Here is a 61,859-nt window from a genome sequence, read left to right as displayed (position 1 = left end):
GACATTCCTGACATTCCTTCCGCTATGTGTACAAGGGGCTCCAAGTACACAAATGGAGGTAGCCAACAATTCTGGTACTTCTCCATCTCTTTTCCTTCCTCACTCACTCCCTACACTAAGCCAAAGAGCTAAGATATGAAAGTGGAGCTCCTCCTCTTCTTGCTACATTGTGTATCTTGTGTTGTGTGCTTCCCAAGTGTGTTGAGATAGGGAGGGGTGCCCCTCTATTTATACAAGAGCAAGGCGGTGCTTCTGTGTATCTTTGGCGTGAAAGCATGGGATGCACCGCCTCAGCATGGGATCATGCCACCGCTAGAGCGAGGCACGGCTGAGCAGCACCGGCAGGGGGTCAGCCGCCCCTTGGGGTCGTCCGCCCCTTGACCATGGCCACTCGCCACCACCTTCGCCTGGCAAGCCATGGGCTAGACATGGATCCCTGCTCCGTGATGTTTTGCCCGGTTTGCACTAAGTTGATGGGCGTCTCCCTTGTTCCTTTGCGCAAATCAGTGTTAGAAAGCGCCTTTCAATGAATTATTCCATGTATTTGTGTTTGTGACCTGCAAAATAACGTTCTCCAAATACATGTGGAACTTAGTAGTAAATGCATATGTGATCAAGATTGCTTATTCCTCATCTTTTTGTGTCTCAATTGGCGGTTAGAAATTGGAGTTAAGGACCGCCAACAATCTCCCACCCCCATCCATTGCTCCAGTGTTTTGCAGGTAGGCCCTAACCCCACCTCCTCCAATCCTGCTGCATTGCTGTGTTAGTGACGAAGAACAGAGCTCTAGCCTTTTTTGTGGATTATTAGGTTGGAAATTTGGTAGAAATGTATATACCAAGTGGAGTACATAGTCTGACTTGGCTGTATGAGCAAGAGGTGATGGAGTAGATATTATTCTGATTTTTTTGAACATGTCATTTTCTGTTCATATATAGTGGGTATGCTTGTTGTATCTTTGCTAGACTATGATATCGACGGAGAATTGTTTAGATTTAGTAACATAATATACTAGCCTTTGAATAGATGATTGATTAGGTAGCTAGCTTAAGCAAATTCTCCTTTCCATGTCATATATAGTGGGCCTAGCAAAATTGTTTGTGTCATATATCATGAAATTTAAATTTTGAGTTAGCCATGTTACTGCTATGCTATTGAATTATCAGTTGCACCTGCAACATTGCTCAATAGAAATGTTGATTGATTATGCATGCCAGCATAATTGTGATGATTGAAACCAATGTCTAGCACTGCCTCTTATCTTGGCTGATCCCTATTGTATTATATCCTTTTACTATGCATTACTATGTGTTACATCCTTAGTTAACTTGCTATTTTTCCTCTCCTTTGGTCTCATATCCTTTGCAATAGCTGCCGCTATTTTTGTGATTATATATGGCAGTAGCTGATGCATTTTTGGCCTACTCTCCTCCCCTCTCCTCTTCTCACTTCCGTCTACTTCTCTCCTCTCCTCAACTACTCCTCTCCTGTACTACTAATACTTCTGCTGCTCCTCTCCTCTCCTCTCCTCTCCTCTACTACTACTACTACTACTACTACTACTACTACTACTACTACTACTACTACTACTACTACTACTACTACTACTACTACTACTACTACTACTACTCTCCTCTCCTATCCTACTACTTCTACTACTCCTCTCCTCTACTTGCACTACTCCTACTCTCCTCTTCTCTCCTATATGTTTGGCAAACAGTAGGTGCTATATTTTTTTGGGCAGGCAACGGCTGCTCTATTTTATTTGGCAAGCACTAGTTGCTTTGCTCTACTCTATGTTTGGCAGTAGCTGTTCTATTTTTTTGGCAAGAACCAATTGCTTTTTTTTGGCCAACTCTCCTCTCCTCTCCTCTATTTTTGCCTATGATGAAATTGTCCAACTCCATATATTATGTGGAATATGAGCTGATGATCAAGAACTTATGAGAAACTTGACATCATTGCCAGCTGCCCCTACATTACCTTCTCGCACTTCTCTGTTATGATGTTATTATGCTCCAAGTTCATGATCAAATGATGATTGACATGTTTCTGAGGCCTCTACTTTTACTCGTTTTGTGATCTATTGCTGTTATATCAGATTAATTTATGGCTCAATGATAAAAAATGGTGTAGTGAGACAGCATGATAGTCAAGTAGTGCCATTGGGTTTTCTTTTCTCTCCTCCTCTACTATTAATGACTGTCATGTTAGTCTATGATCCGTGATCACCAACAGGCGGTGGATGGCTGTATAGTGCAGCAACCCGCTAATTTGAGAACAGATGAATAATGTGCCTTTGTCGATGGTCAATTTTTTACTGCATATCAATACCTCTTTTATTTCTTAGACCTTCTCATGTATCTAAAGCACACTTTTTTGTATCTATTAGAACAAAACATGAAATGTCACGGACAGCGGACAGTGCAACCCAATGCCCTGAGCACGAGCCAACCTTTGAAGAGGAAGAACCAGAGAACCAGCTTGCTCCGTAGTAGTTCGATGACGAATTACAAAAGGATATAGCAGTGATGCTTACTCAAGAGGAGTTTGACGAGGAGGCTGCTAAGAGGCACTTAGAGGAAGGGGAACAGAGGGAAGAGCAGGAGAGGATGATGATGATGATGATGATGATGACGACGATGATGATGAGGATGAGGATGAAGAAGAGGGATATGAAAGTCCCAAGGATCCTTTCTCACGTGAAACCAGACAGAGGCTAACAGAGGAGGAGCTGGACAGGGATTTTGACCTGAACGAGGATGTAGGGATAAAGCCATAGCTTGTAAATTTTGCTAAAGCTTTCACTATGTTATAATTACTAACCTTTGACTTCCTGTACATATAGGCCCCTCCTAAAACTCAGAAAATATGACGGTGACGTCCGTGACATCTCGCCGAACAAGATAGAGTAGAGGAAAGGACAGCAGAGGCAACAACCATAGAGACGGACATTGAGGCCTCTGCTCCACAACCTCAAGACACAACCACGAACTCGGCTACCAAGCCTAAAAGGAAATGGGGAGATAGAAAAGTGAACCAATATCCAGATAAGGCATGCTATATAATAGCGGAAGTCGGGCTAGCAGGGGAGATCCTTGAGCCTAAGGAATTTAGATGACAATTCTGTAATGTGATTGGGGCCATAGTAAGAGATCAGTTGAACCCAGCAATCCCTACCTGGAAAGATGTATCAACGAAGAAAAAGGAGAACTATGGGATAAGAAGCTGAAGCTCAATTTTAGATTTCCGGAGGGCAAGCATGAACTGGTAAAACTTCATGCTTTTAAGATAATGGGAGAGCCATTCCGATATTGGAGGTCGGAGCTCAACAAGAAGTATATCCAAAATGGATTAACTTCCTTCCACAAGTTTGGCAACATAACTCCTAGTCAATGGGAGGAGCTCGTGGCTCAGAAGACTACACCTAAAGCATTGGCTCTTAGTGCATGTAACACCGAGCTAGCGAAGAGAAACCAAGACCACCATCATCTAGGTTCCGGTGGCTACTATGGCAAGGAAGAGAAGTTTAGGAAGATGGAGGAATTGGATCCTTGGGAGGACTACAGACCGCATCCGGGAATTTAAACTTGAATGGGTTGAAGCTATGATCAAGGAATTGGATCCTTGGGAGGACTACAGAAGCATCTAGCAGTTCCCTTAAGTTTGATAACCCGGCGACCGAAGACGGATCATCAAAGATACTGAAATATGCTGAAGACAAGAAGATGGGCTCATTCAAGCCTTCTAGAGAAAGGGACGAGCTTAGCCTTGCCTTGGGAAACTTCGAGCACATAGGCCGCACTAGGAGGCTAGGGAAAAGAACGACCTAGAAGCACGAATTCAAAGAGGACCAACACATGTACAAGAAACAGTAGAGACCAAGAGTCTAATCTTGAGCTCACCATGAAGGCTCTAGTTGCTAAGGTGCTAGAGGAGCAAGGACTATCTACAGAGCCAAAGACAGCAATGGCGCCACCTGGAGAACTGGCAGTAGTTGGCAGCCCTCTAGAAGTTCCTAGCAGCCAAGGTTCTGCTGCAGCCACAACCCCCGTCGATCACATACGGGAACCAACTACTTGCACCTTGGTGGTTCTCATCGGCAGGCAGAACACTATGATGGAGGTGGCAACAGGTGTGGCACATCCTCCTAGGAGCTTGCATCACAATAATAGGATCCTACTGGACTACACTAGGGTCAAGGTGCATACCGTGAAGCCCGAGTTCATGCAATGGCGCATAGACTACCCAACTCCCGATGGACAGCAGTTACTTGGAGAAGTAATAAACCAGTTCATCCTCTAGCACAAATGAGACATTGTATTGACTGCTTCTTCACTGCATGTTCAACGTTTGGAGGGAGTTGTTGAGGAGGGGGAGTTATTTTCACCGTCTCATGACCACCACTTGCTTGAGCTGCCACATTCTTCCTCGCCTCCTAGTGAGCATGTGCATGAGATGCCGCAGCCTATGCCACGGTCTTCCCCACCTCCTACCGAGCATGTGCCTGAGATGCCACAACCTTCTCCACCTCATAAGGAGCAAGGGCCTGATACGGACCCGATACATGAACAACAAGGGCCTCCTGAAGAAGTGCATGCACAAGAGGGTTAGGATAAGGAGCCATAAATTCAAAAATTACATCCAATCACCATAAGGCCAATTTTTACGTCGATGAGAGACGTCACGTCGATGGCCAAGTGGTACGCCCATGACTAGTTCAAGCCTGAGAACCAAGTTAAAGAAGTCCTAGCACAGGCTTCTAAGGAGGACGTCACCAGCAAACAATAACCGATAATGAATTATCCACATGTTGATGCCATCAAATGGTCAAATGATTGCCCGAAAACATATGAAAGATGCAAGTCCTTCCTACCAAACCGGGACATCCAACGCCTATCACTTGGAATGAGAAGGTTCCATGATTGGTACTTACGTGTTATCCCAACAACCATAGATCTCATACAAACATGCTTCCCTGGTGGCACATTTGTAGGCCTAGCCAAGAAAATTGTCTTTGACTTTAATGATGTCCAGACATGCTTTCACCTCAGAGCAATGGGAAGGAATCTAATTCGCACGTGGTGCCTGTAAGTCTTTGCCCTCTTGATATGATACTATTGTAATCTTTGAATTTTATTGATACTAACCCACACCTACCTTTGTAGAATGCAAGTGCACCTTTTAAAACAAATGCCAAGTGTGCGAGCCGGGTACATAGACCCTCAATGTATAGCAGCAACATGTTTTAATTACGCCAAGGACCGGAAATTGGTTGGCAGTGAGCTAGCTGCTAGAAAGACTGTTGAGGAGAAGGAGAAAATCTGGAACAAGGAAATACGTCAAGCGGCCCTTAAGGTTGCGGCATACATTGCCCTAGCTTTTAAAAATCTCCAAAATTGCTCTACTATATGGCTACCATACAACTTCGAGTAAGTTCAACTCTATACTTAAAGCTTTGTTCGATATATTTTTGTTCGATGCAAAAGAGCTTATCCATTACTATGATTTAATTCCTGCAACAACCATTGGGTTTGTATAGGTGTCGATATTGGCCTAGGCATAGCGTGGGTCTATGATTCAATAGATAAGGACCCGGTGGCATACAAAGACTTCGTATCGATTCTCAAGACGTATACATATCGACAATCCTCATTACCTTATATGTTTGTATACATACTTATAACATTCAGTTTTGGATACTAACAAGTTGCATTTGTTAAATTCATTCGAACAGGGCGTACATGTTCTACATTAATGAACATAAAGGGAGGCATGATCCAATAAAAAGGGCCTAACCTGTGTGTCAAAATACTATGTGCGGTAAGTGTAATTTACTTTAGTACTCCATTATGTTGGTGTCAAGAGCATTACTTAACATTTTTATATGCGAAACACATGGTGCCCCAAGCAGAAGCCCAGGAGTGTACACTGTGGATATTACGTATGCACTATGATGAGTAACACTAGTACCTATAGGAGACACCCCTGTAAGATAAGTTTGAACCTCTTCAACCTCTTTAATTGTGTTTATATATCCTTACTGTTTTTACATATGCTCACTTGTTTAATTGTAGTGGTAAGAAGAGAAAGGAATGAGAGCGGACCCACACAAAGATGACAAACTCTTGGATCTCGTCGACGACCTTTGCGCCTTCATATTGGACCAGATTATACACGTAAGAGGCAATTATCATGACCAAAAATCTGAGTTAGGAAGGCATCCTTAATACCAACATCTTTGTGAGATGGAAATGGTAGCTCTAGGCCGTTGATAACAATGTGCATGGAATGTGACATTGGTCTTACCTTGTGGAACGGATTGGACTTGTGAATTATGTCTATGTAATGATGAATTATATATGTTCTTGTGAATTGGACTTGTAATGTTAGTTTATATAATATTTTTGTGCTTGTAGATACAATGTTTGAATTATATATGCGTATATATGCTCTGATCAGATTTGAATTTTGAATTTTAAAATTTAAATTTTTTTGGCAGAAAAATGTACCATAGGGGTGGTTCAATTTGTTTTTTTTAAAAAAAATACTATAGGGGTGGTTTTAGATTGAACCACCCCTACAAATAAAAAATATAGGGATGGCTAGTGTTACAACTGCCCCTACAAATTATTTTTGTAGAGGCGACTAGTGTTACCATCCGCCCCTATAAATACGACAACCGTCTCTATAAATCGATTTGTAGGATCGGCTTGGGAACCGCCCCTACAAACCCTTAATTTGTAGAGACGGTGTGGTAAGGGCGGCTGGCAAAACCGCCTCTACAAACCATCACCAGCCACCCCTACAAATGCTTACTGTAGTCATGGTATCGGCTGGTCTCTGTTCAATTTGGACCCTGCGTCGCCGGCCTCTTCCCCATTCCCCGCACTTCCAATATCCAGGTTGCGGCATCGCATGGTGCCGTTGCGTATGCCTTTGCTTTAATTTCTTGCTTCGACGTACGGACACGGATTGCTCATTTTCCCATGCATGTTGATTGAATATTTTCCTTGCCGCAAACTGCCGAGGGAGCCCCAGCGCAACACTATCTCTTTCTGGTTTGTTCTCAACTGATGTATAATAAACTGACATAATAAGGCAACAGACCATGAAAGGCCGAGGCACATCGATGGACATCAATGACAAAGTCTCATCAAGTTTAAGGTTAATTCATGCAGTACTGATCTCCTTGTTCGTCTACTGCTGTCCATTGTCATTGCTTATAACATGTTTGGTTCGGGCTTTTTTACAGCGAGGTTCGGATCACCTTAAGTAGAGTGCCATATATATTTGCATGTCATGCACCATGCTATGGGACTGATACCCTGTCGTTTTCGACAATGTTGGCAAAAAACACTACTTTGTATCACAATTAACAAAAAAATAGTTCCCATTTTGCAGCTTAACGAGCTCTGTAGCAAAATGATCCATTTATACCTTTCTCACAAATAGCAGTCTCAAATCTCAATAATGTAGGCCACATGTCAGCATCCTCGCTGCCGGACGCGGATCGAAGAAGAGGGGAAGGTAGAGTTGCTTGCCGATCGAGGACGGCTTTGTCTTGGATAGGAAGAAGAGTCTTTACGGAGTTTGATTGTTACCTTCTGTCACTCGCCCACTCTAGGTTGGCTGAAGATGTAGAGGAAAAAGAAGCCAAGAAGTGATGTTTGAGAGTTGTAAGACTAGCAACACACAATCATACAATAAATGTCTCATACACATATATACCCTATGCTCGCACCTAGGTTGAGGGTTTCTTACACCTTTACTAGATACAATCGTACTCACGCCTTGCACACACCACATGCTTCCCATGCACCTAAATTCTTGTTTGACGCGCCTTCACGTGGACATCACACATACCTAAATTCTTGTTTGACACACGTTGTCACACTATCTACCACATGCACGCACACGGGTTATTAGGGGAGGGCCGGGTGGCGGTAGGGTGGATAGGACGCAGAGAAAGAAGGAAGCAAAAAAGGGAAGATTGACACAATTAGGTTCGATAAGCGTCTCACACACCGTATATGAACACTTAAAATGTGGGTTTTCCCTCTTTGTTGAGTACAAGTATATTTATGCCTCATGCACACCACGCGCATCGCATTTTCCGTTTGGCGCATATTGTCACGCTTTTCAACAGCGCACTAACACGAGTTAGGAGACGGTGGTTGACACAATTAGGTGCACTAAAAGGGAAGAGGTATGATTTGGGTGTGTGTGGGGTACAATTAGTAATGTGCGGTCATCTAATAAGCGTCTCACTGTAACACCCGAAAATTTGCTCTTTCAGAAATAGGGTTAAAAAGAGTTAATTTTGGATTTTTATGCTCATTAAAACATCGGAAATAATTTTTTTCATGAAATTAAAATTTATTATAAAGTTTAGAAACATGTTTGTGCATACATGCTGCTACATATTTATTTTGTGATGAGTGGTTTGATTCAAATTCAAATTTATTTAAAATGTTTTTTTTTTGAAAAATGGATTTGAGAATAGAATTCAGAAAAAGAAAAGAGAATTTGAAAATAAAAGAATAAAAAAAAGTTGTATAAATTATTTTTGGAAAACTTACTCACTTTTGTTTGAATTGAAAAGTGTATTTGAAATCCTATTCAAACTTGATTTGGTTCACATTTGAATGCGGAAAAGAAGATAGAAAATTCTTTATTTATTTTCCCTCTCCCTCGGCCTGCTGGCTCCGTCCAGCCATTCTCCTCTCCCTTGGCCCGAGGCCTGCTCCAGCCCGGTTCCCTTCTCCTCCCCGCTGGCATGCTGGCCCGCTCTGTCACTCCATCAACCGAGTCGTCTATGTGTTATAATTCAATTTATATGATTTTATAAATAAAATATAATTTGTTTTGCTTTAGTTTTATAATTCAATTTATATAAGCTTTTATATAGATAAAACACATGAAGTTTATAGCTTTATATTTTCTTTTATAAGTAGATCTTTCGGTAGCAGTTTCTTTCAAACCGTAGCTCCAATTAGCGTGCCTCTCACGTCTGTGTGTTCGTAGTGATGCGTAGAATCGTGTTTCAAACTCTTTTACTTATTTTTCTATGATTGGTGTACTGTTTGAATTTAGATCTATTGTTTGCTTCGTGTATGATTGCATGGATGCTTGTGTGGTGCTTTATGATCTCGTCTAGCTGGTGTGGTGAGTTATACGTGTTGAATCAAGAAGCAGATCTTTGAAGTTTTGGACTTGATGAAGGATCTAAGTTTAAGGCAAGTATAGCATAGGATCTTCCATGTTGTCCTGTGCACCTTTAATCATTTAATACATACTACATGTGTCTACCTTGACTGCCACTAAGGGTTTCCTAGTGCTTTGTTACCTTGTGCCTTGATACCTATGGGGTATTGCATTGGGTAGTATAATGCTAGTGTTCAACTACAACCATGATCTTGTGACTTGACTAATGGTATATGCAATAAACACTAAAAGATGTTTTTTAGTAACATGGAATCAGGGGCTAGAGCATTGGGCTATTTTTATGGTGCTCTAGATTCCTCTCCCTAAGGACTTATCTGTAAGTAATCATCCGGAACTTACAGTACAACTGTGAGAGCTATATAGCTCTGGCTTTAGCTCAGTATGAGGACATTTTCTAGCTTGTTAGAGGTTACCTTTATAGCCCCTGTCCGTCAGTGTATAGGCTACGCGTCATTGTGCCTGTCGGAAGGGGAGCTCAACATTCGTCGGCCACAGAAACCTAGCGGCCCTAACTTGTTAGACGAACCTTTGAAAGGCGTCATAGTGAACCCTGCCGACCTTCTCTGGAAGTGGGTCAAGAGATTAGCTACCTCAGGCGGAAGGGTAAATCACGACTCACAGTGAAAGTGTACAACCTCCGCAGAGTGTAAAACTGGTATATCAGCCGTGCTCACGGTCACGAGCGGCCTTAGAACATTTACGGAATAGATGATGAACACTGATAATATGGATGATAAAGATGCTCATTAATGGTTAATTGTTTATGCTATTCATTATTCATGTTTACCTGATCATGTGTTTATGTGGGCTTGTGTAAACTTGTTGCTACTCAATTGCTAAAATCATGACTCATTAAAAGCTAATCGCAGTTGAACCAGTGTCAGTCTTTTGAGCCTCATGAACCTCATGTTATATTTGTTGAGTACGATATGTAGTTACGCTTGCTTTACTTTTTTAAATCTTTGGAAAATCCCGGATGGGTACTAGATTGCTAGTCTGAAGGAGTTAGGCTTGTGATCAACCAGTCAGTTGTCCCTGTGAAATTGAAGTCTTCACCCGAAGATCGGAGTTGTCTTTCCGCTGTTTGCTATCTAAGATTATATTCTTTATACTAAGTATATTATATATTGAGCATTATCTATTGATATTTCCCTTATTTGTAGCTATATGTGAGATTTGACTTCCTAGGCTCACATATGGTGTGTATCTGGTTTTGTTCCTAAAACCGAGTGCGATAAAGTGGTATCAGAGCAATGCTGACTATAGGATATAAGTCTAGTAGAAACTGGTCGTTTTAAGGTTTAGAAGTTGCTACAAAAACCCTTCCTCTTTGAACCTTGATATTTTCTTCTGTACTATATCTCTACCCTTGCTATTCATTTCTACCTTGGTGCTTACTTTGAAGTCTTTGTTCTCATCTTCACTCCTTGATTTCATATGCTTTTAGAACTGTTCCTCACCACCTTATTGTGTAATCTGAAGATGAGTCTTAGGATTGTTACCCTTTATGTAACAAAAATGATAGTATCGCAAGTTGAGTCAATGATTGAGATGTGCACCTTTATTACTGGTTGAATTGTCATTATGCTTATGATTGTTTTGGATATTTGTAATGACTGCAATGATCTTGTTGGGTGATCCCACAATTTCATTTAGTTTATAGGCCTAAGGTATAAGGATTAATAAAATAAATAGTTGAGTTTTGGTTTTCTTCTGTTCTTCCTATCTTGGCTTTCGAAGCAACCTGTCTTTATCGGCTTATATATCTATTCTTGGATGACCAAAAATCATGAGAAAATTCTGTACAACAGTGGACTTCAACATCTTTCTCTAAACATAAGAATCACCTTGATAGCTATATTGGTTATGGAGTTATGAAAATCACAAGACGATACATCGATGTTGTCTGAAGCCTAGAACAATTTCTATTGAGCACTCTTTTCGACTACCTAAACTGTAGAATTTGGAAAAGTGTTCCATAAGGAAGTTGTTGAGAATTTAATAAGCTTTCCAACGGTGTAATCTACAACTTCATTGGATTAACAAAATGAGAGTTATGGCTGTTTTACTGCACTGCTATTTTTCATCTCGCGAATAATTTCGGATTTCTTGTTCTTGACCATACACATGAGTATCATTGGGATGTCAGAATGCCCTGATACTAGTTAGCTCATCTGGAAGAAGGTGCAAGCTATCCTTCTTATGTCCCCTAGTTGATCTTTTCTTAAGGGGGGTAGCCAAGCTAAAGAAGTTGCAAGACGAAGGTTTCATATGTTCTGGTGCTTCACTTGGAAGTATAGGTTATGCCTCTGGATGAGAGATCACCATCGAGCGTAGATGGATAATTTGTTGGATTGTCTACAAGGAACTGATGTATTCATCAAGAATTGATCTTCTCTTCGTGCTATTATCAATTGGGAGTTTAATCTTCAATATACCCAGGATAAGTTGGCATGAATGACATAGGAAGGAGATATTGGACATCTACGGTTGGATCAATGGAGATTCAGAACATCTCAATGTTTCACCAAGTTAGCAAATGAGTTTTGTTGAAGGAAGTTCTCTTGTGGGACATGTTATTTTTAATGGTAAAAATAGGGAGAAGAACTTGGGAAAGTTAATGATGAGTTTCGATGTAACCTACCCAAGTATGTAAGTGTGTCTCAGAGTTCTTGGAATAGAAGGATTCTATGAGAGGTTCGTTGGAGGTAATATCTTCTTGGAAGTAAAAGTGACATCTAAGGGGATCGCAAGAATCTATAGGACATCTTCATTAAGATGGTTTTGAGCTTATGATATCCTCGTTGGAATGAAATTGATTACGACTTGGAAAAGTGCTATTACTTCAAGGAGCAAAGTCATGGCCGATGTTTTAGCAAAGGAGAGTTATGCTAAGAAAGTTCGGGTGACACCAAGGATAAAGAATTGTATTCCATGTTTGAGCAACTTAACTGGAATCATTAATGTTTTGAAGAATGGTGGTAAATTCTCCTTCTGACCAAGAGATTCGTAAGGTTTCGTTAGAAGGTGAATATTTTAAAAAAAGAATTGATATTATGGACTAAAAAGGAAAGGTAGCCTAGTGATTGGAGATACCTGAGAGTTGTTCAAAGTGCCTGTTAAAATCTTGGAATTAGTTTGGCTGGGTACTTGGAGTAAGGTTAACAGGTATGCAAAGTGAAGTGGGATCCTTATCAAGATGATGGAACTACACAAGGAAGCAAAAAAGAATCCAAAGCCAGAGTATCTCTATATCCTAGTCGACGTCTTCCGAATCTCGGAGACGAGATTCATCTTAAGGGGGCAGAATTGTAACACCCAAAAATTTGCTCTTTCTGAAATAGGGTTAAAAAGAGTTAATTTTGGATTTTTATGCTCATTAAAACATAGGAAATAGAAATTTTCATGAAATTAAAATTTATTATAAGGTTTAGAAACATGTTTGTATATACATGCTGCTGCATATTTATTTTGTGATGAGTGGTTTGATTCAAATTCAAATTTATTTAAAATGTTTTTTGAAAAATGGATTTGAGAATATAATTCAGAAAACCAAAGAGATTTTGAAAATAAAAGAATAAAAAAACTTGTATAAATTATTTTCGGAAAACTCACTCACTTTTGTTTGAATTGAAAAGTGTATTTGAAATCCTATTCAAACTTGATTTGATTCACATTTGAATGTGGAAAAGAAGATAGAAAATTCTTTATTTATTTTCCCTCTCCCTTGGCCTGCTGGCTCCGTCCGGCCACTCTCCTTTCCCTTGGCCCGAGGCCTACTCCAGCCCGATTCCCTTCTCCCCGCTGGCATGCCGGCCCGCTCTGTCACTCCATCTGCCAAGCCGACCTAGTCTTCTCCTCTCCTTCTCCCGCTCTCCCGCGCAGGGCCACTGCTTCACCTCAGCTCTTCCCCACGTGGGCCGAGTCAGCCCAAATGCTCCCTCCCGCGCAGCCCGGTAGGCTAGTCCGAAGGCAGTAGCCGCACGTCCCTTTTATTTCCCTCTTTGTTTTGTTGCCATGTGGGACCCGCGCATCAGCGCCTTCTTCTACCTCGGGTCTGACTGGGACTCTGCTTGAGTCGGACGCCGATGAGAGCCCCAAGCCGTGCCGTCTCCTTCTTTTCGTGCGCTCCACGCCCTTCGGTCCCATAAATAGCACATGAGCTACTTCACCCTCGCCTAACCTGATTGCAAGCCGCTGCATTGCCCAAGTGTCCGCAGCCGCACGCCGCAACCCTAGCTCGCCACCGCTGCATGCGACTCCGCCGCTGCCATGCCACACCGTTGGTCAGAGCTGCCTCCTAGTCTTCGTCGTGAGGTAATGAAGCCCAGGTGCCGCTTTTGTCCTCTCCCTCTCGCCCCTCTCTCTCTCCCACCATCATCGAAGCTCGCAGGTCTTCCCGAGCCGCTCGAGCAAGTCCTGAGCCGCTCTGGTGCCCTCGCGCCCCTCTCTGACCCCACAGATGGGCTCGCCGTTTTCTTCTCTACCTCCCCATGTCCTCTGTTGGAACAACTGTGGCCGAGGTCGTCATCTGGGCGAACTCCGGTGAGGTTCAAGCCCCACCTGCCATGGCACCACCGCTATCTGTGTCTCCGCCATGCAGCCCCTCTCCTCTCTTCCCCGATCCAATCCGGACCGCCCAGATCTAATCCAACGGCTTAAATCCCCCATACCCCTTCGGCTGGAACAATTGCTAAAGAGCCCCTGCCCTTTTACAGACTCTAACCCATGGACCATTGCGTATTTGACAGATTACACCTTCTTCTTTTAAAAGCGTATTTTGTTTGGTTGACTTCAGAAATACGTTTTTAGTTATTTACAGTTCTACCATTAGATTTATCTAGGCTATAACTTTGTCGTTTTAACTCCGATTTGACCCGTTCAACTTGTGTTAGGTTTGTAATTCCATAATATACATGTTCATACTATTGTTAGATATGTTTTCAACTTTTAAAATTCTTGGTTAGATTTAATCTATTATTTTAAAGGAAATCTTGTTTAAATCATATTTTCTACGTTTTAGCCCCGTTTTGACCCGTTCAAGTTGTGTTGGATTCGTAACGACGTAATCTACGTGTTAGTAATATTTTTTTACTATGTTAATTACTCTGGAATTTCATGGTTTAAGCTCTAACTTGAATAATAATTATGCAACTGGATTTTATAAATAAAATATGATTTGTTTTACTTTAGTTTTATAATTCAAATCTAAATTTGACTTAATTCAATTTATAAAAGCTTTTATATAGATAAAACACATGAAGTTTATAGCTTTATATTTTCTCTTTTGAGTAAATCTTTCGGTAGCCGTTTCTTTCAAACCGTAGCTCCAATTAGCGTGCCTCTCGCGTCTGTGTGTTCGTAGCAATGCGAAGAATCGTGTTTCAAACTCTTTTACTTATTTTTCTATGATTGGTGTACTATTCTAATTTAGATCTATTATTTGCTTCATGTATGATTCCATGGATGCTTGTGTGGTGCTTTATAATTTCGTCCAGTCGGTGAGTTATACGTGGTGAATCAAGAAGCAGATCTTTGAAGTTTTGGACTTGAAGAAGGATCTAAGTTTAAGGCAAGTTTAGCATGGGATCTTCCTTGTTGTCATATACACCTTTAATCATTTAATACATATTGCATGTGTCTACTTTGACTGCCACTAAGGGTTTCCTAGTGCTTTGTTACCTTGTGCCTTGATACCTATGGGGTATTACATTGGGTAGTATAATGCTAGTGCTCAACTACAACCATGATCTTGTAACTTGACTAATGGTATATGCAATAAACACTAAAAGATGCTTTTTAGTAACATGGAATCAGGGGCTAGAGCATTGGACTATTTTTATGGTGCTCTAGATTCCTCTCCCTAAGGACTTATCTGTAAGTGATCATCCGGGGCTTATAGTACAACTATGAGGGCTATATGGCTTTGGCTTTAGCTCAGTATGAGGACCTTTTCTAGTTTGTTAGAGGTTACCTTTATGGCGCAAGAGGAGTGTGTTCAGGGTTGGATATGGTGTGGCCTCTGTCCATCAGTGTATAGGCTGCGCGTCATTGTGCCTGTCGGAAGGGGAGCTCTACATTCGCAGGCCATAGAAACCTAGCAACCCTAACTTGTTAGACGAACCTTTGAAAGGCTTCATAGTAAACCCTGTCGACCTTCCTTGGAAGTAGGTCCAGAGATTAGCTATCTCGGACGGAAGGATAAATCACGACTCACAGTAAAAGTATACAACCTCTACATAGTATAAAACTAGTATATCAGCCGTGCTCATGGTCACGAGCGGCCTTAGAATATTTACGGAATAGATGATAAACACTGATGATACTGATGATAAAGATGCTCATGTTTATTTGATCATGTGTTTATGTGGGCTTGTGGATAAACTTGTTGCTACTCAATTGGTAAAATCATGACTCATTAAAAACTAATCGCAGTTGAACCACTGTCAGCCTTTTGAGCCTCATAAACCCCATGTTATATTTGTTGAGTACGACATGTACTTACGCTTACTTTACTTTTTTAAATCTTTGGAAAATCCCGGATGGGTACTAGATTGCTAGTCTGGAGGAGTTAGGCTTGTGATCAACCAGTCAGTTGTCCCTGTGGAATTGGAGTCTTCACCCGAAGATCGGAGTTGTCTTTCCGCTGTTTGTTATCTAAGGTTATATTCTTTATACTAAGTACATTATATATTGAGCATTGTCTATTGATATTACCCTTATTTGTAGCTATATGTGAGATTTGACTTCCTAGGCTCACATATGGTGTGTATCTGGTTTTGTTCCTAAAACCGGGTGCGACACTCACACACATGCCCTACGTGCACACCTAGAGAATTCAGGCATGCATATGTGTTCTCTTTTAGTGTCATAAATAGAAATGGTCTCCTTCAATAGTGTTTTAGAGCAGAAATATTTTTTGCTTCCTTTGGATATTTTGCCATAGGTCACCAGACAAGGGGTTAACAACCATTATCCATGCACTAGATCACAATGCACCCTAATTTTGCAGAGTGATTCAATGCTGTTTGTTTTTCTCCAGAATTTGAATATATTTTCTGACTTTTGGTCGAGTATTCATGATCTTTTATTTGGATTCACCCTGCAAGCTGCGTTAAAAATGGTGGTACCATGCACTGTAGCCGTGGTATGGGTTCGCCGTGTCTATCCCATGCATGTTGCCACGGCGAGCGTTTTTGTTACCAATGTCTCTCGGGGATCATGGTGCATTGGTGGCGGAAAGGAATGACTGCCAAATAACCGATAACATGCAATTTGGTGGGTTGTGAACAGCCAATTCGGCTCTTCCAAGTTCCAATATCAAATTCTAATATGGGCCGTGAAGCGATCTGAATTTTGAAATGCTCAAAAGCAAGTTTCAGGGTCGTTGTGCGTTTATTTGAAAATTATATGTAGTGTTAGCCAAAATAATAATAATAATAATAATAAGCATTGTGCTCCAAATGTAATGAATTAACTAATTTCTTATACGAATAATAAAATGTAATGCACACACTAGCTCCAAGTATAGCACGTTTCCTTTTTTTCCTTTCTCACGCGTTGCCGTATGTGCCACGCCTCGAATTCTCATGTCACAGTTCCATCTCTTCATTAGACCTTGCGTGCTATTTGGTTGGTTCACCGGTATCACAAATATAAATAAAATTAGTTCAACTATCTCTCTTGCCATAACGATTTAATTTATTTACGTTTACGTTACCAACCTGACAACCAAACTCGCTTGTTCGATTGGATGAGATTGGAGGAGAATTGCATGTGGTTGAAATAAATGGGTTAGGTGTTGACGGTAGTTATCATCCATCATAAACCGTCAATATAACTTGAATAAATACATGAATATAATCACCAACATAGATTTAGGGGTTTAAAATCTATGTTTTCAGCGGGTTTTATTCTGAAATCCATCAAGGTGGACCCAATTGTCAAACTTAATTATAGTTATCCATGACGAAAATAAATCCAGAAGACTCTAGAAGACACTGGAAGGCAAACCACGGAAGCAGACCTAGAGAGGATGCCACCTGCAGGCCGGCCGGCCATGTGGCCCCACTTGTCAGTCCCTCCTCGCTACATCCGTTCTCCACCGCCTTGAAGATCACATCTACGCCGTTCTTTTAAGTCGGTTTAATCCGAGGGTCCATGATTGATGCTACCCCTATATATCAGCCATGTAATGGACCATGACGCCTAAGAGCTGGGTGTGAATTAGGCAACTTAAAATTCTAGTTCTACCTAAGGCCTCTAATTCCATCTAGTCAAAACCTATGCAAGAAAGTAATCTCTCTAAATGTGTAACTACAGTTTTGCTAGGTGTGTTGCTATCTCTACCGCAAAAGAGTTATGCAACCTATGTTCTAAATCTTATCAACTAGAGCAGTGCACATGGCTCTATCTGGTGCCCCCTCTTCTTTGCAGCTGCAGCAGCCTATCCCTAGTGGCACCACCACCCCTAGGGCGGTGCCCACTCAGCCATCGTTCACTTCCGCTTTCTTCATGTGGCTTTGATCAGGCTTCGATATGTTCACATCTTGGACTTCTTGCTTGTCTTCCACACCTCCTCCAATGTCTTCTTTTGAGTGTTGATCAATTTCTTCATGTTCCAAACTAGGTCCAAGTCCACGTTGCATTCTATTGAACTATAAAATAAACACTAGCAAACACATTAGTCCAATTTAGTCATGTTGATCATCAAACACCAAAATTCAAACTAAATGGGCCTAGGGTCCATTTTCCTTACAATCTCCCCCTTTTTGGTGATTGATGGCAACACGACCAAAGCAATCATAATAATTGATGTGAAAATTTGAAAACTATCTACTTACTTGGATGCAATGCAAAGGCAAGTTTATATGATGCAAAAAGATACCACTTGTGAAAACTTTGGTAACTTAGCTTGCCCTTGCAAATGTCCCCATGTTGCATTATGGATTTAAGCCTCCCACTAACTCCATAATCCACTATTCTCCCTTTCTCAGACCATTACCACTTGTAAATTATTATGATTGGGATTGCTTTTGGTCCTACAAATTCTCCCCCTTTGGAATCATACACAGAAAAGGAAGACATTAGTGGCACAAGAGAGGGTCAAAACAAAGAAACTCTGTAAGGTGGGTCAAATTAGGAGATGAGAAGACTCACTTTTTTCACACTATGGCAACTATCTCTCACAAAAGAAACTTCATTGTCTCCCTAACAAATGCAGATGGTTCTACTGTCCTTTACCATGAGCAAAAGGCCAATCTCCTATGGACTGCCTACAAGAACAGAATGGGAGTAAGTGAATTCACCAACATTTCTTATGACCTCGGTAGCTTGCTGACGGTTCATAACTTGGAAAATTTGGATGAAGATTTCGGTGATGACAAAATTGAACAAGTAATAAAAAATCTTCCAAATAGTCATGCTCCTGGTCCTTATGGTTTCAATGGTCTTTACATAAAGAAATGTTGGAACATTATTAAGGAGGACACTATCAGACTGTTCAGAGATTTCTGTGAACACAATATTGACCTTTCTAGTATAAAGTCATCATTCATAGCCCTTATTCCAAAGAAAGAAAATCCAGAATCTATTGATGATTATTGGCCAATTTCATTGCTCAACTACTCCCTCAAATGTATCACAAAGATGCTTTCAACAAGGTTACATGTAACACCCAAAAATTTGCTTCTATTGAAATAGAGCTAAAGGTATTTTTGTGCTCATGAAAACATAGGGAAATAATAAATTTTCATTAAATTAAAATTTATCTTAAGGTAATGGATTTGAGAATATAATTCAGAAAACCAAAGAGATTTTGAAAATAAAAGAATAAAAAAACTTGTATAAATTATTTTCGGAAAACTCACTCACTTTTGTTTGAATTGAAAAGTGTATTTGAAATCCTATTCAAACTTGATTTGATTCACATTTGAATGTGGAAAAGAAGATAGAAAATTCTTTATTTATTTTCCCTCTCCCTTGGCCTGCTGGCTCCGTCCGGCCACTCTCCTTTCCCTTGGCCCGAGGCCTACTCCAGCCCGATTCCCTTCTCCCCGCTGGCATGCCGGCCCGCTCTGTCACTCCATCTGCCAAGCCGACCTAGTCTTCTCCTCTCCTTCTCCCGCTCTCCCGCGCAGGGCCACTGCTTCACCTCAGCTCTTCCCCACGTGGGCCGAGTCAGCCCAAATGCTCCCTCCCGCGCAGCCCGGTAGGCTAGTCCGAAGGCAGTAGCCGCACGTCCCTTTTATTTCCCTCTTTGTTTTGTTGCCATGTGGGACCCGCGCATCAGCGCCTTCTTCTACCTCGGGTCTGACTGGGACTCTGCTTGAGTCGGACGCCGATGAGAGCCCCAAGCCGTGCCGTCTCCTTCTTTTCGTGCGCTCCACGCCCTTCGGTCCCATAAATAGCACATGAGCTACTTCACCCTCGCCTAACCTGATTGCAAGCCGCTGCATTGCCCAAGTGTCCGCAGCCGCACGCCGCAACCCTAGCTCGCCACCGCTGCATGCGACTCCGCCGCTGCCATGCCACACCGTTGGTCAGAGCTGCCTCCTAGTCTTCGTCGTGAGGTAATGAAGCCCAGGTGCCGCTTTTGTCCTCTCCCTCTCGCCCTCTCTCTCTCCCACCATCATCGAAGCTCGCAGGTCTTCCCGAGCCGCTCGAGCAAGTCCTGAGCCGCTCTGGTGCCCTCGCGCCCCTCTCTGACCCCACAGATGGGCTCGCCGTTTTCTTCTCTACCTCCCCATGTCCTCTGTTGGAACAACTGTGGCCGAGGTCGTCATCTGGGCGAACTCCGGTGAGGTTCAAGCCCCACCTGCCATGGCACCACCGCTATCTGTGTCTCCGCCATGCAGCCCCTCTCCTCTCTTCCCCGATCCAATCCGGACCGCCCAGATCTAATCCAACGGCTTAAATCCCCCATACCCCTTCGGCTGGAACAATTGCTAAAGAGCCCCTGCCCTTTTACAGACTCTAACCCATGGACCATTGCGTATTTGACAGATTACACCTTCTTCTTTTAAAAGCGTATTTTGTTTGGTTGACTTCAGAAATACGTTTTTAGTTATTTACAGTTCTACCATTAGATTTATCTAGGCTATAACTTTGTCGTTTTAACTCCGATTTGACCCGTTCAACTTGTGTTAGGTTTGTAATTCCATAATATACATGTTCATACTATTGTTAGATATGTTTTCAACTTTTAAAATTCTTGGTTAGATTTAATCTATTATTTTAAAGGAAATCTTGTTTAAATCATATTTTCTACGTTTTAGCCCCGTTTTGACCCGTTCAAGTTGTGTTGGATTCGTAACGACGTAATCTACGTGTTAGTAATATTTTTTTACTATGTTAATTACTCTGGAATTTCATGGTTTAAGCTCTAACTTGAATAATAATTATGCAACTGGATTTTATAAATAAAATATGATTTGTTTTACTTTAGTTTTATAATTCAAATCTAAATTTGACTTAATTCAATTTATAAAAGCTTTTATATAGATAAAACACATGAAGTTTATAGCTTTATATTTTCTCTTTTGAGTAAATCTTTCGGTAGCCGTTTCTTTCAAACCGTAGCTCCAATTAGCGTGCCTCTCGCGTCTGTGTGTTCGTAGCAATGCGAAGAATCGTGTTTCAAACTCTTTTACTTATTTTTCTATGATTGGTGTACTATTCTAATTTAGATCTATTATTTGCTTCATGTATGATTCCATGGATGCTTGTGTGGTGCTTTATAATTTCGTCCAGTCGGTGAGTTATACGTGGTGAATCAAGAAGCAGATCTTTGAAGTTTTGGACTTGAAGAAGGATCTAAGTTTAAGGCAAGTTTAGCATGGGATCTTCCTTGTTGTCATATACACCTTTAATCATTTAATACATATTGCATGTGTCTACTTTGACTGCCACTAAGGGTTTCCTAGTGCTTTGTTACCTTGTGCCTTGATACCTATGGGGTATTACATTGGGTAGTATAATGCTAGTGCTCAACTACAACCATGATCTTGTAACTTGACTAATGGTATATGCAATAAACACTAAAAGATGCTTTTTAGTAACATGGAATCAGGGGCTAGAGCATTGGACTATTTTTATGGTGCTCTAGATTCCTCTCCCTAAGGACTTATCTGTAAGTGATCATCCGGGGCTTATAGTACAACTATGAGGGCTATATGGCTTTGGCTTTAGCTCAGTATGAGGACCTTTTCTAGTTTGTTAGAGGTTACCTTTATGGCGCAAGAGGAGTGTGTTCAGGGTTGGATATGGTGTGGCCTCTGTCCATCAGTGTATAGGCTGCGCGTCATTGTGCCTGTCGGAAGGGGAGCTCTACATTCGCAGGCCATAGAAACCTAGCAACCCTAACTTGTTAGACGAACCTTTGAAAGGCTTCATAGTAAACCCTGTCGACCTTCCTTGGAAGTAGGTCCAGAGATTAGCTATCTCGGACGGAAGGATAAATCACGACTCACAGTAAAAGTATACAACCTCTACATAGTATAAAACTAGTATATCAGCCGTGCTCATGGTCACGAGCGGCCTTAGAATATTTACGGAATAGATGATAAACACTGATGATACTGATGATAAAGATGCTCATGTTTATTTGATCATGTGTTTATGTGGGCTTGTGGATAAACTTGTTGCTACTCAATTGGTAAAATCATGACTCATTAAAAACTAATCGCAGTTGAACCACTGTCAGCCTTTTGAGCCTCATAAACCCCATGTTATATTTGTTGAGTACGACATGTACTTACGCTTACTTTACTTTTTTAAATCTTTGGAAAATCCCGGATGGGTACTAGATTGCTAGTCTGGAGGAGTTAGGCTTGTGATCAACCAGTCAGTTGTCCCTGTGGAATTGGAGTCTTCACCCGAAGATCGGAGTTGTCTTTCCGCTGTTTGTTATCTAAGGTTATATTCTTTATACTAAGTACATTATATATTGAGCATTGTCTATTGATATTACCCTTATTTGTAGCTATATGTGAGATTTGACTTCCTAGGCTCACATATGGTGTGTATCTGGTTTTGTTCCTAAAACCGGGTGCGACACTCACACACATGCCCTACGTGCACACCTAGAGAATTCAGGCATGCATATGTGTTCTCTTTTAGTGTCATAAATAGAAATGGTCTCCTTCAATAGTGTTTTAGAGCAGAAATATTTTTTGCTTCCTTTGGATATTTTGCCATAGGTCACCAGACAAGGGGTTAACAACCATTATCCATGCACTAGATCACAATGCACCCTAATTTTGCAGAGTGATTCAATGCTGTTTGTTTTTCTCCAGAATTTGAATATATTTTCTGACTTTTGGTCGAGTATTCATGATCTTTTATTTGGATTCACCCTGCAAGCTGCGTTAAAAATGGTGGTACCATGCACTGTAGCCGTGGTATGGGTTCGCCGTGTCTATCCCATGCATGTTGCCACGGCGAGCGTTTTTGTTACCAATGTCTCTCGGGGATCATGGTGCATTGGTGGCGGAAAGGAATGACTGCCAAATAACCGATAACATGCAATTTGGTGGGTTGTGAACAGCCAATTCGGCTCTTCCAAGTTCCAATATCAAATTCTAATATGGGCCGTGAAGCGATCTGAATTTTGAAATGCTCAAAAGCAAGTTTCAGGGTCGTTGTGCGTTTATTTGAAAATTATATGTAGTGTTAGCCAAAATAATAATAATAATAATAATAAGCATTGTGCTCCAAATGTAATGAATTAACTAATTTCTTATACGAATAATAAAATGTAATGCACACACTAGCTCCAAGTATAGCACGTTTCCTTTTTTTCCTTTCTCACGCGTTGCCGTATGTGCCACGCCTCGAATTCTCATGTCACAGTTCCATCTCTTCATTAGACCTTGCGTGCTATTTGGTTGGTTCACCGGTATCACAAATATAAATAAAATTAGTTCAACTATCTCTCTTGCCATAACGATTTAATTTATTTACGTTTACGTTACCAACCTGACAACCAAACTCGCTTGTTCGATTGGATGAGATTGGAGGAGAATTGCATGTGGTTGAAATAAATGGGTTAGGTGTTGACGGTAGTTATCATCCATCATAAACCGTCAATATAACTTGAATAAATACATGAATATAATCACCAACATAGATTTAGGGGTTTAAAATCTATGTTTTCAGCGGGTTTTATTCTGAAATCCATCAAGGTGGACCCAATTGTCAAACTTAATTATAGTTATCCATGACGAAAATAAATCCAGAAGACTCTAGAAGACACTGGAAGGCAAACCACGGAAGCAGACCTAGAGAGGATGCCACCTGCAGGCCGGCCGGCCATGTGGCCCCACTTGTCAGTCCCTCCTCGCTACATCCGTTCTCCACCGCCTTGAAGATCACATCTACGCCGTTCTTTTAAGTCGGTTTAATCCGAGGGTCCATGATTGATGCTACCCCTATATATCAGCCATGTAATGGACCATGACGCCTAAGAGCTGGGTGTGAATTAGGCAACTTAAAATTCTAGTTCTACCTAAGGCCTCTAATTCCATCTAGTCAAAACCTATGCAAGAAAGTAATCTCTCTAAATGTGTAACTACAGTTTTGCTAGGTGTGTTGCTATCTCTACCGCAAAAGAGTTATGCAACCTATGTTCTAAATCTTATCAACTAGAGCAGTGCACATGGCTCTATCTGGTGCCCCCTCTTCTTTGCAGCTGCAGCAGCCTATCCCTAGTGGCACCACCACCCCTAGGGCGGTGCCCACTCAGCCATCGTTCACTTCCGCTTTCTTCATGTGGCTTTGATCAGGCTTCGATATGTTCACATCTTGGACTTCTTGCTTGTCTTCCACACCTCCTCCAATGTCTTCTTTTGAGTGTTGATCAATTTCTTCATGTTCCAAACTAGGTCCAAGTCCACGTTGCATTCTATTGAACTATAAAATAAACACTAGCAAACACATTAGTCCAATTTAGTCATGTTGATCATCAAACACCAAAATTCAAACTAAATGGGCCTAGGGTCCATTTTCCTTACAATCTCCCCCTTTTTGGTGATTGATGGCAACACGACCAAAGCAATCATAATAATTGATGTGAAAATTTGAAAACTATCTACTTACTTGGATGCAATGCAAAGGCAAGTTTATATGATGCAAAAAGATACCACTTGTGAAAACTTTGGTAACTTAGCTTGCCCTTGCAAATGTCCCCATGTTGCATTATGGATTTAAGCCTCCCACTAACTCCATAATCCACTATTCTCCCTTTCTCAGACCATTACCACTTGTAAATTATTATGATTGGGATTGCTTTTGGTCCTACAAATTCTCCCCCTTTGGAATCATACACAGAAAAGGAAGACATTAGTGGCACAAGAGAGGGTCAAAACAAAGAAACTCTGTAAGGTGGGTCAAATTAGGAGATGAGAAGACTCACTTTTTTCACACTATGGCAACTATCTCTCACAAAAGAAACTTCATTGTCTCCCTAACAAATGCAGATGGTTCTACTGTCCTTTACCATGAGCAAAAGGCCAATCTCCTATGGACTGCCTACAAGAACAGAATGGGAGTAAGTGAATTCACCAACATTTCTTATGACCTCGGTAGCTTGCTGACGGTTCATAACTTGGAAAATTTGGATGAAGATTTCGGTGATGACAAAATTGAACAAGTAATAAAAAATCTTCCAAATAGTCATGCTCCTGGTCCTTATGGTTTCAATGGTCTTTACATAAAGAAATGTTGGAACATTATTAAGGAGGACACTATCAGACTGTTCAGAGATTTCTGTGAACACAATATTGACCTTTCTAGTATAAAGTCATCATTCATAGCCCTTATTCCAAAGAAAGAAAATCCAGAATCTATTGATGATTATTGGCCAATTTCATTGCTCAACTACTCCCTCAAATGTATCACAAAGATGCTTTCAACAAGGTTACATGTAACACCCAAAAATTTGCTTCTATTGAAATAGAGCTAAAGGTATTTTTGTGCTCATGAAAACATAGGGAAATAATAAATTTTCATTAAATTAAAATTTATCTTAAGGTAGAAACATGTTTGTTGCATTCGTGTTTCTATGTGCAAAATATCTTTTTTTAAATACGTTTAGGAGATGAATAACTATCTCTAGGAATTTTCTAGCTTCTTTCTGAAATTTAATTTCTACATCCTTGACCTTAATCTTTATGTTCTAAGTTCCCAACAATCTTTTCTTAAGATCCAAATATTTTGTCTGAGTTCCTCATCTTTTAATTTATCTCCAGGATTTTTCCAGGGATTTTTCTAAGCTTCAAAGCATTTTTCATGATATAAATGGTAAATCTAGACTTTCTAGAATTATTTTTATTTCATGATATTAAGTAATTTCGAAATTAGAAAAATCCGAGCCCAATTTTCCACTTACTCTTAAAGGCCAATGTCTTTATTTACTAATGGGCTTAAATGATTATTTAGGCCTATTAGTGGAGGTGGATGGTGCAACATCAATTAGTACCATATTGCTAGTTGATGTAGATGTTGAGAGTTTTCCTCCCTATATATATATATATATATATATATATATATATATATATATAGAACTACTATCCTATAGCTGGCTGCAGAATAACTTATTCTGTAGCCACTTTGAGTTACGATAATTACTATGTTAATTTACGAGATTTACAGTAACTCCTTACTAAGTGGTTTACTATAACGTTATGGTAAATATTCCCATGTGTTATAGTAACCCAACTATCGTAAATATGTATTGACATTATGGTAAATTAGTATATAAAATTATGGTAAATAGAGGTGGCTATAGAATAACTTATTTTGTAGCCGGCTGCTGAATAGCCTCTCCCTATATATATATATATATATATATATATATATATATATATATATATATATATATATATATATGTACCAACCCCTTGGGCAAAGCACACCAAAACTACTATAAGTGGAGCCCCTAGTTTGGGAAATCCCTCGTGTAGTAAATTAGATTTTTCTCCTCCTTCTCTTGCTGCCGTCCGCCGGTCCGCCGTTGTCCTGGCCTGTTCCCCTCCTGCTAGCCAGGGCCCTACCCTGCTGATCAGCCATGGCATGGAGGCCCTCACGTTCTGTACGTCATGCACAAGGTTGAAGACCAAGTAATTACGAGATGGGCTGTTGAATCCAAATGGTGGTGTTCTTTCCAAATATTTTATGAAATCTATTCGCTCCTACAATTCTATGTTTGCTTTCACATCGCTTGGTGCTAAAATTGACACAGGTGTAAACAAGGGGCCTGGTCCATATGTGTTTAAGATTAATGGTCAGGTCCACCATAGAATTGGCTCTTTGCTGCCAGATGAGGGTGCGTCTCCAGTTTATGCACAGCTCTATATTTTTGACACTGAAAATGAAGTTCAAAATCGAATGGCGATTTTTGATAGGCATAGGGAGTCTGACGATGGTAGGCAGGTTGACAAACGGATAGTTGAAGGCTTGGTACGAATGTTTGATGAATCAAATTCATTGGTAAAATCATTTAGGGCAGCTGGGGACTTACTGGTACATAGTCAGTGTCAACCGTTACGTCTTAGGCTGTTACATGATAGGTCCAAGAACGCGCCCCAGTATAGTGCGCCGGCAGGGTCTGAGATAGCTGCTTTGATAGTTGGGGACTTTTCTGAGGAAAAAAAGTGCCCAGATATAATCGTTCAGGCTAGGGGTGGCGGCCTTAAACGAATTAGCAACCTACATGCAAACTATATGGCATTGCAGTACCCGATTTTGTTCCCTTATGGGGACCAGGGCTTCAAAATAGGAATTAGGTACAAAAGGTCAGCACCCTTGAGGGTTGGAGCTAGAGGTGCAGTCACAATGCTTGAGTACTATGCTTATAGATTACAGCAACGTAGATGTGAGGCAACCACATTGATACGTGGTGACCGATTATTCCAGCAATATATTGTTGACGCCTTCGCATCCGTGGAGGAGAATAGGCTTAGGTTTATAGTTAGAAACAATAAGAACCTGAGGTCAGAGGTGTACAAGGGCCTCGAGGATGCGCTTCGCAGGTGTGATGTTGATGTTAGTGGCCTTGGTAAGAAGGTTATTTTGCCTACTAGCTTTACAGGGAGCAAACGGTATATGGTTCAGAATTACCAGGATGCAATGGCCATCTGCCGATCATATGGGCCTCCAGATATGTTTATTACTTTTACATGTAATCCAAAGTGGCAAGAAATAGCTGATGCCCTTATATTTGTTCCAGGACAAAAGCCTGACGCTAGGCCTGATATAGTTAGTCGAGTCTTCAAGCTAAAGGTGGCCGAGCTTGTTTCTGGGTTGAAGAAAGGAACTTATTTTGGGAAGGCGCGTGCAGGTATAGCTGGCAATTCCCACCCTCCATCACTATATTTCCTATTTGGAAAAGAGTCTTCCCTAGGCATCTAGTGGATGCTTACTGCACAATGGATTTACCAGGGAAAACCATTTGGGTAGCTGACTTGCCTAGGTGTGGTCCCATATGTTATTCCTTACCATCCAGTTAGGCACATACACCGAGACAGTCTCCCATGGAATGACTTATTTGATTGCCTGCCATCGTTCTAATCCTGATACCGCCGTTTCCTGTTTCAGTGCTCTACACCATCGAGTTCCAAAAGCGTGGCCTGCCCCACGTTCATATCTTGGTTTGGCTTGAAGGTAACACTCAAGACCCTCATCCTTCTTTTATTGACTCAATAATATGTGCAGAGATACCGGATAGGGCATGTGACCCACTAGGTTATAGTCTTATCGATGAATTTATGGTGCATGGCCCTTGTGGTCAGCTGAATCAGAAATGCCCGTGCATGAAAAACAACAAGTGTTCCAAGTTCTTCCCAAAGGGCACTCAACAAAACACGATTGTTGGTGAGGATGGCTTTGTGCAGTATAGGCGCCGTCCTGACATAGGGCACTTTGTCGAGCGATACGGTGTTAAACTTGACAACGATTGGGTTGTCCCATACAATATGACGTTGTTGAAAAGATTTAGAGCACATATAAATACTGAATGGTGTAACAAGACACATCTTATAAAATACTTGTTTAAATATATTACAAAAGGGCCGGACCGTGCTAAGGCTGTCATTGAAACGTGTGCACCTAACGTAGCTGGGGACAGTTCGCACGTTGAGGTTGGTAGTAGCTGCCATAGTGCCCAGCCATTAGATTCCCAGAGGCAGGCTGAGGATGTGGATGAGGTCCGTGAGTACATCGATTGCCGCTACCTATCTCCGCATGAGGCTATCTGGCACTTGTTTGAATTTGATATTCACTATAGGACTCCTGTGGTGGAAAGGCTGGCTGTGCACCTTCCTTTCATGAATAGCGTTGTCTACCCAGCTAACCAACCCTTGTCTACTATTGTACATGACCATAGTTACATGCAGACAACCCTCACTGAATGGTTTTCTGCTAATAGGAAGTTCCCATGCGCTCGAGAGTTAACGTATATAGAATTCCCAACAAAGTGGGTCTGGCATAAAAAGTACAAGGAATGGCGCCCACGCAAGGGGCCTACAAAAATTGGTAGAGCTATATATATCAATCCTAGTTGTGGTGAGCTGTATTACCTTCGTATGCTCCTCAACGTTGCCAAGGGTGCTACTTCCTACACAGACCTCCGAACTATTAACGGTGTTCTATATCCAACATTTAAGGATGCATGTCAGTCTATGGGTCTTCTTGGCGATGATAGTGAGTGGCGTGAGGCCCTTAGGGAAGCATCTATGTGGGGATCATCTACTCAGATGCGTCAACTTCTTGTTACTATAATCCTTTTTTGCTCTGTCTGCGACGCAGCCTCCCTCTTCAATGAATTCTATGAATATTTTACTGACGATATACTTTACAGCATAAAAAGGCTGGTGCAGCTGCCTACCTATAATGTTCCAAAGGATCAACTAAAAAACCATGTATTGCTTGAACTGGATTCCTTGTTTGTCAAAAACGGTGGTTTAATGACTGATTATGGTTTACCAGAGCCTGATCGAACCATGCGTAGTAGAGTTGCAAATAGGCTTTTAGCTGAGGAACTAGCCTATGACTGTGAGGATCTCGTGCGAATCCATGGTACCCTCATTAGTCAGCTGAACGTTGAACAGAAAAAGGTTTATGATGTTGTCACACAGTCGGTCTATAGGAAATCAGGACAATTTTTTTTTTGTGTATGGATGCGGTGGCACCGGCAAGACATTCCTTTGGAATGTGATTATTTCGCGCCTGCGGTCCAAAAGGCTTATCATCCTCGCTGTGGCCTCATCTGGAGTTGCTTCCTTACTACTGCCTGGAGGCCGTACTGCCCATTCCCGATTTAAAATTCCTATAGTTATTGATGAGTCGTCCGTGTGCAATATTAAGAGGGGAACTTTTCTTGCCGACTTAATAGCGCATAGCTCTTTGATCATATGGGATGAGGCGCCCATGACCCACCGACATTGCTTCGAATCTTTAGATCGTAGCATGCGTGACATTCTTGGGGAGACAGACTCTTCGTGTCTTAATAAATGCTGCCTGTGGTCGAGGGCGGCAGCAGGTTAGACACCATTGATGCGTCCATAACTAACTCTTATCTATGGAAACATGTTAAGATCCTAAAGCTAACAATCAATATGCGCTTACTTGAGATGTCTTGCAATGGTTTGCCAACTGATAAGGTGAGAGCATTTAGTGATTGGGTGTTGACTATTGGGGATGGCACTACTGCGGGTAGTAATCATACTGATGATGGAGACTCTGAGCTGGTTGAGATACCTCATGACATCTTGGTTCCAAAACTTGGCTCCCCTATTGATAATATCATAAGATGTACCTATCCCAACTTAGACACATTGTACTCGGACCCAAACTACTTAAGGGAACGGGCTATCATTGCTCCAAAAAATGATACCATCAATGATATTAATAACTGCGTCCTTTCTTTAATCCCAGGCAGTGAAAAGGTATACCTTAGTTCCGATTCTTTGGTTGAAACCTCCAAGGACCATGGTAACGCAGACCTACTTTACCCTGTTGAATTCCTAAACTCCCTACAATTCAAGGGCATTCCTTCTCATAAACTTATGCTTAAGGTTGGGTCGCCCGTAATGTTGCTGCGCAATCTAAACCAGAGTGCTGGCCTTTGCAATGGTACACGTCTTATAATAACCCAGTTAGGTGACCGCGTGTTGGAAGCTCAGATAATAACTGGCTCTCACATTGGCGACAAGGTTCTGCTCCCTAGGCTTTCGTTGCACGTGTCAAGCACTAAATGGCCATTTGTTCTTAGCAGACGCCAGTTTCCAGTAAGACTGTGCTATGCAATGACTATAAACAAGAGCCAAGGGCAAACTTTGCATAGCGTTGGCCTGTACCTACCGCGCCCAGTTTTTTCTCATGGGCAATTGTATGTTGCTATATCCCGTGTCACATCTAGAGATGGGCTGCGTGTTTTGATTGACGACGACACAGGTCTAGCCTCTAACCTTACTGAAAACATTGTGTACAAAGAAGTCCTTCGGACACTCTGGTAAATTGTTTACCCCTATATATGGTGGCCCCACACCTTTGCAGTCCATGGTCTCCTATCTTAATTGTGTTATGGTGGTTTATTTAATACACTTCTTTTCCTTTTGGTGATGGCCCTCCACCAGATGGAGTACACCTTGGTATCATAGATTAATCCAACATGGCACAATTGGACCATCAAGGTTAGAGTTGCTAGGATGTGGAAACTATCTTTGACTTCTAAGTGGAAGGGTGTAACTGCCATGGAACTTGTTCTGGTTGATGAACAGGTATGTCCCTTGCTACATGTGGGTACATGCTATTTCTCTTTAACTGTGTCCATGCAATCTGAGACTTTCTACATCAGGGTGTGGGTATTACCGCTTGCATCGGGCATAAAGACCTTAACAAATTTGCTGGTTCTTTAGTTGAAGGCAGCACCTATATGATTAAAAAGTTCCAAGTTAGCAAGCAGGCAAGGAAGTATAGCCCTGTACCGAACCCACAGACAATTTATTTTACACCGTGGACTGTTGTAGAGGAGATACCTACAGAGATGGCCGCCCAGCTTCCCCTTTATGTTTTCAATTTTGTGGACTTTGAAGAATTAACTTATAGACGGGGGAGCGGTCATGGCCTAGTAGGTATGCACTGCCCTTGCCTTGCCTGTGCAGGCTCCCTTTTCCTATTTTCCCTGATTTACTTCACAGGTAACGTGGTGTTTGCATTCCAAACAGATGTTATCGGGCAGCTTGCAGTCATACATCCCGTGTTGCGATCTAGTGGCCTAAATGGTGTGTGCGTGCGGCGGGTGGTGGAGCTACATGACTTATGGTTGGTTCCGTGGTAGTTTATGAGTATTCTGGTCAGCATCAATTTATTGTGTCTATGCTTGCAGCGACCATCTCTTACAAATTACATTGTGGGGCGAGCATGCAACTTCGTTTGAAGACCAGGACCTTATTGAAACCATTGATAAAGATGAACCTATTGTGATGGTTTTTGCTAGGGTGCAAGTGAAGCAATACTTAGGTGCATGCTATTTATAGTATCGTTTCTATGTATCCTCTGTGTTACACCTAGTTCTTGATATAACCTGTCCAGCCCACTGCCAACATAGGTGCCACAACATGTGCGAGCGGTGATGGCACTAAATGGTACATGAACATTGACCTTCTAGAAGTGAACGCTTTTCGTGTTAGGTAATATGGCTTCCCTGCTGTTCAACCTTTACTGATTTGCAGGGTGTGTAAATAGCTGTTGTCCTTGTCCTTAGTTTACAAGGAAGAGGCTCCGAAGTTGTGTTCCTGCCCGGCGATGATGATGCAGACGCGGGTTTTGGTGATGAAGCAGGCGCCAACAGGAAAACTATTGCCGAGCTCCTAGCATTGGATCCCCACGACAGCAATGTATTGCCTCCTTCATACCAATTACCTATATGCCCTACTCACGTCGGGTTAATAAAATTTAATCTGCCCTTCCATGTAGGCTGTTCGTTTCACCTGCGATGCAGTTGTAAGAGAAATAGACATTTCCAATGGTTGGTGGTATAAAGGTTGCAATACATGCAAGCGGGGGTTGAAGGCTACTTTCGATGGCTTTGAATGCACTAACTGCGATGAGGCTAAACCAGTGGTTGTTCCCAGGTAATCCTTGCTTCAGACGTAACTGGTCCTACCCAGGAAACAAAGGCCGCTAACTTATTTCTAATGTGCCTTCTTCTTGCCTACCCAAGCTATAAGCTAAGTGTGATCATCGAGGATAGCACTGGCCGCGTGAAAATATTTCTCTTTGGAGGAGTAGCTGAACAGGTTGTCCGGTGGACTGCTGCTGAGCTTGTTGAAGAAAGCTCATCCAATCAGATTTTGCTGCCTGCACCCCTTCGCGGCCTTGTTGGTCGGAAGTACGTCTTCCAGGTTGTTATCAGTGAGCAAACGTTTAGGACTGGCTAGCTTTGCTTTCAAGCTAGGAGGGTGTTTCCCGATCCAACGGTTGGTCAGGCTCGTGGTCCTACCGAACGTTCGCCGCATCGTCCTAGGGATACCAAAGCTATGGACAAGATTGGGACATCAGGTGTTGCCTCTGGAAAAGACGATCAGACACATGTTCTTGTCGTTCCTGAGGTTCCTAAGAATGCAGACGGTGGCTCAACCCCTCCTCCTACCCCTGCCATAGTGGCTAATACCAAAACCTCATCCAGCAAGGGGAAGGAGGTACCCTCTAATGTCCATGAAGAGCATGGGTATGTACCTTTGTGTACTAAGTAGTTTAAATCATTTGCCATATCCACGTACTGCACTCTTCGCACCCCTCAAAATTGGTTTAGAAGGTATTACATTAGGTCCCTCCAACATTGGATGTTAAGTATGGCTATGGTCACCTTCCCAAGTGGAGTATGGACCCTGTATGGCTGATTTGCTTATATAGTTTTTCTTGCAGAACTATTCTAGGAAAGAGACAGAGGTCTGCTCGCAGGGATTTATTCCCTGCAAAGAAAGCCGGAGCAAGGTAGCCTATTCATTCTTATACTATTTTAGTTTTGGGTTCCATCAGTTTGCTGACAAAGTATTTCTAATTTCCAGCGATGAGTAGGCCTACGTGCTTGGACTCCACCATCAACCCCCTGTGGCTACACAGCTTCGACCAATGAATCTGATGCTGCTCTATGCGATCCGTGTTGGCGCCATAGTCGCTGTTCCAGTTTTAGGCGTGTCATGTACTGGGTAGTGTCCCTTTGTGGTATGAACTTGGCCTATGAGTCCTTACTTATGTTGAGCTTTGGAGACCCCTAGGCTCATGTATCTATTTGTTCGCTATGCCAGTTTAGTAGGTAGGCAACTTTATGTTGTTGTCTTAGGTGCAGTGCCTAAACTAGGGCCTTTACCTATCGGCCAGAGTGCCTTGGTGCTGTGTTGCCACCAGGCGTCTTCGGTTGGTGAGCAAATAGTCTGTATGCCTCCCTATTTGTTTTACCTCCATGTGTGCTGGCTTCAGGTCAATTAAAGTGTTCTGTCTAATTGTCTTCCTTGTGAACGTATCCAGCTCCTTGTACATTATACTACTATCTATGCAGTGCCTGCACTCGCACCTTGAGTCCTATGTGCTAATAAGTTTTTATGGTTTGGTCTACATGGGGATTGTACCTCTTGGCTGTGCTCTGTTTGGTGAATGTAAAAAAAATAGAAAGCAGGAAATTTCGGTCATGGAGATTGTGGAAATCAGGATAGTAGAGTAGGGGCGATGAATGCTGACCTGATTGTTTTGCTGTTTCTGCCGTTTAACAGTATACATTGCCTAGTTGCCCAGAATTTGGATGGCCTGTGCATGAAAGCCCTGCCAAAAAAATGCCAAGGATCAAAGTGAGATGTTTAGTGCCAACGATGGCTGCGATTTACCGTTCTCACCATTGCGTATGTTTAGTTGATGCCAGATCCTATTATTTACTCTAGCCATAAATGTGGTCATGCAAGGGGAGTTATGCCCTACCTAACTGTACCTTTGCCTATTTCTCACAGCTTCCTGCATGCAGTGTTTCTGTTCCTCGTTTCAGGTGCCCCATGCAAGGCATTAGATGCGCTGTAAATTCCTGCCGCCGATAGTAAATTCCCTGCATGCAGGTGAGTAGCTGATATTTATTTTTTTGCATGCGCAGGAATGCAGTATCTGATAGAGATTTTCCTACGTGTAAATGAGTAGCTGATGGTAAATTTGTAAGGGACGGAAACACATCTATCATGTGGGTTTGTTAAGAAAAAGTTTGTGGAATGGTCCCTATCCTCGGACCCTCTACAGCGATGCATCTGCCGCATATGGCCTTCCTCTCACCGACCAAAAAGGAGGCAGCATGGCCTATCGATGGAACTAGGTTTTAATTGGTTAGCACAGTCCCTGAACCACTCTACCCATTTACCTCTATGGACAGTCCGTTATGATGGCTTCTAAATGTCCCATCCATCCAGCTGTGCAAGGGTTTACAAGCTACATGAATGTATTGTTAGATATGTTTCTTTGTGTGTGTGTGCAGGTCATGACACCTTGCTGAATGAGTGTGTGCCTGCGAGATATGTGCCTGTTAGGTGCTGTCGTTTTTTGTGTCCGACCCTTCCACCATTGGCCGTTAGATTAATACACGATCTGACCAGTGGAAGTAATAGAGCAACTAAGTGCGGTATGGCCGTGCATCTGCGCCACCATCAGCAGGGTGCAAGGTCTAATACATAAGGGGTACCTAGCGTGTGTTTTGTCATGGTGTGGGTGGATGCATGTACCCCGCCAAAATAGTAGTTCCCTGTGCACACGTGCGCACAGAACTAATTGCGGTGTGAGACAGCTGAGGTGCACCTACCACACACGGTGGCGTTCCTAGAGTGCATCTCATTGAAGGTGGCTACTGTTAGCAGTAACAACATATAATCGGCTAGCCCATCCTTGTCGTGCATGTAGTTCACCTACCTGTGGGTTCATGTAAGTCGGCAATACTACACCTGTGCAAGCTTCTCTTTTTATATGCCAGGTTCCGTGTCTAGGACTACACTAGCAGTCTGCAAGCAGGCATAGCTCAGTGGTAGGTACTTCAGCCTTCCAGATCTTTCCTTGCAATAGGTTCCTCCTGTAGCTGCAAAAACAGCGCTTTCTGTGGTCCATGTGCCAGGATGTGGTCCCGTGGATAGAATGCAGAAACATACAGTGTCAAATTATTAATGTTACTTTCACCGATTTTATGTTATTTGGTCCTCTTCTCAGAGCTTAGCATGTGCTAGTCTGAGTTTTTATTTGGAACAAATATATCTACGGCCATGGCCTCGTAGCTATATTTGCTTTTGTTTTAGATGTAGAAGGTATGTGGCCTATGTATGCACTACTGTATGTTATATATCTCACAAAGTAGGTTCCCACTCATCTAGTAGGAGCATGGATGGGGGTAAGAACATCATCATCAATATAAGTCTGTGTGGTTTGCTCCCCAGGAGGGTTGTACCTCTTGGCTGTGCTCTGATTGGTGAATGGGAACAAAAGAGAGAACGGAAAAGTTTCACCGCTGAGATTGTAGAAACCAGGATGATGGAGTAGGGGGTTGTGCTTTACCAGTCTCACCACCCCCTATGTTTAATTGATGCCAGATCTTATTATTTAGCATGTCCATAGGTGTGGACAAAAGGAGGAGTTATGAGTTACCTAACCGTACCTTGTATTGTCCCTCAGAGCGGCCTACATGCTGTGTTCCTGTTTTGCGTTTCATCTGCCTCATGCAAGGCATTAGATGCGCTGTAAATTCCTGCCGCCAGCTGTGAGCTTCTTGCACGCAGAGAAGTAGCTGGTAGTATTTTTTCCCATGCAAAGAAATGCACTAGCTGATAGTAGCTTGCGTGCGTGTAAATGAGCGGCTGGTAGTCAATTTGTATATAAGGGAAGAAGACATGTGGGGTAAATCTCTCCTAACACAGTAACTATCCTACCTGGGAAGAGCAGGTGTTTTTTGTCCTTCTATGCATGTCCCATCAAGTGTTCATACGTTTCATTGGATACGTGTTGTTTTTTTGTTGTCAGACCCTCCACAGACTTCAACAGCAACACGTTGAGCGCATGTGGGGCTTCCTCTCACCGACCAGGAAAGAGGCAGTATGGCCTTTCACATCTTTTAATTTATCTCCAGGATTTTTCCAGGGATTTTTCTAAGCTTCAAAGCATTTTTCATGATATAAATGGTAAATCTAGACTTTCTAGAATTATTTTTATTTCATGATATTAAGTAATTTCGAAATTAGAAAAATCCGAGCCCAATTTTCCACTTACTCTTAAAGGCCAATGTCTTTATTTACTAATGGGCTTAAATGATTATTTAGGCCTATTAGTGGAGGTGGATGGTGCAACATCAATTAGTACCATATTGCTAGTTGATGTAGATGTTGAGAGTTTTCCTCCCTATATATATATATATATATATATATATATATATATATATAGAACTACTATCCTATAGCTGGCTGCAGAATAACTTATTCTGTAGCCACTTTGAGTTACGATAATTACTATGTTAATTTACGAGATTTACAGTAACTCCTTACTAAGTGGTTTACTATAACGTTATGGTAAATATTCCCATGTGTTATAGTAACCCAACTATCGTAAATATGTATTGACATTATGGTAAATTAGTATATAAAATTATGGTAAATAGAGGTGGCTATAGAATAACTTATTTTGTAGCCGGCTGCTGAATAGCCTCTCCCTATATATATATATATATATATATATATATATATATATATATATATATATATATATATATATGTACCAACCCCTTGGGCAAAGCACACCAAAACTACTATAAGTGGAGCCCCTAGTTTGGGAAATCCCTCGTGTAGTAAATTAGATTTTTCTCCTCCTTCTCTTGCTGCCGTCCGCCGGTCCGCCGTTGTCCTGGCCTGTTCCCCTCCTGCTAGCCAGGGCCCTACCCTGCTGATCAGCCATGGCATGGAGGCCCTCACGTTCTGTACGTCATGCACAAGGTTGAAGACCAAGTAATTACGAGATGGGCTGTTGAATCCAAATGGTGGTGTTCTTTCCAAATATTTTATGAAATCTATTCGCTCCTACAATTCTATGTTTGCTTTCACATCGCTTGGTGCTAAAATTGACACAGGTGTAAACAAGGGGCCTGGTCCATATGTGTTTAAGATTAATGGTCAGGTCCACCATAGAATTGGCTCTTTGCTGCCAGATGAGGGTGCGTCTCCAGTTTATGCACAGCTCTATATTTTTGACACTGAAAATGAAGTTCAAAATCGAATGGCGATTTTTGATAGGCATAGGGAGTCTGACGATGGTAGGCAGGTTGACAAACGGATAGTTGAAGGCTTGGTACGAATGTTTGATGAATCAAATTCATTGGTAAAATCATTTAGGGCAGCTGGGGACTTACTGGTACATAGTCAGTGTCAACCGTTACGTCTTAGGCTGTTACATGATAGGTCCAAGAACGCGCCCCAGTATAGTGCGCCGGCAGGGTCTGAGATAGCTGCTTTGATAGTTGGGGACTTTTCTGAGGAAAAAAAGTGCCCAGATATAATCGTTCAGGCTAGGGGTGGCGGCCTTAAACGAATTAGCAACCTACATGCAAACTATATGGCATTGCAGTACCCGATTTTGTTCCCTTATGGGGACCAGGGCTTCAAAATAGGAATTAGGTACAAAAGGTCAGCACCCTTGAGGGTTGGAGCTAGAGGTGCAGTCACAATGCTTGAGTACTATGCTTATAGATTACAGCAACGTAGATGTGAGGCAACCACATTGATACGTGGTGACCGATTATTCCAGCAATATATTGTTGACGCCTTCGCATCCGTGGAGGAGAATAGGCTTAGGTTTATAGTTAGAAACAATAAGAACCTGAGGTCAGAGGTGTACAAGGGCCTCGAGGATGCGCTTCGCAGGTGTGATGTTGATGTTAGTGGCCTTGGTAAGAAGGTTATTTTGCCTACTAGCTTTACAGGGAGCAAACGGTATATGGTTCAGAATTACCAGGATGCAATGGCCATCTGCCGATCATATGGGCCTCCAGATATGTTTATTACTTTTACATGTAATCCAAAGTGGCAAGAAATAGCTGATGCCCTTATATTTGTTCCAGGACAAAAGCCTGACGCTAGGCCTGATATAGTTAGTCGAGTCTTCAAGCTAAAGGTGGCCGAGCTTGTTTCTGGGTTGAAGAAAGGAACTTATTTTGGGAAGGCGCGTGCAGGTATAGCTGGCAATTCCCACCCTCCATCACTATATTTCCTATTTGGAAAAGAGTCTTCCCTAGGCATCTAGTGGATGCTTACTGCACAATGGATTTACCAGGGAAAACCATTTGGGTAGCTGACTTGCCTAGGTGTGGTCCCATATGTTATTCCTTACCATCCAGTTAGGCACATACACCGAGACAGTCTCCCATGGAATGACTTATTTGATTGCCTGCCATCGTTCTAATCCTGATACCGCCGTTTCCTGTTTCAGTGCTCTACACCATCGAGTTCCAAAAGCGTGGCCTGCCCCACGTTCATATCTTGGTTTGGCTTGAAGGTAACACTCAAGACCCTCATCCTTCTTTTATTGACTCAATAATATGTGCAGAGATACCGGATAGGGCATGTGACCCACTAGGTTATAGTCTTATCGATGAATTTATGGTGCATGGCCCTTGTGGTCAGCTGAATCAGAAATGCCCGTGCATGAAAAACAACAAGTGTTCCAAGTTCTTCCCAAAGGGCACTCAACAAAACACGATTGTTGGTGAGGATGGCTTTGTGCAGTATAGGCGCCGTCCTGACATAGGGCACTTTGTCGAGCGATACGGTGTTAAACTTGACAACGATTGGGTTGTCCCATACAATATGACGTTGTTGAAAAGATTTAGAGCACATATAAATACTGAATGGTGTAACAAGACACATCTTATAAAATACTTGTTTAAATATATTACAAAAGGGCCGGACCGTGCTAAGGCTGTCATTGAAACGTGTGCACCTAACGTAGCTGGGGACAGTTCGCACGTTGAGGTTGGTAGTAGCTGCCATAGTGCCCAGCCATTAGATTCCCAGAGGCAGGCTGAGGATGTGGATGAGGTCCGTGAGTACATCGATTGCCGCTACCTATCTCCGCATGAGGCTATCTGGCACTTGTTTGAATTTGATATTCACTATAGGACTCCTGTGGTGGAAAGGCTGGCTGTGCACCTTCCTTTCATGAATAGCGTTGTCTACCCAGCTAACCAACCCTTGTCTACTATTGTACATGACCATAGTTACATGCAGACAACCCTCACTGAATGGTTTTCTGCTAATAGGAAGTTCCCATGCGCTCGAGAGTTAACGTATATAGAATTCCCAACAAAGTGGGTCTGGCATAAAAAGTACAAGGAATGGCGCCCACGCAAGGGGCCTACAAAAATTGGTAGAGCTATATATATCAATCCTAGTTGTGGTGAGCTGTATTACCTTCGTATGCTCCTCAACGTTGCCAAGGGTGCTACTTCCTACACAGACCTCCGAACTATTAACGGTGTTCTATATCCAACATTTAAGGATGCATGTCAGTCTATGGGTCTTCTTGGCGATGATAGTGAGTGGCGTGAGGCCCTTAGGGAAGCATCTATGTGGGGATCATCTACTCAGATGCGTCAACTTCTTGTTACTATAATCCTTTTTTGCTCTGTCTGCGACGCAGCCTCCCTCTTCAATGAATTCTATGAATATTTTACTGACGATATACTTTACAGCATAAAAAGGCTGGTGCAGCTGCCTACCTATAATGTTCCAAAGGATCAACTAAAAAACCATGTATTGCTTGAACTGGATTCCTTGTTTGTCAAAAACGGTGGTTTAATGACTGATTATGGTTTACCAGAGCCTGATCGAACCATGCGTAGTAGAGTTGCAAATAGGCTTTTAGCTGAGGAACTAGCCTATGACTGTGAGGATCTCGTGCGAATCCATGGTACCCTCATTAGTCAGCTGAACGTTGAACAGAAAAAGGTTTATGATGTTGTCACACAGTCGGTCTATAGGAAATCAGGACAATTTTTTTTTTGTGTATGGATGCGGTGGCACCGGCAAGACATTCCTTTGGAATGTGATTATTTCGCGCCTGCGGTCCAAAAGGCTTATCATCCTCGCTGTGGCCTCATCTGGAGTTGCTTCCTTACTACTGCCTGGAGGCCGTACTGCCCATTCCCGATTTAAAATTCCTATAGTTATTGATGAGTCGTCCGTGTGCAATATTAAGAGGGGAACTTTTCTTGCCGACTTAATAGCGCATAGCTCTTTGATCATATGGGATGAGGCGCCCATGACCCACCGACATTGCTTCGAATCTTTAGATCGTAGCATGCGTGACATTCTTGGGGAGACAGACTCTTCGTGTCTTAATAAATGCTGCCTGTGGTCGAGGGCGGCAGCAGGTTAGACACCATTGATGCGTCCATAACTAACTCTTATCTATGGAAACATGTTAAGATCCTAAAGCTAACAATCAATATGCGCTTACTTGAGATGTCTTGCAATGGTTTGCCAACTGATAAGGTGAGAGCATTTAGTGATTGGGTGTTGACTATTGGGGATGGCACTACTGCGGGTAGTAATCATACTGATGATGGAGACTCTGAGCTGGTTGAGATACCTCATGACATCTTGGTTCCAAAACTTGGCTCCCCTATTGATAATATCATAAGATGTACCTATCCCAACTTAGACACATTGTACTCGGACCCAAACTACTTAAGGGAACGGGCTATCATTGCTCCAAAAAATGATACCATCAATGATATTAATAACTGCGTCCTTTCTTTAATCCCAGGCAGTGAAAAGGTATACCTTAGTTCCGATTCTTTGGTTGAAACCTCCAAGGACCATGGTAACGCAGACCTACTTTACCCTGTTGAATTCCTAAACTCCCTACAATTCAAGGGCATTCCTTCTCATAAACTTATGCTTAAGGTTGGGTCGCCCGTAATGTTGCTGCGCAATCTAAACCAGAGTGCTGGCCTTTGCAATGGTACACGTCTTATAATAACCCAGTTAGGTGACCGCGTGTTGGAAGCTCAGATAATAACTGGCTCTCACATTGGCGACAAGGTTCTGCTCCCTAGGCTTTCGTTGCACGTGTCAAGCACTAAATGGCCATTTGTTCTTAGCAGACGCCAGTTTCCAGTAAGACTGTGCTATGCAATGACTATAAACAAGAGCCAAGGGCAAACTTTGCATAGCGTTGGCCTGTACCTACCGCGCCCAGTTTTTTCTCATGGGCAATTGTATGTTGCTATATCCCGTGTCACATCTAGAGATGGGCTGCGTGTTTTGATTGACGACGACACAGGTCTAGCCTCTAACCTTACTGAAAACATTGTGTACAAAGAAGTCCTTCGGACACTCTGGTAAATTGTTTACCCCTATATATGGTGGCCCCACACCTTTGCAGTCCATGGTCTCCTATCTTAATTGTGTTATGGTGGTTTATTTAATACACTTCTTTTCCTTTTGGTGATGGCCCTCCACCAGATGGAGTACACCTTGGTATCATAGATTAATCCAACATGGCACAATTGGACCATCAAGGTTAGAGTTGCTAGGATGTGGAAACTATCTTTGACTTCTAAGTGGAAGGGTGTAACTGCCATGGAACTTGTTCTGGTTGATGAACAGGTATGTCCCTTGCTACATGTGGGTACATGCTATTTCTCTTTAACTGTGTCCATGCAATCTGAGACTTTCTACATCAGGGTGTGGGTATTACCGCTTGCATCGGGCATAAAGACCTTAACAAATTTGCTGGTTCTTTAGTTGAAGGCAGCACCTATATGATTAAAAAGTTCCAAGTTAGCAAGCAGGCAAGGAAGTATAGCCCTGTACCGAACCCACAGACAATTTATTTTACACCGTGGACTGTTGTAGAGGAGATACCTACAGAGATGGCCGCCCAGCTTCCCCTTTATGTTTTCAATTTTGTGGACTTTGAAGAATTAACTTATAGACGGGGGAGCGGTCATGGCCTAGTAGGTATGCACTGCCCTTGCCTTGCCTGTGCAGGCTCCCTTTTCCTATTTTCCCTGATTTACTTCACAGGTAACGTGGTGTTTGCATTCCAAACAGATGTTATCGGGCAGCTTGCAGTCATACATCCCGTGTTGCGATCTAGTGGCCTAAATGGTGTGTGCGTGCGGCGGGTGGTGGAGCTACATGACTTATGGTTGGTTCCGTGGTAGTTTATGAGTATTCTGGTCAGCATCAATTTATTGTGTCTATGCTTGCAGCGACCATCTCTTACAAATTACATTGTGGGGCGAGCATGCAACTTCGTTTGAAGACCAGGACCTTATTGAAACCATTGATAAAGATGAACCTATTGTGATGGTTTTTGCTAGGGTGCAAGTGAAGCAATACTTAGGTGCATGCTATTTATAGTATCGTTTCTATGTATCCTCTGTGTTACACCTAGTTCTTGATATAACCTGTCCAGCCCACTGCCAACATAGGTGCCACAACATGTGCGAGCGGTGATGGCACTAAATGGTACATGAACATTGACCTTCTAGAAGTGAACGCTTTTCGTGTTAGGTAATATGGCTTCCCTGCTGTTCAACCTTTACTGATTTGCAGGGTGTGTAAATAGCTGTTGTCCTTGTCCTTAGTTTACAAGGAAGAGGCTCCGAAGTTGTGTTCCTGCCCGGCGATGATGATGCAGACGCGGGTTTTGGTGATGAAGCAGGCGCCAACAGGAAAACTATTGCCGAGCTCCTAGCATTGGATCCCCACGACAGCAATGTATTGCCTCCTTCATACCAATTACCTATATGCCCTACTCACGTCGGGTTAATAAAATTTAATCTGCCCTTCCATGTAGGCTGTTCGTTTCACCTGCGATGCAGTTGTAAGAGAAATAGACATTTCCAATGGTTGGTGGTATAAAGGTTGCAATACATGCAAGCGGGGGTTGAAGGCTACTTTCGATGGCTTTGAATGCACTAACTGCGATGAGGCTAAACCAGTGGTTGTTCCCAGGTAATCCTTGCTTCAGACGTAACTGGTCCTACCCAGGAAACAAAGGCCGCTAACTTATTTCTAATGTGCCTTCTTCTTGCCTACCCAAGCTATAAGCTAAGTGTGATCATCGAGGATAGCACTGGCCGCGTGAAAATATTTCTCTTTGGAGGAGTAGCTGAACAGGTTGTCCGGTGGACTGCTGCTGAGCTTGTTGAAGAAAGCTCATCCAATCAGATTTTGCTGCCTGCACCCCTTCGCGGCCTTGTTGGTCGGAAGTACGTCTTCCAGGTTGTTATCAGTGAGCAAACGTTTAGGACTGGCTAGCTTTGCTTTCAAGCTAGGAGGGTGTTTCCCGATCCAACGGTTGGTCAGGCTCGTGGTCCTACCGAACGTTCGCCGCATCGTCCTAGGGATACCAAAGCTATGGACAAGATTGGGACATCAGGTGTTGCCTCTGGAAAAGACGATCAGACACATGTTCTTGTCGTTCCTGAGGTTCCTAAGAATGCAGACGGTGGCTCAACCCCTCCTCCTACCCCTGCCATAGTGGCTAATACCAAAACCTCATCCAGCAAGGGGAAGGAGGTACCCTCTAATGTCCATGAAGAGCATGGGTATGTACCTTTGTGTACTAAGTAGTTTAAATCATTTGCCATATCCACGTACTGCACTCTTCGCACCCCTCAAAATTGGTTTAGAAGGTATTACATTAGGTCCCTCCAACATTGGATGTTAAGTATGGCTATGGTCACCTTCCCAAGTGGAGTATGGACCCTGTATGGCTGATTTGCTTATATAGTTTTTCTTGCAGAACTATTCTAGGAAAGAGACAGAGGTCTGCTCGCAGGGATTTATTCCCTGCAAAGAAAGCCGGAGCAAGGTAGCCTATTCATTCTTATACTATTTTAGTTTTGGGTTCCATCAGTTTGCTGACAAAGTATTTCTAATTTCCAGCGATGAGTAGGCCTACGTGCTTGGACTCCACCATCAACCCCCTGTGGCTACACAGCTTCGACCAATGAATCTGATGCTGCTCTATGCGATCCGTGTTGGCGCCATAGTCGCTGTTCCAGTTTTAGGCGTGTCATGTACTGGGTAGTGTCCCTTTGTGGTATGAACTTGGCCTATGAGTCCTTACTTATGTTGAGCTTTGGAGACCCCTAGGCTCATGTATCTATTTGTTCGCTATGCCAGTTTAGTAGGTAGGCAACTTTATGTTGTTGTCTTAGGTGCAGTGCCTAAACTAGGGCCTTTACCTATCGGCCAGAGTGCCTTGGTGCTGTGTTGCCACCAGGCGTCTTCGGTTGGTGAGCAAATAGTCTGTATGCCTCCCTATTTGTTTTACCTCCATGTGTGCTGGCTTCAGGTCAATTAAAGTGTTCTGTCTAATTGTCTTCCTTGTGAACGTATCCAGCTCCTTGTACATTATACTACTATCTATGCAGTGCCTGCACTCGCACCTTGAGTCCTATGTGCTAATAAGTTTTTATGGTTTGGTCTACATGGGGATTGTACCTCTTGGCTGTGCTCTGTTTGGTGAATGTAAAAAAAATAGAAAGCAGGAAATTTCGGTCATGGAGATTGTGGAAATCAGGATAGTAGAGTAGGGGCGATGAATGCTGACCTGATTGTTTTGCTGTTTCTGCCGTTTAACAGTATACATTGCCTAGTTGCCCAGAATTTGGATGGCCTGTGCATGAAAGCCCTGCCAAAAAAATGCCAAGGATCAAAGTGAGATGTTTAGTGCCAACGATGGCTGCGATTTACCGTTCTCACCATTGCGTATGTTTAGTTGATGCCAGATCCTATTATTTACTCTAGCCATAAATGTGGTCATGCAAGGGGAGTTATGCCCTACCTAACTGTACCTTTGCCTATTTCTCACAGCTTCCTGCATGCAGTGTTTCTGTTCCTCGTTTCAGGTGCCCCATGCAAGGCATTAGATGCGCTGTAAATTCCTGCCGCCGATAGTAAATTCCCTGCATGCAGGTGAGTAGCTGATATTTATTTTTTTGCATGCGCAGGAATGCAGTATCTGATAGAGATTTTCCTACGTGTAAATGAGTAGCTGATGGTAAATTTGTAAGGGACGGAAACACATCTATCATGTGGGTTTGTTAAGAAAAAGTTTGTGGAATGGTCCCTATCCTCGGACCCTCTACAGCGATGCATCTGCCGCATATGGCCTTCCTCTCACCGACCAAAAAGGAGGCAGCATGGCCTATCGATGGAACTAGGTTTTAATTGGTTAGCACAGTCCCTGAACCACTCTACCCATTTACCTCTATGGACAGTCCGTTATGATGGCTTCTAAATGTCCCATCCATCCAGCTGTGCAAGGGTTTACAAGCTACATGAATGTATTGTTAGATATGTTTCTTTGTGTGTGTGTGCAGGTCATGACACCTTGCTGAATGAGTGTGTGCCTGCGAGATATGTGCCTGTTAGGTGCTGTCGTTTTTTGTGTCCGACCCTTCCACCATTGGCCGTTAGATTAATACACGATCTGACCAGTGGAAGTAATAGAGCAACTAAGTGCGGTATGGCCGTGCATCTGCGCCACCATCAGCAGGGTGCAAGGTCTAATACATAAGGGGTACCTAGCGTGTGTTTTGTCATGGTGTGGGTGGATGCATGTACCCCGCCAAAATAGTAGTTCCCTGTGCACACGTGCGCACAGAACTAATTGCGGTGTGAGACAGCTGAGGTGCACCTACCACACACGGTGGCGTTCCTAGAGTGCATCTCATTGAAGGTGGCTACTGTTAGCAGTAACAACATATAATCGGCTAGCCCATCCTTGTCGTGCATGTAGTTCACCTACCTGTGGGTTCATGTAAGTCGGCAATACTACACCTGTGCAAGCTTCTCTTTTTATATGCCAGGTTCCGTGTCTAGGACTACACTAGCAGTCTGCAAGCAGGCATAGCTCAGTGGTAGGTACTTCAGCCTTCCAGATCTTTCCTTGCAATAGGTTCCTCCTGTAGCTGCAAAAACAGCGCTTTCTGTGGTCCATGTGCCAGGATGTGGTCCCGTGGATAGAATGCAGAAACATACAGTGTCAAATTATTAATGTTACTTTCACCGATTTTATGTTATTTGGTCCTCTTCTCAGAGCTTAGCATGTGCTAGTCTGAGTTTTTATTTGGAACAAATATATCTACGGCCATGGCCTCGTAGCTATATTTGCTTTTGTTTTAGATGTAGAAGGTATGTGGCCTATGTATGCACTACTGTATGTTATATATCTCACAAAGTAGGTTCCCACTCATCTAGTAGGAGCATGGATGGGGGTAAGAACATCATCATCAATATAAGTCTGTGTGGTTTGCTCCCCAGGAGGGTTGTACCTCTTGGCTGTGCTCTGATTGGTGAATGGGAACAAAAGAGAGAACGGAAAAGTTTCACCGCTGAGATTGTAGAAACCAGGATGATGGAGTAGGGGGTTGTGCTTTACCAGTCTCACCACCCCCTATGTTTAATTGATGCCAGATCTTATTATTTAGCATGTCCATAGGTGTGGACAAAAGGAGGAGTTATGAGTTACCTAACCGTACCTTGTATTGTCCCTCAGAGCGGCCTACATGCTGTGTTCCTGTTTTGCGTTTCATCTGCCTCATGCAAGGCATTAGATGCGCTGTAAATTCCTGCCGCCAGCTGTGAGCTTCTTGCACGCAGAGAAGTAGCTGGTAGTATTTTTTCCCATGCAAAGAAATGCACTAGCTGATAGTAGCTTGCGTGCGTGTAAATGAGCGGCTGGTAGTCAATTTGTATATAAGGGAAGAAGACATGTGGGGTAAATCTCTCCTAACACAGTAACTATCCTACCTGGGAAGAGCAGGTGTTTTTTGTCCTTCTATGCATGTCCCATCAAGTGTTCATACGTTTCATTGGATACGTGTTGTTTTTTTGTTGTCAGACCCTCCACAGACTTCAACAGCAACACGTTGAGCGCATGTGGGGCTTCCTCTCACCGACCAGGAAAGAGGCAGTATGGCCTTTCAATGGACCTGCGTCGTAACTGGTGAACCCAATTCCTCATCCACCATACCCATTTAGCTCTATGGACAAGGCATTATGATGGCTTCTAAATATCGCATCCATCAAACTTTGATGCAAGGGCTGCCAAGCTACGTTAGTGTGCTGTTAGATATCTTTGTTTCTGTGTGTGTGCAGGTCATGGCACCATACCGAGTCAGTCTGGGCCTGCAATATAGGTTACTGCTACCTGCTGATGTTTTGACGGATGAGTCTTCCACCATTAACCATTAAGTCAGTACACGAGCCCGTCAAAGCAAGTAATAGATCAACTACGTGAGTGAAATATGGCCATGCATTCGCGCTACCATCGGCAGGGTGAGAGATCTAATACAAAAGGGGTACCTAATGTGTGCTTTCTTAGCACGTGCCTAGATGCATCTATCCGGCCAAAAATGTACTTCTCTGTGCACGTGTGCCCATAATGGAACCAACACAAACTCCTAAAAACCTATCTAGGGTAGCCGCCCAAACCGGGATAGCTTAGGTGTGCCTGGTGCACACTGACATAGACTCCTAGAAACCTATGTAGGGTAGGAGGCGGCGCCTAGAAGGGTCTCAGGTGACCCTGCCAGTGGACAAAAGGCACCACTCGTTTAATCGCAGTCACACATGCACCCACTCGTGCGTAATGTGTTCGTAGCGATGCACTGCATCCCTCCCAAATTGGTAGCGTGCCTGAGGTGCATTTCATTGAAGACACCTACTGTTACCAGTCTCGCCGTCTACTCAAGTAGGCCATCCTTTTCGTGCATGTAGTTCACCTGCCCATGGGTTCATGTTCGCCGCCAATACTACACCTACGCAGGCTTCTCTATTTATATGGCACGTTCCATGTTTAGGACTACACCGGCGGCCTGCAGGCAGGCATAGGTCAGCACTGGGTCACTCAGCCTTCCAAATTTCTCCTTGCGATAGGTTCCTGGTATAGATACCAAAGCAGCGCTTGCTGTGGTCCATGTGCCAGGCAGTGGTCCGCTAGATAAATTACAAGAATATACATTGTGAAACCATTAATGCAACTTTCAGCCGCTTTATCTTATTTGGTCCTCTTTTCAGGGCTTAGCATGTGCCGGTGACACTTTTTATTTTGAACAAATATAACTACAAACATGAAGTCGTGACTATAATTGCTTTTGTCTTAGATATAAAAGTTATGTGGTCTATGTATACACCAGTGTATGTTATATTTCTCACAAAGTAGGTTCTCCCTCATCTGACAGGAACATGGATAAGGGTAGGAGCATCATCGTCAACATGGATAAGGGTAAGAGCATCATCGAGGATCCAGCGCCGCCACTTCCATTGGATGCCCATGATCTGGTGCCACCACTTCCATCGTCTGGTTTAGGTGCCCATGTCCCTGTGCCACCACTTCCATCGGGCGGCTTGGGTGCCCATGTCCCCGTGCCTCAGGTACTACTTTATTTAGTTGGCTTTGAATGAAGAATGATGGTATTGGCTTACCCCGCCCGCGTGCCTAAATGAATTCAGGTGGTGGCTTAATTCTCTGGGTCCACCTATACACGCGCAGATGTTCTGACTCTTCATATTTGCTTAACTTTGTTGTAGGATCCAGTTTTACTTGACATATCACGCACAAGCATTCTAAGACAGATCCTTCCCAAGATAGGCGCAGTTATTCGCACCGAGGGCGCAGTTAAGGTGGATAACAAGAAAACCATGGCCTGGCTCAGCATTGAGCTTCCTTCCCAACCGGGTAGCAAGGGCTTACCGAAAGTTCAGACTTTCCATAGCATCCCTTGCATGACCGAATATAAGGCACAAGAAAGTGTTTCTGAGCAAGCAATCTGCTATTTTATAGCGAGGCTGAATATTTGCATCAATGATCTAACTTATCCTGCCTTTAAGGAAACATACAGGCAACTGAACCACTTCATGTCCTGGTCCCAGCTTGTTCAGACCAGGTATGATATGCTACGCGTACAGACGAACGATCTATTGAAATCTCATAAAAAACTTCTTGACCGCCTCGACTCCATCTGTTCAAGCTATGGTGATATCCTTTCGTTAGCGGCTCCTCTTACGTCCATTGGAGCAGAGCCTTGTCCTGGACCAGACCCACGGTATGTCCAGCTTGTCGAACAACTATTCAACCTTGTCCTGGAGAGCACCCCTATGTACATCCCTTCTGGGAGTCTTTAAAGGTATGCATGCTCCTTGGTTTGCGCCTAGTCCCAAACACTCTTCTGTTTCCTTCCGAATGACTCGCTAACCTGTACTTATGCACTCCCTGCCAAGGACACAATCACCAGAGCTCTCTAGGAAGTCCGGAGGTGCTACATCTAAAGCCCTATGCTATCCTACCAGTCTCTTGAGAACGCTGTAACTTAGTGATATGGCACAATGCTATGTAGCATCCAGCGAATATTTCATCGCTAATACCAGCACATGTGCAGCTAGAAGCCCATGCCTCATTCCATCCACCTAGAGTCTCGGTCTCCGAGATGTTGTTTAGCAATGTTAGCCTCCTATGCTATTCTAGCATGTGTGTTGCTAATTACCTATGTGTGTACCTTTGGTTCTGTGTGTTCTCGCATATGTACTGTCCAATGGCCTTATTGGCCACCTTGAGATAAATATGTGTGTTGGGTGCTTGTGATGACATATATTATATATTGGAACGGCAGTACCGCACCCTAATCCAGATATATTATCTGGTAATATGCCCAGCCACATTGGAGCCTGGCCAATGACAGCGCATTTTAGTGGTCCTCTAATCAGTTGTTTACAAATACAAGAAAGCGGAACAACTAAATTAACGCCGACTGAAACACTCTCAATACACCCATGCCAAAAACCTTTATCAGAACACCACTTACCTTGTGTGCTAATAACCACTATGATCTAAGAGGTGCAGGTCCTAATGCCTTGCAAGTAGCAAGCATAGGAACAAGAACAAACCCAGAAAACTACGTTTGCCAGCAAATAAAACAACCTATAGAATCCTGAAATGATGTGTGTATGCATTTACTATCTGAGGAGAGAATCTAGCACAACCACACCAGTTGGTTCAGGGTCCAGTCAGTGCTTACAAAACATCGAAATATGGTCCCCTCCGTTTTTTTACTTCGTACTTCAGTAATTGGCCAGCCAGGTACCAGTACACCGGCCTGTCTCTGAACGGCGCGTTTAAAAACACACCCTCTCTCCCGTTCATCTCCACTCAACACCACCACTCTGCCCTCGCTCAAGTTTCTTGCACACTGCAGGTGGTGAGCTATGCCCGCAGCAGCCACGCCAACCAGCAACAGTAGCACCAGCAAAGAGGGGACGTTCCCAACAGCACCGCGGAGGGCATCTCGCTACGGTGCCAACAATGTCCAACCGCCGTCGCCCACAGAAGGGCCTAGGCTGGACGGGCGTACGAGAGCGGAGTTGGGGCAGCTGGGCTACGGAGATCCGCATCCCACACACACGACTCAGGTTCTGGATCGGCAGGTTTAGGCATGCCCTTGAGGCGGCTCTGGCATATGATGCCGCCATGTTCTGCTTCTATGGTGAGTGCCTCCCCAGACAACGTAAGTTCAACTTCCCGGACGTCCAGCGCCCTGCCATCCCTGACCACCTTCGCATCCACCTCAACATAGCCACCATCAGGGTGATCGCTGCAGACTACGGCCGAAGGTGTGCTCCATTCCTCGCACCCCTCGTGTGCCCCGAGGTACCAGGAGTGCTGCCGGCACCACCTCTGGTGGCGACAGTGCCAGGTACTGATGGTGCTGCTGCCACCGCTGGCGTTGAGGCAGCCACCCTAACTAACAACCATCGTGGGATCAACAAGAAGCATTTTCCCTAGCTGCTTAGGCACTGAATAGTTGTTTTGAGAGGGGCTACCCGTTGGGTTTGTAGTTTCCTTTTTGGTTAGAAATAGTTCTTCGTATGTTACACCCACTGTCCATTCTTGTGTTATGTCCAATGAAAATTAGTTGTGCATGGTGTTAGGTCCAAAAGATCTATTTGTTGACTGTGATTGTGATCGCGCCTGGCGCTGGCAATTGAAGCCCTACCATAAACATCTATTGGAATGGCAAATACAAACATGCGCAGCGCCAAAATTCACCCAACAATTACTGGCATGGGGCACGAAAACAGTCTATTTAGCTAGCACTCTTGTAAAATTCCAAGCAAGAGGAACCAGAAACTTACATGAGCACCTATAGGGTGTGGCGAGCACCGCTGCGGTCGTAGGCGTGGCCTTCCCCTTTGAGCCTCCCTGCACAGCAGCCGCCGGTTAGCGTTGCCTCCGTGTGTCATGCCGTCACAATCCCTAGGTTCAATATGCAGCCACAGCAGCCGGTTCTTACCTCCATGCGGAACCGCCGCCGCCGATTACGCACGGACATCAGCATCAGCATCGGTCATTTTTTCAGCCAACTGAACAGAGCCAGGCCCTGAATTTATGGTGCCTAGGAAATCATTGAATAAGACCTGAGACAACAGAGAAGGACTCATGCACTCAGAAAAATTCAGCTACAATAAAGATTGGATATAAAATCGTCCATGAATTAAAAATTGGTAAATTTTAATTTGAGTCACTAATTGTAGTGTGGTTTCATGTCTAGCTACTTAGACACCAGCAAGTGCATTTTTTTGCAAGCAAACCTTCCTGAACAGTTGCTGAGCTTATTGAAACAAAATGTTCCTGTGGTCATTGTACAATAAGCACGTCCTGGGATATTAGTGCATAATACCTGGGATATGTTGGAACACTTGTCCAGGCATAGTGCACGGCACCCTTGAATGTCTGTTGACAGATAGCAAGCATATCCTGGATTAGATGTGTGTGCAGCCACATGCTCTCAGCAAGATTACAAAGAACACCACCAGGCTTCAAAGCTCTAGCAATTGTCTGAATAAATGGTTTCTCCACGAGTGCCTATGCTGGCCCTGTAATAATTAGTATGAAAGGAATTTAAAACAGTGTGCAAACAAAAGGTATCAATTAAGTGGACTTTACAAATGCATATTAATTTCCAAAAAAAAAAGAGGCACAGGTGTAAATCAACTAGGTATATCGAGGTTATGTTTGGAACCACCACAAAAGTTCCCTCACATGTAAATGGACAATTTCATATGAAATATTGCATTCCAAATGTGCCCATGCATACTAAACCAGCTATTGTAGATAACAGGATAACAAAAGAAATCAACAAGAAGCAACCTTATCAAGAATGACATGTGAATGAAGTGATAAACGAATGTACAAGAGAGTTCTATACTTCTTATTACTAAAATATGTGATAGCAATTGGATCTGATGAATCGACAATAATAGCATCATATTTTCCTTCAGGAGAATTCCTCAGGAAATCAACAGCTGCAAAACAAAAGCAAGTATACTATGAACTATAAGAGATCAAGACCTGCAGAAACGATATGTCTGAGGCTATAAACAATAGTGGCATATCCTACAACCTATCACAATCATATAAAATACCACCAGGCACCAGCTTTTCAACATACCATCACCAACATGAAGTCGGACACGAGGATCTTTATATCCAATAGATAAGTTTGGAAAGAATTCTTTGCAAACCTGCACAGTTTGGAGAGAAAAATCAGAAAAAAAAATATTCACACTATTATACCTTGAATTTTGAGCATAGGTAAAGTGGTCATTCTTACATCAATAACCAGTTGATCAATCTCACATATATCAATAGTATCCACTGAATCATGTTCCTGTGGTAAAGTGGCTAAGAAATCATTGAATAAGACCTGAGAGAACAGAGAAGCACTCATGCACTCAGAAAAATTCAGCTATAATAAAGATTGGATACAGAATCGGCCATGAATTCAAAATTGAAATTTTTTAATTTGAGTCACTAATTGTAGTGTTGTTTCATGTCCAGCTACTTAGACACCAGCAAGTGCACTTTTTAGCAAATGATCTAAATTGGTAATGGCAAAGCTCAAGATTACTTGTATGGCATTTGCTGCCCAATCAAAGCCGTGAAGTTTGCTGGAAAAAAAAATGAATCCACATTCTCAAAATCACTTTCAGGTTATAGCAAAACACGAAGGCTCTTTTCTCCATGACTACATTGTTCATCTTCAGTTCGATTCACATAGAGGTTAATCTTTGCCTCCCTGGAGTGCTACAATATAAAGGATATAATAATATAACTTCCATGGAATTTATTAGTTACCTTTGCTTCACTGGTCGCTGCCACTGATGCTGTGCTTAAATTTTGCCATGCACAAATCGTTCCTTTAGTCGATACTCTATGTTGACCAAAACTCTATTTTCATGTGGCCTGCTTAAATAAGTTCCCTATTCCAGAAAGTAATTCCTTTAGTCGATACTCCTTGCTAGGAGATCATGGATTATGCAAAGAAACTGAACAGATGCCTTACCAGTATATAGTCCCATTACTGCCAGTCTGCCACCTCACTGACCTATCAACCACTAAACAGATCAGGCAAACGCGGGGAGAACGCATCCGAGAAGTGCTCACGTAGTTAGGAGCCGTGGAGAAGGCCCTGGTGCTGGAGACAGAGCCCCTAGAGGCTGCGGCGATCTGGAAGGAAAGTTTCCCGCAGAGGACATCAGACGATTAGTCTGGGGAAATAGTGGGGGTAGGGTTTGGGAGAGAAGAGGGCTAACCGGAGACGAGGCTAGACGACGACCGATTACTTCCGACCCAGACGCGGAAGCGAGGCCAAGGAGGCGGCGGGCCACGAGGCGCGCGGCCGGTGCCACCATGGTGGCGTGCACGACGGCGGAGACGACGAAGCGAGTGTTGCTGGAGGCATCGGCGTGTGGGTGCCTTGCGAACCTAGCGAGATTGGGAGAAGATGCGACCGGTCTTTGACTCGTGCTATGTCGCTAAGACAGGAACCCTACAAGCCCAATGGGCCAGACCTAGCTTTGCGGGCCCAATTTTTTTTGGCCTTAGAGGTCGTTCCGTGACAAGCCACTAACGTAGCCAGGAGCCCTCTGGTTCTACCGGCCGAACTTTCCAGTGCTTTTTCTCAGTGCTAAAAATCGTCTGGCCGTCTCGCTAAAGAGGTTAAGGCATTTGCCACTTAGTTGTACTCTCTCTTTACTTGGAACACTTCGAATCTCTTACAACAAGTACATCACCCGCAACGAAGCGCGAGAAGCAGTGGTTGGGGTTGGTGGACACATTTAATGTCGCTTCTCCTTACCATCAGATAAAAACGATTCACCGTCCAAGCTGTACTATTTGTAATAGTACCTAGGTAGTATGCACTCGTAGGGACGTTGTGGTAGTTTCTAAGTAATATGCAGGACCATGCACGACCATTTAAACTGCTACAATTTAGGACACATGCATGGCCACGTTACTCCCAGGATGGTCGGTGGTTGGGGTTGATCGCCATTACTACATCTACCATAATGGCTTTGTGCTTAGCGTCGCTTGCGGTTACGCCTACCATGACCCAAGTCTCCCCGCGCTTTTTTTCCCTCTTGTCGGAACCTTGTCTTGCAACCGTATTAGTCCTTAATGGCCGGTACAATGTACTTTGTTTAGGTGAACACACGAACGTGCGCATCAATGGAACTATATACTTATATGTATACAATGATGAGGCCCAGTAAGTGCCAGCACGCTGGCACAAAGAACAAAATCTTGTAAATTCTACTACATACCTAGGTGGTTAGTTGAGGTGTAGCCATGTAGTACGTGCATTATTGTGCCGTATTGTTAGTAGACACGCCATCCTTAGGTGCCACACATGTCGTTGTGTGCATGGCCTACGCCTGCTTGTTACAAAAATATGTTCGCACTGTACCTTCGTGGTCCGCGTTCACACGTGAGTAGCGTCAGTAGTGACCCACGTCCCCTCGTACCCCTTTTCTGCACTCTTGTCGGACCCTTGCCCTGCAATCGTACTACTCAGTAATGGCACCGCACGTCACTCGCCTCGAACACGTGAAATTTGGTCAATTTGTTCGTAGTGATCCCACGTAGGAACCCTGGTGAACCACGCCAAGACCACAGACTGCTCTGCCTTTATAAGCAGACCCTGCCTTAGCCGGTAGCACTCTTTTTTGAGTTCTTGTCGGAACCTTGGCTTACAACCGTATTAGTCTTTAATGGCCTCAGACATCGCTCACCTCAAACGCATAGGACTTGCATTAATGCATGGCCTGTTTGTGCATTGTTATCCCATATTACTAGCAGCTACGCCATCCATAGGTGTCATGCGTGCCGTAGTCTGCATGGCCTACTCGTGCTTGTTACATAGTTAGGTCTACACTGTGGCTTTGTGCTCCGCGCTCGCCCATGAGCCATGTCAATAGTGACCCATGCCTCCTTGTACCCCTTTTCTGCGCTCTTGTCGGACCCTTGCCCTATAGTTGTACTACTCAGTAATGGCACCACATGTCGCTCGCCTCGAACGAGCGAAATCTGGTCGATTCATTCATAGTAATCCTGCGCAAGAACCCTAGTGAACCACGCCAGGCCCACAGACCGCTCGGGCTTTATAAGCAAAGCCTGCCTTGGCCATTGGTACCACCACTCGTCGCACTTTAGCTCGCTTAGGTCTTCTCTTTGAGCAAGCTTTTTACTCGGCCCTTCTTTGTAGCCACGACCAGAAATGGCAGGAACCTGGGTTAGTAGTTACTGCCTAAACATTCAGGGTTTTCCTAGAATCCTGCACGCCACCTGCAAAAGCTCGGAGTCAAGTATCGTCCTGAGTATGAGGGCCGTGAGTATCAGAAACATGGCACCGATCGGTGTGAGGTTACGGTTTACATTGGGAAGAGTGAAGAGTTCCCCGACATCACCGAAGCCTGGAGTGTGACCGCAACCGGATTTAGCTTCACCGACACTTACCAGGTTGTGGCCCGCAAAGCTTTGCGGTATCTTTGCCAGCTCTATGAAGAGCCCATTGCCCGTACCCCCATGAAGTTCTTTCCACCCTTGGATAGGAATCGGCGGCCATGGATGGCTCGCATGGAGGCTTTGCAAGGTCGTGATGCGCAAGAAGATAGTCCTACCGTGGTGCACTTAACCACGTACCTACTTGCTCTGGATGAGCAGTATGACCGGCAAGCCTTAGAGCTGAGGGCGTGCCTCCGGTGCGCCGAAGAAGCCAAGATCTTCACTCGGATGCTCCAGGTGCAACTCGCCGAAGCGCATGCCAGTGCTGCAGCTGCTGAGAGCCGGGAGGCTGCAATGTCAGAAGCTCTGAAGGAGGCCGAAGATCGGCATGTTCATCAACTGGGTGAGGCCTATTTGTTTACTAGGGCCAAGCGGAGGGCGCTGGTTGATGAAATGCGGGATGCCCCGATCTTGGAGGGGATCCCTTTCCACCCAACTGAAATAAGGAGAACCGGTGATGTGGAACTGCCAGCGCCTCCACCTTCGGAAGTGTTAGAAGCAGACCCCTTAGTTCCTCTCACTCAACCATTAGCGCGAGAAGTTGCAGATCCATATCCAGTACAATAAAAGAATCCACCGAGCACAGGAGTCAAGCTGCGTGGTTTCAAGGTGGATTAGTTGCCTTGGGATGCTCCTCTTGTCGTTGTTGTCATCCATAGTTATTGGACGCGTGTTGTAGATTCACCTAAGAACAGTGAATCCTAATTCACTTTTTGTAAACCCTCCCGTTAGGGAAAGTATTTGTGTTTTAGTTTTCCTATTTTCGCCTATAATGTAATGCTATCCAATGTTGTATTTCAAATCTAAGTGCGTTAGTTGCTTGAACCCAACTCCATCAAATACTTCTTTCCACTAGAATAGGCACCATGTAATGACAACCAACCTCACCAGCCTTAAGTACTAATACGATGAGAAAACATATTAGCAATATGAGGTTTCCTATACCAAGCAAATCACCCGCAGCGAAGCGCGGGCAGCAATGGCTAGTAAATAGGAAAGGGAGATGTTTGGCTACTTGGGAAGTTGCATGTAAACCAAAGAATCGGGGTGGTTTAGGCATTATAGATATTCCGAGTCAGAATGAGGCTTTACTGATGAAATTCTTAGACAAGTTCTTTAATAATTCTGACGTACCATGGGTTTCTCTAACTTGGTCTGCTTTTTACTCTAATAATCAAGTTCCACCACAGGCTAGATGTCCAGTTGGCTCTTTTTGGTGGAAGGACATCCTAAGGTTATTCAGCAAGTTTCAGAAACTTGCTATTTGTTCCCCAAGCAGAGGTTCTACTGTTCTCTTCTGGTCTGATAATTGGTCAGGTCAACTACTGAAAGATCAGTTCCCTCAACTGTTTTTCTTTACAAGGAAACTGAAATGCTCCATAAAATTTTTCCTACACCAAGATGAAGAGAGATTGTTCAGCTTACCTCTATCACAACTAGAAGCATCACAGTTGCTTGAAATTCAGACTTTGATGGAGGACAGAACTTGGGATGAAGAGGTGAATGATATATGGAGTTACACCTGGGGTTCTTCTAAATTCAGCAGTAAGAAGGCATATGGGGTACTAATTGGCAACTCTGTAGCTTCTCCTCTTTTTAGGTGGTTGTGGGCTTCAAGCAACCTGGGACAACACAAGTTTTTCTTTTGGCTACTTCTTCGAGATAGGCTAAACACCAGAAATTTTCTCAGGAGGAAGAACATGTTTTTGGATTGTTATGACTGTGTCCTATGCAATCTTGACTGTGAAGAAACTTGTTTTCATCTATTTTTGAATGCCCTTTCAGCCAAGATTGTTGGTCTTCTCTTTCTATCTATTGGAACCTGAACTTGAGCCCTATGGATATGATCTTACAAGCTAGAGAAGCCTTTGGTAATGCAATTTTCAGAGAAATAGTTATCACCGCCTGCTGGATAATTTGGACTACAAGAAATGGAGTGATCTTTGACAATGGCTAGGTTAACATCAACATATGGAAGAGGAAATTTAGAGAAGAACTTGATTTGGTATGCACCAAAGCCAAGCCAATCAGACAAGCTGCACTTAGTCTTTGGAGAGATAGCTACTCTTGATATTTCTATCTTTTGCTTTCGGGCCTAGTTGCCTTGTACTTGTTGGTTTTTTCTTCCTATCTTCGGTCAGTGTACATAAACATTCTTTCATTTAATTGAAAAGCAAAAAAAATAGGTAGGGGGTTCCCCTGCTGATTCGGTCAAAAAATATATGGAGTGGAATAGATCACAAAACTTGACTCTCGCATTACATAGACTAAGCTCCCCCTAAATATATGCATACATATGGTGGAGGATAAAGTATATGCATAATTGGCAAATTAATGCACAAGGGAGTTTAATTTATATAATGCATGGAGAAAGCGTATAAATACCAAAGCGAAGTCAACATAATGATATCGGTTTAGAAATACCACATGTAGAAATCAATTTGATTGACACCACTTGCAATGGGTGGTGGATTTTTGAAGCATGATGCTTATCTCCGGGGACTCTATTTTTCTTGCAATGAGACTACTACATAATAATCTTGAAAAGAATGTTAGTCTAAAATCATCCAACTTGTAGAATAACCTCCCCCTAAATTTGTGCATACAAGCATAGAATCCTTGTAGGAGACATGAACATTGATTTTTGAAAATCAAAACACCACTTGAAAGATGACATCACATGAATGTGAGAATCATTTTCAAAAATGGTATTTGGGGGACATTATCTACAATTTGGACTTTGGCACATATTAGATAACCAATTGTAAAACAAGCTATGTGCCGTGCTCCTAAACAGTTCAGACCATGTAGGTTTGCTCCAAGGGTTAAGAGTGAAACTGAGTAAGCCTACCATATGATTTACCTAGTGAATGCATGACAAAAGATTAAACATGCAAATGCAAACCTAGGCATGAAAAGGAACTAGATGCTAAATGAAATTGCAAGAAATTAAATCTAGTTACCTAACATGGGGAGGGGAATTTGGGCCCATAGTATTCACTAACCCACTTGGCAATTACTTTGACCATCATGATGCACCCCATGAAATGGACCCAAACTATGCCAAGTCCCCAAATTCCTCGATGTCTGTCGGACTTCTCACTTCCCCTTCAGGACCCAAACCTTCTTGGCGCTCTTCATGTTAGAAATGATCTCTTTTGACACCCAAATGTGTTAGGCCCCTTTGTTGGCTTGCTTGTTCACCTTGATTGCCACCACCTTGTCATTCTTTTTCTTCTTCAAGAGGTAAGGTGTGGAGGCCTTCCTGTCCACCTTGTTGGTGTAGGTGTTGGAGAGATTGCTTGTTTGCTTTTTGTTTTTCTCTTTCTTCTTAGCTCCTCCCCCATTCTTCACCTTGCACTCATAGGACTTGTGGTCTTCCTTGTGGCACACGTAACAAACCATGGTTTGTCCTTCATCAAGCTTCTTCACTCCCTTGATGGTGTTATCTTGATGAAGTTGGGTTTGCTCTGTCTTGCCTTGCACTTGAGTCAAATCCTTGGTGAGACAAGCCACTTCTTGCTTGAGTTGCTCATTCTCCAATGCTACTTCTTGTGTGCATGTTTCTAAAATAACTTTCTCAAAACAAACTTGGTCACAAAAGGGTGAGTCTAAGAATAAATCATTGCAAGAAGTAGAGGCATCCTTTTTAGGCATGTCAAAGATTGAACTTTTCTTTTTAGGTGCCTTGGTGAGGGTTGTACCGATGGCTTCAAGATTAGCAACTTTATTAGTTAGTTAATCACAACGTTTGCACATGGTTTCCATTTTAGCAAGCAAACTTTTATAAGCATATTGTGAGCTAGCTAACTTTTCTTTTAATTTTTCATTTTTCTTTACAAGTTGCTCATCATTGATTGTGCATGCATTTGTTGTTGCACTAGCCTCAAGTTGCTCAATTTTAGTAGATAGTTCAATATTGAGATTAGCAAATGTCTCATATTGTTCAAGCAAGGTTTTATATGCTTCTTGTGAACTATCTAGCTTTTCTTGAAACATTTTTAGCTTCTTTTGATGGCTAGTGTAAGCCTTAGCATATTTAAGATTTTCTTGCATAAGTTCATTAAGAGAAGGCATTTCATCATCACTATCACTCTCACTAGAGGATGAGCTTTTGTTACCTCGTCCCATAAGGCACACACGAGAAGAGCTTGATGATGAGTGCTTGTGGCCTCACCTCTTGTGATGGTATTCTTCTTCACATGAAGAATCATCCCATGACCTTATTGATGTGAGGGCTTTGTCCTTGCATGCCTTCTTCTTTGTCTTGGGTGTGGGCTTGTTTGGACAAACTTCAACAAAGTGCCCTTTGTCGCTGCATCCATAACATCCTTTCTTTCTTTGCTCATTTCTTTGATTGGTGAATATGAAATCTTGAATTTGGATGGGCACACCCTTGACATTGAGCCTTTGGATCATCTTCTCCACCTTGTTGATAAGTTTGATTGATTCTTCATCAAGGTCAAAGGTGGAGAAGGAAGATTGATCATCATCACTTGATTCATCATCATAATCATCATCCTCATCTTCTTCTTCATCTTCACTTGAGGAGCTTGAGCTTGGGCTTGTCTCAACTTGCTTGCTCTTCATCTTGTTTTTCTCACTCTTTGTGGGTTTATTGGGATTCTTAATGGGTTTCATCCCATCATGAGTGACTCTCCAAACACCCAAATCTACCGCCTCAAGGTGACAAGCCATTCTTGCTTTATAGTAGGGGAAGTTAGTGCTGTCAAAGTGCAAAGGCCTAGAGGTATTCATCCCAACCACTCTCAATAGCGTCGGCTCAATAGCGGTGAAGCCAAAGGTCCAAATTGAGCCAACCGGCTCTGATACCACTTGTACTATACTGTGACTCCTAAGAGGAGGGGTGAATTAGGCAACTTAAAATTCTTGTTCTAAGTAAGACCTCTAATTCCACCTAGTCAAAACCTGTGCAAGAAAGTAATGTATCTAAATGTGCAACTACGATTTTGCTAGGTGTGTTGCTATCTCTACCGCAAAAGAGTTATGCAACCTAGGTTCCAAATCCTATCAACTAGCCTATCAATTAAGCTAGGGAAGTGAAGCACACAACCAAGGTAGCAATGTAAATGCAGAAGGTAAAGATGAGGTAGAGATGCAAACTCCTGTCGATGACTCTAGTATTTTTACCGAGGTCTCGAGAAGTGCTCAAGCTTTCCCCTAGTCCTCGTTGGAGCCCCTCACAAGGAATCCATCGGGGCCAAGCTCCTAGTTGGGTAACTCTGTGGATAGCCCTGGGCCTTCCCATGCGCAAGTGGGTCTCCAGTGTGCCTTCCGGCAAGCCTCTTCAGGACTGCTCCCCACCATCTTCACTATCAAGCTTCTGGCCAAAACGCCACGGGTCTTGTTCCCTTCAGTACGCGGTGGTGATAGCTCTAGTTTGGTTTTGGTAAATTGATGAAACCCTAAGTGCTAACCTAGTTTATCAAAGTGATTATGAGATAGGTGGCACATTCAAAGTGGTGAAGCAAATGAAGATCATGACATGATGATGATGGTGATGGCATGGTGATGATCATATGCTTGGACTCGGAAAAGAGGAAAGAAAAACAAAAAAGCTCAAGGCAAAGGTGAAATTGATAGGACCTTTTTGGTTTAGTGACCGAGACACTTAGAGGGTGTGATCACATTTAGGATCGATAGTCGTACTATTAAGAGGGGTGAAACTCGTATTGAAATGCGGTTA

General features: G+C 43.1%; 2 protein-coding genes and 1 pseudogene across 2 annotated transcripts; all 3 read left to right on the top strand.

Moving 5' to 3' along the window:
* The first annotated feature begins 24,653 nt into the window (after positions 1 to 24,653).
* LOC136495554 (uncharacterized) lies at positions 24,654 to 30,167 on the top strand. The gene is made up of 4 exons (XM_066491454.1): positions 24,654 to 25,119; positions 26,469 to 27,566; positions 27,824 to 29,360; positions 30,161 to 30,167. The coding sequence occupies exons 1-4, from the start codon at positions 24,654 to 24,656 to the stop codon at positions 30,165 to 30,167; spliced, it is 3,108 nt and encodes a 1,035-aa protein (XP_066347551.1).
* A 694-nt stretch (positions 30,168 to 30,861) lies between these two features.
* LOC136495553 (replication protein A 70 kDa DNA-binding subunit D-like) lies at positions 30,862 to 34,407 on the top strand (annotated as a pseudogene).
* Positions 34,408 to 37,189: 2,782 nt separating this feature from the next.
* LOC136495552 (uncharacterized) lies at positions 37,190 to 41,057 on the top strand. The gene is made up of 4 exons (XM_066491452.1): positions 37,190 to 37,208; positions 37,359 to 38,456; positions 38,714 to 40,250; positions 41,051 to 41,057. Exons 1-4 carry the CDS (start codon positions 37,190 to 37,192, stop codon positions 41,055 to 41,057), a joined length of 2,661 nt encoding a protein of 886 aa, XP_066347549.1.
* Positions 41,058 to 61,859: the final 20,802 nt, after the last annotated feature.

This window comes from Miscanthus floridulus, chromosome 12 (genome assembly GCF_019320115.1).
Source record: "Miscanthus floridulus cultivar M001 chromosome 12, ASM1932011v1, whole genome shotgun sequence".
NCBI lineage: Eukaryota > Viridiplantae > Streptophyta > Magnoliopsida > Poales > Poaceae > Miscanthus > Miscanthus floridulus.
Note: the sequence above shows the minus strand (reverse complement) of the source record. Positions and strands in the feature narration are given on the sequence as shown.

Bases quoted from the DNA above. Each gene is read 5' to 3' on its own strand.
- LOC136495552 (XM_066491452.1), top strand. The intron at 38,457-38,713 runs GTATAGCTGGCA...TTCCTGTTTCAG, and splicing joins TTTTGGGAAGGCGCGTGCAG to TGCTCTACACCATCGAGTTC.
- LOC136495554 (XM_066491454.1), top strand. From the start codon at position 24,654: ATGGCAACTATCTCTCACAAAAGAAACTTCATTGTCTCCCTAACAAAT. The intron at 25,120-26,468 runs GTATCACAAAGA...AAATTGACACAG, and splicing joins GCTCAACTACTCCCTCAAAT to GTGTAAACAAGGGGCCTGGT. The intron at 27,567-27,823 runs GTATAGCTGGCA...TTCCTGTTTCAG, and splicing joins TTTTGGGAAGGCGCGTGCAG to TGCTCTACACCATCGAGTTC.